This window comes from Mesoplodon densirostris, chromosome X (assembly GCF_025265405.1).
Source record: "Mesoplodon densirostris isolate mMesDen1 chromosome X, mMesDen1 primary haplotype, whole genome shotgun sequence".
NCBI lineage: Eukaryota > Metazoa > Chordata > Mammalia > Artiodactyla > Ziphiidae > Mesoplodon > Mesoplodon densirostris.
The window spans coordinates 90,179,376-90,251,159 of record NC_082681.1 but is presented as its reverse complement, the minus strand read 5'-3'; the positions used below and the strand labels follow the sequence as shown (position 1 = coordinate 90,251,159).

Here is a 71,784-nt window from a genome sequence, read left to right as displayed (position 1 = left end):
GTGTCAGTTTCAGGTGTACAGCAAAGTGATTGTGATTGTTTCTTTTGCCATCGCAGTTATGCTCCTGAGCAAATCTAGTGTTTTTTTTTTCATTTCAGTTATTACACCGTGCACCTCTAGAATTTCAATTGTTTTTCTCTCATAGGTTTTTATTTCTTTGTTGATATTCCCGATTTTTGACCCAGATCCACAATTGTTTTCCTTGATTTTTTAAACATTTATTTCTTAAATTGGTTTGACATATTTGTAATAACTGCATTGAAGATGCTATCTGCTAAATTCAAAATCTAGTCTCACACAGTCAGATTCTATTGACTCATTTATTTTCTTGACAATGGATTATACCTTCCAGTTTTTTTCACTATTCTAGTTAATTTTTTGAAAGATGAACGTTATAGATAATATGTTCTAGTGACTTTGTTTTGTTTTTCTGAACGTTGTTGGCTTTTTTTGTTTTGTAGTAATGGATAATTATCGTGACCTCACCTGGGCTCATACTGCTAAAACTGTCTCCCACATCCTGTGTGGGCAGTGATATTTCTACTTGGCAGTTTCCCCTTCACCTGTGTAGTTTTGTATTCAGCCAATCATCTGGATAGGGTTTATGTTCATACAGTTCAATCCTACTAGGGTTGCCAGATTAATATACCAGATGACCCATTAAATTTGGATTTCAGATAAGCAGTGAATAATATTTTAATATCTTTAAAATTCAAATTTAACTGGGCATTCTCTATTTTTATTTGCTAAATCTTGCAACCCTACTCAAGCCATAAGATCATCTCTCTCTGCCTCACAAATGGTGTGAGGGTTGAGGAATACATCCAAATGCACAGCAACATCCACCTCTCACAAGCTGTCCCAGACTTTCAATTTTTGCCTGGCTCCCTGCGGTTTCCCACATGCATGCATATTTTAGCAGTCAGAGGGGTGGAGAATTTAACTTCTTGGCCCTTTCATGACTCTTCACTTCCAAACTCTCCCTGTAAAATTTCTATCTGGCCTGCCAACATCCCCAGATTGAGTACACCACCTCTATACAGTAAAGGTGTGGATTTTTACCTTCTGAGCTGGAGTGTAAGGATGAGACCACCCCCAGGAAAAAGGCCACAAAGTCACCTTCTTACCCAACACAGTAGCAGTATTTCATAAAGAAACACTTCTCAGGTTATTGTCTGTCAGTGCCATGAAATGGTCGTTTTCAATAATTTTGCCCAGGCTTTTACTTGTGTTCTGTGAGCATGAATTGTGCAAACTCCTCATACCACCATTCCTGGAAGGAGAATCTCCAAAGGGTCGATTTTTAAAGACAAACAGAAAGCCCAGATAAGTGAGTCAATCGGTGCTGCTTGAGTACCTACAATGTGCCTACATCCACTTAACTGGATGTCAGAGGTACATAAGAGTAATGCATTGTGGTCACTGTCTTCAATAAGCCTACGGTTGACCTGGGAAGTCATCTGTAATGACATTGTACATTGCTAAAACAAAGCACAGTTTTTCTGAGCAGAAAGGTTTTGCAGTTACTTATGAGTGAAGGTGGATTTTAAATTACCAAAGCCTGGTATATGCGGCCCTAAGCTATTCTGGGTACTGAAAACTGTGATTCTCTCTGTGTGAGATGGCCAAAAAAGGTCAAAGTTGTAGCCATACAACATATTCACAACTCAATACAGGAGTCTCTCTAGCACCTAGGACCTACACAGATAATATCTACATTAGAATTTACAGAAAAAATGAGGTATTCTTTCTATCAGAGCCATCACAAAGATAAATTTCTCTTTGTAATGTAAGCAAATAGTTATGCCCACCATGTTCCAGGGATATTCTAGAAGTGGGAAATGAAAGAAGAATAGATCCTAGTCCTTGGCATCTGGGATCTCACAATCACTTGGGGCAGACAAACATATAAAAAGAAAAGCAGTGGAAGTGCAAAGAAAGGACACAGGGGAAGGGGACCCTGTAAGAAAACACACACAGAAGTTGTGGCCAAAGAAGCAGGAGCAAGACAAAGAGCAAAGTTTCGTTTTGAGTGTGAAAGAGCTCACCTGCACTCATCCAAGGTCACTGACCACTGAGGTCATGTCCTTGATTATGCTGCTGTAAGCCGAGTGACATCTACAACCACTCACTGAAGAACTAAAGTAACCTGATGGCAGTGTTATATTCATCAAACAAGTATTTATTTATTTATTTATTTTTATTTTTTTTTTGCGGTATGTGGGCCTCTCACTGTTGTGGCCTCTCCCGTTGCGGAGCACAGGCTCTGGACGCACAGGCCCAGCGGCCATGGCTCACGGGCCCAGCCGCTCTACGGCATGTGGGATCTTCCCAGACTGGGGCACGAACCCATTTCCCCTGCATCGGCAGGCGGACTCTCAACCACTGCGCCACCAGGGAAGCCCCAAACAAGTATTTATTGAAGCCCAACTCTGTTCATCAGTCATTTTGTATTTAGGTTTATGAAGGGGAAAATGTGGAGAATACAATGGTATCAGAGTATTCTGGACAAAATATGGGGATACAAGCCATCACCAACCACTACCACCCCCAACCCCATTCTCATGAACATAAATTTAAACAGAGACTTTCTATGTTCACTCATTTTCAATATATTATTTCTTATGAACAAATTGAACCTATAATAATAGCTATAGTGTTTTGGGTGAGTAGCATGTTTCACCATCACTCACCTGCTGGGTACCAGGCTCCAGGCACTGGGTCAGGCAGGATCTTGAGACACAGGGATGATTCTTGCAGGGAAACAGTGTTTGAATAGCTCATAGTCTAGTAATCAGACAGCCACAAATTAAATATTTGAAAAATAAATGTGATGAGAGCCGTGGCAGGAGTGAGCTAGGGACTCTCAGAACACAGAGAAGAACCATGTAATCCGGGTGGTCGGGAACAGCTTCACAGAGGGAGTAATATAATATTACTACTCACATTTACAGATGAGATAACTGAGGATCAGAGAGGTTAATTCATTCACTCAGCATTATATACCCAGACAGTGATAGAGACAGTTATCCACCTAAGCCTGTTTAAATGCGAAGTACTATGAAAATGCACCATGCATTACAAGAATCCTTCCCTCTTTTTTTAAAAAAATATATGTATTTATTTATTTTTGGCTGAATTGGGTCTTTGTTGTTGCGTGCAGGCCCTCTCTAGTTGCAGCGAGCGGGGCCACTCTTCATTGCGGTGCGCGGGCTTCTCCTGTTGCTGAGCACAGTCTCTAGGAGCAAGGCTTCAGTAGTCGTGGCACACGGGCTCAGTAGTTGTGTCTCGTGGGCTCTAGAACACAGGCTCAGTAGATGTGGCCAGTTGTGGCACACGGACTTAGTTGCTCTGCGGCATGTGGGATATTCCCAGACCAGGGTTCAAACCCGTGTCCCCTGCATTGGCAGGCGGATTCTTCTTTTTTAAATTTATTTTATTATTATTATTATTATTTTACAAATTTATTGGAGTATAATTGATTCACAATGGTGTGTTAGGCGGATTCTTAACCACTGCACCACCAGGGAGGTCCCCTTCCCTTTTATTATTATCCTGTTTTTCAATCCACATTCACCACCTCTACTTGAACTTGGTCCTGCTTTTACTTTGATTCTTGCCTTTCTATTTTTTATTTTGAGATTTTATTGCAACAGTTGTAAATTCACATGCAGTTGGAAGAAGTAATACCGAGAAGATTTTGTAAAACTACAGTACAACGTCACCAATTGATATGGGTGCAGTCCACTGATCTTATTCAAATTTCCCAGTTGTACTCGTTTGTGCATGTGTGTGTGTGTACTTTGTGCTATACAATCTTATCACATGTGTAGGTTTGTGTATCCAACACCACAATAAACATACTGAAGTGTTCCTTCATCACAAGGATTCCACCTATGATTCTTCGATAATGACACACATTTCCCCACCCTACCAACCTGAAACCCCTTAACCTGGCAGCTACAAATATGTTCTACATTTCTAAAATGTCCTCATTTCAAAAATGATGCAATAATGAAATCATACAGAATGTAATCTTTGGAGTTGTCTTTTTCTTCTTTTCCTTCAGCATAATTCCCTGAAGATTAATCCAAGTTGTTGAGTGTATCAAGAGTTTGTTCTTTTTTATTTCTGAGTAGTACACTGTGAAATAGATGTATCACAGTTTGTTTAACCATTCACCTGTTGAAGGACATCTGGGTTGTTTCTAGTTTGGGGCTATTACAAATAACACTGCTATGAACATTTGTATAACAGATTTTTGTGTAACCATAAACCTTTATTTTTCTGGGGTAAATGCCCGAGAATAAAATTGCTAGGACCCCTGGAAATTGCATAATTAGTTTTGAAGAAACAGCCAACCTGTATTGCAGAGTGGCGGTATCATTTTACACTCCTATGGAAAATGTACGAGAACAAGCAATCCAGATTATCCACATCTTTACCAGTGTTTGGATTGTCACTAGTTTTTATTTTGGCCAGTCCGATAAGTGTGTAGGGCTATCTCCTTGTCATTTTCATTTGCTTTTCTCGTTGCTAACGGTGCGTAATATATTTTCATGTGTGTGTGTGTGTGTGTGTGTGTGTGTGTGTTTGCCATTTTATATCTTCTACAGTGAAATAGCCATTCATATCTTTTGTCTATTTTCTATTGGGTTTACTTTTTAACTTTGTTTTTTAAAGAATTCTTTATGTACTCTAAATACTAATCCTTCTTCAAATATGTGGCTTGCAAATATTTTCTCCCAGTCTGTAGCTTGTCTTTTCATCATATTCACATGAGTTTTCTCAGAGCAAAAGTTTTTAATTTTGATGAGGTTCAATTTATCATTTTTCCTTTTATGTATCATGCTTTTGGTGTTAAGCCTAAGAACTCTTTTCCTAGCCCTAGACCTCAAAGATTTTTCTATGTATTTGAAATATTTTTATTGTTTTATGTTTTACTTTTATATCCATATTCTATTTTGAATTAACTTTTATATAATGTGTGAAGTTTAGGTCCAGATTCATTTCTTGAGCCTATGGATGTCTGATTGCTCTAGAATCATTTATTGAAAAGGCTATCCTTCTTCCATTGGATTCCTTTTGTACCCTTCTCAATTCAGTGTATTTGTGTGGTTCTATTTCTGGACTCTCTATCTATTCCACTCACATGTGTATCTATCCCTCAGCAAGTATCACACTGTCTGGATTACTGTTGTTAAGTAGTAAGTCTTAATATAACACCTACTTTACTCTTAATCAAGATTATTTTAGCTGTCCTTGGGCCTCTGAATTTCCATATAGATTTTAGAATAGATTCATCTATATCTACAAAACATCCTTCCTGAGATTTCGATAGGAATCACATTAAACCTATAAGTCTGTTTGGAGAGCCTTGACCTCTTTTCTAGTAGAACCTTCCAATCCATGAACACGGTAGGTCTCTCTGTTTAGGTCTTCTTTAGTGTCATTTGTCAATATGTTATGATTGTCATCATGTGGATCCTGCATATGTTTTATCAAGTGTATAGGTAAGTGTTTCATTTTTTTGCAGTGATTTTAAACGGTAATGTGGGTTTAATTTTGGTTTTCTCCAATCATTTTTAGCGTATAGAAATGCAATTATTTTTTAACCTTGATAAAAATGTTTATTTAAGGTCATATTTTAAAGATGGCAGTGAATCTCAGATTTACAGCACAGTTTGCAACTAGCAGTGTTTTGGGTAACAGAAACATCAACATGGCCAAAAGGTTAATTCTTTTCACTTTAGTGTTAATAACAAACTAATATTTGTAATATAAAGTGTTACTGAGCAGGTATAAACACTGGAAGTATTTTGTTTTGCTTTTAAAATCACTATTTAACAAATAATATCATAGCCCCAAAAGGTACATTCTGAGAAGTTATGAAAATTAGGGGAGAGGAAGCTTCAGTTCCATTTTTTCACGTCTCAGTTGTCATTCTTTCCTGTTTGTAAAAGTATGATTCTTATTGTAGTTGTAAATTTTGATTAGTTTTAACATGACAACATATTAACAAATTAATTTTTCCCAGCTTTATTGAAATATAAACGGCATATAATAAATTATTTTGGGTGTAGGCTTTTCAGTTTGCTCAAGATTATGAATTGTAAGTGGAATGACGCAGCATTTCCAGTTGATAAGTGGATCTACAGGTAATGCGGTATCTCCCAAATTAAGCTTGTGGCAATCAAACCAATAAACTGCAGCAATGAGAAAACTATTGAGAAAATACAACCAGGGAATGTTCATCTCAGTGTAGGCTGGAATGTGTACTTTAAGTAAAAGGATGGTTACTTGAAGTAGTGCAAATGGCAACCGGGTACCAAGAAAACAGATACTAGCTTGGTCAGGAATACTTGTTTAGAGCTCACAGTGTAACTAGCAGAATGAAAGGGAAAATATAGGATAGTCTCATTCATATAGGAAGTTATCCTAATAGCCTGTACCAAGGTAATGACTTCTGACCAAGAGGTTATAAAAGCCACAGATAAAATCATCACCATGAAAAATGACAGACAGTAACTGAACATTGAAGTAGAAAGGACATTGAAAAGAATAAACATTCTGTGCCTTCAGGCTTTGGTAGATAGCTGCATCTCCCAAAAGATAAGCAAGGACTGAAATATAAATTCAAATTACTGTGAAGAAATAAAATCATTTTTGACGATTAAATGGAAGCTTGGCAGTTTTGGAGAGATTCAGGTAATAATTTGTACAAACTCAGGAAAACTCTATAATAGAAAAAGCCATAAGTAAAGGAAATAATTTGACTAAATCGGCAGATGTGGTACTTAGTAAACCTAATGCCAAAAAGTACAAGACTCCAGGAAGTAGGATAGCATGGAAATGTTTACCAAAAATAAAAGATGAATGCTAGTGAGATGCAAGAAAAAAGAAAAGAAAACAAACAAACAAAAAGAACCTGTAAAATTCTGTTATGTGTTTTTTTTCTTCTCATTCCTAGTTGGAAGATATTTAACAATATGTTCCCAAGTAAAATCAAGAATAGCAAACAGCTGACATCTAGGGGCTGGTTGGTTTGATTGAAGTGGCAGTGAAAAGAGCAGTCCTCTAAAGAAAAAGTAGTCATGTTTTCTAAATTTCAAAAGGCCTGCTGAAATACATATGATAAAACACTGCTTTATTTTATTTTCCATACTTTGCTTTCTCCAGTGGGTCTTTCTGATGATGTTTATGTTTTATTTCAACTTCACTGCCTTCAATTACCTTACTTTTGATTCCTTGCATTTCATTTTGCTACACCACAATGCCCGGAGCATAAGTTCCAAGTCACTGGCACAAATGTGGAGGAAGGCAGTGCATTTCCTCTTAGCTATACTTTTCCCAGCAGGTCATCTCCACCTGGTTGCATCCCCCTGAATGTGGAGGAATGACCCTGCAGCCACTTCTGGACACCACCCCAGACATAGCTGCTCTGGCTGGTGCTGGGCTTCCCAGGTGCTGGGGGCCCGACCAGATGTGCCATGAGGTCACCGCCACAGGACCAGCAGCCCTGGACCCCAGGTGACTGCCCCAGGGAGAGGCAGGAACCCCTCACACCCTCTTGGCTCTGTCCCGCCCACCCTGTGCAGTGCCCTGGAACAGAGGCAAAGGTGTGGGGCAGGGAGCAGGGCCACTGGGACCAGTTACAATCCTATCTAAGTTCTGAGGGTTCTGAGGGCTCTTGACCAGGAAGTGCTGGCCTAGGCTCCAAGCCACAATTGACTTTTGAGTGCTGATTTTGTATCCACAGACCTGATTTAACTCAATTTTTGTTTTTTGCTTTGGGGTTTTGTGGGTGCTTGGGAGTGTGTTTTTTTTGTTTTGTTTTGCTTTTTTTGTTTTTTGTTTAGGTTCTTTTTTGTAGTTTTCTTGCTATATTCTATGTAGGCAGTGTCATGTGCAGATATGGACAGTTTTATTTCTTCATTTCCCGTCTATATGTTTTTCATTTCTTTTTCTTATCTTATTTTAAGGGCTAGAACTTCCTTTTTTTGAATAATAGTGGAGAGGTTGGTCATCCCTTCCTTGTTCCCAATCTTAGTGGTAACCATTCAGTCTCTCACTATTAAGTATGAAGTTAGCTGTAGGGTTTTTGTCGATGTTCTTTACCAAGCTTAGGTAATTCATCACTATCCCTAATGTTCTGAAAATTTGTTATCATGAATTGGTGTTGGATTTTGTCAATAATCTTCTCTGTTCCTGGATGTAATCATTATTTTTCTTGTTTAGCCCTTGTGGACTACATTAATTGATTTTTTGAATGTTGAAACAACACTGCAAACCTGGAAAAACTCTCACTTGGTCATGATGTATAATTTTTTTATACAGTGTTAGATTTGTCTTGCTAATATTTTGTTAACAATTTTTGTGCTTACATTCATGAAGGATTTGATACATAATGGCTTTTTTGGTATTGTCTTTGTCTAGTTTTGGTGTCTGGTTAATATTGGCCTCATCAAATGAGTTGGGAAGATTTTCCTCCTTTTAATTTTTGACAGAGGTGTGACTTCTTTAACTGATTCATATAATTTTCTATTTAAATCATCTGGGCATGGAAAATTTTTTTGGAATTTTTTTTAAATTAAAAATTCAAGGTTTTTTTTCTTGAATAGGTTTAGTGCTATTCAGATTATTTATTTACTCTTCTTTGAGTTTTGATACTTTTTGGTTTTCGAGGAATTGGTCCTTTCCTTCTAAATTGTTGAGTTTATGAGCATATTCATAGTATTCCCATATTATACTTTGTAATAGCTGCAGACTCTGGAACCATATCCTCTGTTTAACTCCTGGCACTGGTGATTTGTGTCATCTCTGGTATTTTTGTCAGTCTTGCTAGAGGGTTGTCAATTTCAGTGACAGTTTTGAAAAACTAATAATTTCTTTGATAGTCTCTGTTGTTTTCCTATTTTCAATTTGATTTCCATTCTGGTGTTGATTATTTCCTTTCTTGCGATTTCTTTTGGTTTATTTTTCTCTTTTTTCCTAGTTTCTTGGGATAGAAACGTTTACTTGAGACCTTTTCTCTTTTCTAATATAAGCATTTAGTGCTATAAATTTCCCTGTCATCACTGTTCCAGCGACTTCATTTTTATTCTGTTCCATGTATATTTTATTTCCTTTATGATCTCCTTCTTGACTCATGGACTATTTATAAATATGTTGTTTCATTTCAATGTGTTCAGAGATTTTTCCTGTTGTCTTTCCATTATTGATTTCTCATGTTGTTCCATTATGGTCAGAGGACCCACTCTGTAGGAATGATATCATTTTTTTTCAACTTGTTAAGGTTTGTTTCATGGCCCAGGATAAAGGTCTATGTTGGTGAATGTTCTGTAGGTACTTGAAAAAAATGTATTCTGCCTGTTATTGACTGGAGTGTTCTATATATGTCAATTAGATCGTGTTTTAGTTGACTGTATTTTCAGATCTACAATATTACTTTTGATATTCTATTTATCAACAGTTGTTTTATCAGTTGCTCAGAGGACTTTGATTTGTCTAATTTTCCCTTGATGACTCTTCTCTCTTTTCTGCTCTTGGGGAAGCTGTTCACGTAGACAGCAGGTCTGGATGGTACCAGGGCTGAGGGTCAATTTGCTAGGACAAATTATTTAATGCCTACTTAGCTTCAGTAGTGTACAAAATACAGCTCTTTCCATTATTTCTTCAAATATTCTTTCTGCCACTTTCTCTCTCTCCTCCTTCTGGGATTTCTGTAATTCATGCATTGGCTCTAAAGATGGCGCACCATAGTTCTCTTGGTCTCTTTTCATTTTGCTTCATTATTTTCTCCTTCTGAGAGTCAGAATGGATGATCTCAAGTGCCTGGCCTTCAAATTTACTGATTCTTCTATGATTTTAAATCTGCTGTTGAACACCTCTACTGAATTTTAAAAAATAATTCTTTCACCTCTTTTTACTTTTCTTAATGTGGCCACAAGAACGTTTAAAATTACCTGTGTGGCTCCTGTTATGTGTTCCTGTGTGTGTGTGTGTGGTGTGCATGTTTATTTATTTTTAGGAGCAATTTTGGTTTCACAGCAAAATTAAGAGAAAAGTATAAAAATTTCCCAATTACTCCCTGCCTCTACATATGCATAGCTTCCTGCATTATCAACATGCCTCACCAGAGTGGCACATCTGTTACGGTTGGTGAACTCACATTGTCACATCCATCATAAGCACCCAAAGTCCATAGTTTATATGAAGGTTCACTCGGTACTGTGCATTCTATGGGTTTGGAAAAATGTATAAATGACATGTATCCATCATTATAGAACCATATAGAGAGTTTTCACTGCCCTAAAATTCCTCTGTGTTCCACCTATTCATGCCTCCCCACCTGAAACCCTAGAAACCACTGATCTTCTTATTGTCTCCATAGTTTTGCCTTTTCCAAAATATTGTGAAGCTGAAATCTTACAGGTGTGTAGCTTTTTCAGATTGGTTTCTTTCACTTAGTAATATGCATTTAAGGTTCCTCATTGTCTTCTCATGGTTTGACACTTCATTTCTTTTAAGCACTGAATAATATTCCATTGTCTGGATGTACCACAGTTTATGTTTCCATTATACCTACTGAAGGTTGAACTTGGAGGTTGCCTTCAAATTTTGGCAAACATGAATAAAGCTGCTATGAACATACATGTGCATGATTTTTTGTGGACATAAGTTTTAAAATTCTTTGGGTAAATACCAAGGGGTGTGATTCCTGGATAATATGTTAGAGTGTGTTTAGTTTCATAAGAGATTGCCAAACTGTCTTAAAAAGTTGGCTATACCATTTGTATTTCCACCAGCAATGAATGAGAAGTCCCGTTGCTGTACATTCTCACCAGCATTTGTTCTTGTCAGTATTCCAGATTTTGTCCATTCTAATAGGTGTGTAGTGGTATTTCATTGTTTTAATTGGAATTTTCCTGATAACATATGATGTGGAGCATCTCTTCTTACCTTTATTTTCCATCTGCATATCTTCTGAGGTGAGATGTTTGTGAAGGTCTTTGGCCAATTTTTTTGATTGAGTTTTTTGGGTTTTTATTGTTGGGTTTTAAGTGTTTGTATATTTTGTATAACAGTCCTTTATCAGATATGCTTTTGTAAATATATTCTCTCAGTCCATGGTTTGTGTTATCATTCTCCTGATAGTGTCTATTGCAGAGAAGATGTTTTAAATTTTAATTAGGTCCAACTTATCAATTGTTTTTAACGGATTGTGCCTTTGCTGTTGTATCTAAAAAGTCACTGCTGTATCCAAAGTCTTCTAGACTTTTTTTCTTACGTTATCTTCTATGAGTTTTACAGTTTTACATTTAGGCCTACAATCTATTTTAGTTAATTTCTGTGATGTAGTGAATTTTTCATTTGTTATCTGACATTCCAGCTCCAGAATTTTATTGATGACTTTTCACAGTTTCAATCTATTTATTACAATTTTCTATTTTGTGAGACATTGTTCTCCTGATTTCCTTTAATTCTTTATTTATAGTTTCCTTTATCTTTTTGAGCATATTTAAAGCAGGTATTTAAATGCCTTTTCTAGTAGTTCCAATATCTGTTCTTCCTCAGGGACCGTTTCCACTAATTATTTATTTTGTAAATTGTACTGTGGACAAAGAATGTCACCTGCCATATCAGTAAACAAAGGGTGCTGCAGCCATCAAGCCATCAGCCACTGCAGATGCCCCCCACCCTGAAGGTGTACCCTGAGGGGATTCAGGATGGAGAAAACAAGATACTGCCCCTAGACAGTTAAGGTGCACATCAAAGGAATGACTTCAATGAACCCCAACTCTTGCATCTTCCCATACATAGAAAAGTGCCTAATTCATTAACTTGAGATGTCTGGTTTTTCCTTCCAACTACCTAGTGATTTTTGGCAGAAACTCCTATATATCCCGGCTCCTTCCTTACCTTGCTGGAGTTGTCCCTGATTGCTGAGAGGCTGTCTCCCAGGCTTAAGTCCTCATTATGTCTACTGAATAAAACATATTTCTCAACTGTTAGCTTGTGCAATTGTTTTTCAGTTGACAGTACATAGGTTCTTATCTCTTCTCATGCTTTGAAATTTTTGTTGAAAACTACATTTGGAATGTTATAAAGAGGCAACTCTGGAAATGAGATTCTCCTCCCTTTCTTGAGTTTATTGTTGTTTGTATTTTTATGGACTTTTAAAAATTATTTTTGAGAGACTCTATCCTTTGCTATATGTGGTCATTGATGACTCTATCTCATTACCTTTGTTCATTAGCTTTTATTAGTTCATTTATTTGTTCATTAGCTTTTATTTCATTAGCCAGTGTTTTCACAGAGAACCCTTTAAATGTCTGGATTAAAAAAAAAAAACAACTCAGTCTTTTCAGGTAGGCTATGTGTGTGCATTTGGGCACAACTTCAACACTTACCTAGGCAGATTACAACTATGTGTTCACCTTCATTTCTTGTTTATACACACACACACACACACACACACACACACTGCACATACGTAAAAAGAGAGAGAGAGAGAGAGAAGAATTTAGTATAAGGAATTGAAGCATATAACTTGTAAGAAAGAACAGCAGGCTGAAAATTCAGGTGAAAGATGATTTTACAGTCTTGAGTCTGAAATCTGCAGGAAAGGCCATCAGATAGGAAACTCAGGCAGGATTTCTATGCAGCAGACTTGAGGAAGAAAAAAAGCTTGTTCAGGAAACCTTAGACTTTGTCCTTAGAGCTTCACCTTGGCTGATGCCCACCCAAATAATGAAGAGTAATCTGCTTTACTCCAAGTCTACTAACTGTAAATATTAATCACATCTAAAAATATCTTCACAGCAACATCCAGACTGGTGTTTGGCCAAACAACTGGGCACCATAGCCAGGCATGTTGACAAAAAATATTAACTATCACAATTTGCATGTAAAGGTTTTTGAGGAACACTCTCCCTGAGGTCACTTCTCTGACATGAGAGAGATCTGAATTAGGTGAAAAAAAGGTAAGTCCATTGCATTAGACCTTCATGGATCCACCAGACATTTCCAAACGGACAATCACAATTCTTTGAGAACAAGGATCTGCTGCTTTCACCAGCACCAGGAAACCTCACTGGGAACATGGGTTGACATCAAACCCAGGAGGTGGGGTGGGACGAAAGTAAGTTAAAATGTCACAATGAACTCCTACCAGGTTTTAGTCACTTTTTTCTTGTTTAAGCATTTGATTTGTTGCTATAAACCTTTGACTGTTTTCCAGACATCTGAACAGTTGATTTTGACGTTGATTTTACCAGTGTTTTTGTAGAGGGATGGTCCTTTGGAATTCCCTACTCTGACATTTTTGTTGATGTCACTACTATCAAGATGCATTTTAAAGAACATTTTTTTTAAAAAAAGAACGTTTTTAAAAGAAAGCTTATCCTCCATAGAAATGCAGTGTATTTTTCACCATCAGTCGACCACAGTCTGGAAATTTTTACAGTAGTGGACCTACTCATAACCATAGTACTGACTAGAATTAATATGATTTGTTGAGCATTTTACTCTGTTCAACTGATGCCCAAATTGCCTTACATGTGTGATCTCCTTTGATCCACACAGACAGTGAAGCAGTATGTTCTATTTAACCTAAGAACAGAAGAGGCAGATCATATAGGAACGTTCCCATTTTATTGAATAAGAAACTGAGGATTAGTCACTGACACAATATCAAAAGGAGAAAATCTAGCAAAGTTAGGTTTGTCACTCAATTTGGGACAAGTCAACTTCTTGACCCTTCCGTTTCTTCATTGTAAAATGGGAACAAGAATATCTACATTCTAGGAAAGTTCTGAAGGTATAGTGGTATAAAATGTGTTCAATTGCTAACAGACATGTGCTCAACCAATATTTAGACTAATATTTAAACTAACAATGATAATGAGGATTAGGACTGCTATGTTCTCAGCCTCCACTATGAAAGCCCAGCACTAAATAGCTAATTTCATTAAATAAACTGCCAAATTGCCCTGACTGTACAGGAGAAATAACAAGTCATTTCATGTTGTTATTCATCAGAATATTGCAATATGGACCTAGCCTCAAAGGAAATTTATGTTTGGAAATTAATATTCAGGCATTGAGATGTAACACAAGGCCCAAAGAGTTGCAATATTGTTTCTTAATTTGGTGAAAAATCTAACCTTTCTGATTCTCAGTTTAAAATTTACTGTAAAAAGGCATCATAAGAAATCGTTGGAGAAAATCTGAAAACCAAAAGCAAATACTTTGAAAAGACCAATATAATTGACAAGATTCTATCCAGGATAGCTAAGAAAAAAAGAAGATATAAGTTGTTAATATAAGAAATGAAAGAGAAGAGATCACTACACATCCCATAGGCACTGAAAGGGTAACAGTATATAATGAACAACTCTATGCCCACAAACTTGATAACCCTGACCAATTCCTAAAAAGACGCAATTATCCAATACTCCCACAAGAAGAAATAGACAATCTGAATAGGCTTCTATTTATTAAAGGAGTTGAATTAATGATTAATACCTTCCAAAGCAGAAAACCACAGGCCAAGATGGGTTGGCCATTGAATTCTAACAAATATTTGAAGAAGGAATTTTACCAGTTCTGTAAAAGCTACTCCAGGAGATAGAACAAGGCAGAATACTTCCTAACTCATTTTATGAGGCCAGCCTTGTCCTAATACCAAGACCAGGCAAAAGCATTGTAAGAAAAATACACATCAATATCTTTCATTAACACAAAGGCAAAATCCTTAATAAAATAGTAGTAAATCAAATACTATAATTTATAAGAACAGTGCATATATTATGAACATGTGAGATTTTGAATTTACCAAGAGAAAAGTGACTCATTCCCTACAAAAGAAACTCCATAAGACTGGGTTTCTCAGTAGAAACCTTGCAGGTCAGGAGAGAGAATGATGTATTCAAAATGCTGAAAGAAAAAAAAAAGCCTTCCAAGAATACTTTACTCAGCAAAGCTGTCCTTTGCATATAAAGGAGAGATAAAACTTTGCCAGCCAAACAAAAAATGAGGTAATTAATCACCACTAAACCTGCCTTTAGAAGAAATCCTAAAGGGAGTCTTCAAGCTGAACCAAAATGATGCTAATTAGTAACATGTAAACCTGTAAAAGTATAAAACTCACTGGTAAATGTAAGCATATAGTCAAACTGAAAATACTCCAAAACTTTAATGGCAGTGTGTAAATCACATTTAACTCGAGTGTAAAGGTTAAAAGACACACACAAAAAAATAAATTTAAAATAACTTTAGCTAAATAATTTGATAATGGGTACACTAAGTAAAACAATATAAATCGTGACATCAAAAACATAAATGTGATGGTAAAGTAAAAGTATAGAGTTTTTGTATGCAATCAAAATAAAATTTTTATTACCACACAGCTCACAGTGCCATGCTGGCAGGGGTGTCTGGCATGACTCTGTTTCAGAAGACAAGATGGTGGAGTAGAAGATTTTGAGTTCACCTCCTCCCACGAGAACATCAAAATCACAACAAACTGAACAATCAACAATAAAGAAGACTGGAACCTACCGAAGACAAAGAATAAATCACAATGAGATGGTAAGAGGGGTGCACTCACAATATAATCAAATCTCATACCCCCTGGTGGGTGACCCAGAAACTGGAGAATAATTATGTCACAGAAATTCTCCCATGGGAGTGTGAGTTTTGAACCCCATGTCACGCTCCCCAGGCTGGGTGTCTGGCTACAGGATGAGGAGCCCTAAGAGCATTTGGCTTTGAAGGCCACCAGGTCCTGTTTGCAGGAGCTCCAGAAGAGTGGGGGAAACAGAGACTCCAATATTGGAGGGTGAACACACGGTCTCATTTGCACCGGGACCCAGGGCAAAAGCAGTGACTTTGTAGGAGCCTGGGCCAGACCTACATGCTGGTCTTGAATTTATTCAAGTATGCAAAAGTGGTTCAGAATTTGAAAATCAATTGATGTAATCTATCCTGTCAACAGTCTGAAGAAGATAATTGCATGAATATATATGAATATATATGAATGAATATATATATATATATATATATATATATATATATATATATATATATGTATATATGCAGAAGTTGGATTGAACAAAATCCAATGCCCATTCAGCAAAGTAGGAACATGGGAACTTCCTCAATTTGACAAGTTCATCTACAAAAACCTACCATTGATATCACATTCAGCAAGATGGTGGAATACCATCATTTCTACCATCCTCTTCCCACAGAGGTATAGATTTTCATAATCACCCCAGCATAAGAGTACCTTTGTGGAAGTCCTGGAATCCAGAGAAGTTCCAGCACAACAATGGAGCAAAAAAATCCAAGAATAGACACACTGAAGAGGGTAAGAAGCACAGTTTCACCTGACCCACATCACCCTTCCCCCAAGGCAGCACAGCTCAGTGCCAAGAGAGATCCCCTCAACACAATTTCTCCCACAAGGGAGAGTGAAAACATAGTGAGTGAACTCATGGCTTCCTCAGCAAGAAGTCCACTTCTTTCTTGCCCCACCCAGAATACTGAGGTAGGTGGAAGAGTTTGGGTGCAGGGAGAAGAAGTGGGGACTCACAACAACCAGGGCTCAGAATTCAATAATGGGCCATAGATCCTATTGTCAGCTTCACAGACTGCAACAGGAGGCACACCCATGAGTCACTCGGTGTGTCTCACCTTCAGAACACTCCCTCCCCCAAGTGGCCCACAGGAATTCCCAAAACACAGCTCTATTCAGCCTCCCCTGTGGCCGGCTCTCATTGCTTGACCCCACAGATGGCAAGTATGATCCTCTGCAGACGGCTTGAGAAAACATGCCAACGGCCATCTCAACTCTGCAAAATTGGGAGAAGGCACACAACCTTGAGCATTTCAGGGAACTGCACTATGGTAAACAAACAGGAGGCTCTCAGCACCTTGCCTGGTATTGTGGGATCAAGAGAGACATAAAATCTTAGGAATTCCCTCCTCCTAAGAGGGAACAAGAAGTGCAGAATTGGTGCATCCATAGAAATGGTCTGAAAGTGCCTCAAAATCCATAGCTGGGCTGACTGGTGAAGGTGTTTCTCTCCTATAGCCAGTCAGTAAGAACTGTGGGAGGTGACTACAGCTTCAAATGTGAAAACAGCAACACAGGACTTCAAGGTTAATGGAAAATCAAGAAAGCATGATACTACCAAAGGAACATAATAATATTCCAATAACTGACCCCAAAGAAATGAAGAACTATGAATTGTCTGACAAAAATTCAAAACAGTTGTTTTAAGGAAGCTGGTGAGCTACAAGAGAACACAGATAACTCAGCAAAATCAGGAAAACCATATATGAACAAAATTAGAATTTCAATAAAGAAATAGAAATAATGAAAAAGAAACAAAGAGAAATTCTAGAGCTGAAGAAAACATCGAATAAAGAAAAATTCCACAGAGAACACCAAAAATAGACTTCATCATGCAGAAGAAAAATCTGAACTCAAAGACAGGTCATTTGAAATTATCATGTCAGAGGACAACAAAGAGAGAAAGGATCAAAGATAGCCTACAGGATTCATCAGACACCATGAGGGAACTAATATACAGATTATGAGAAGCTCAGAAGAAGAAGAGAGCAAGAAAGAGATGTAAAGCTTACCTAAAGAAATAATGGCTGAAAACATTCCAAATCTTGAAAGAGCTATTTATGGATATCCAGGAACATGAAGGTCAAAGGTGCCCAAAGAGGTTCAACTCAAACTGAATTTCACCAAGACACATTACAATCAAACTGTAAATAATCAAAGACAAAGAGAATTTTGAATTCACCAAGAGAAAAGTGATTCATTCCATACAAGAGAAACTCTATAAGATTCTAGATTTCTCAGTAGAAACCTTGCAGTTCAGGAGAGAGTGAGACATGAAATGCTAAGGCTGCTGCTACAGCCACCAAGAATCCTGTGTGCAATCATAGGTCACTATCCACACCTCCCCGCTGGAGCCTGTGCAACCCACCACTGCCAGGGTCCTGTGATCCAGGGACAATTTCTCCAGGAGAACACACGGCATGCCTTAGGCTGTTGCAATGGCACACCGGCCTCTGCCCTCACAGGCTCACTCCACATTCCGTACCCCTCCCTCCCCCCAGCCTGAGTGAGCCAGAGCCCACTAATCAGCCGCTTCTTTAACCCCCTCCATTCTGGGCAAAAAACAGATGCCGTCAGGTGACCTACATGCAGAAGCAGGGCCAAATCCAATGCTGAACCCTAGGAGCTGTGCAAACAAAGAAGAGAAAGGGAAATTTCTCCATGCAGCCTCAGGAGCAGCGGATTATATACCCACAAGCAACTTGATGTACCCTGCATCTGTGGAATAACTGAATAGACAACAAATCATGCCAAAATTGAGGTGGTGGACTTGGGGAGCAACTGCAGACTTGGGGTTTGCTGTATGCAAACAGTAGTTTCTGATTTTTATGTTTATCTTAGCATAGATTTAGCACTTCTTATCATTGGTGGATTTGTTTATTGGTTTGGTTGCTCTCATTTTCTTTTACTTTAAAAAATTTTTAATAATACTTTTTTAGTTTTAATAACGTAATTCTTTTTCTTTCTTTTATTTCTCCCTTTTCTTCTGAGTCATGTGGCTGACAGGGTCTTGGTGCTCCATCTGGGTATCAGGCCTGAGCCTCATAGGTGGGAGAGCTGAGTTCAGGACATTGGTCCACCAGATATCTCCTGGCTCCATGTAATATCAAACAGTGAAAATCTCCCAGAGATCTCCATCTCAATGCTAAGACCCATCTCCACTCAACGACCAGCAAACTACAGTGCTGGACACCCTATGCCAAACAACTAGCAAGACAGGAACACAACCCCACCCACTAGAAAGACAAGATCCAGCCTCATCCACCAGAACATAGGCACTAGTCCCCTCCATCAGAAAGCCTACACAACACACTGAACCAAACTTAGCCACTGGGGGCAGACACCAAAAACAACGGGAACTACCAACCTGCAGCCTGTGAAAAGTAGACCCCAAACACGGTAAGTTAAGCAAAATGAGAAGACAAACAAACACACAGCAGATGAAGGAGCAATGTAAAAACCCACCAGACCAAACAAATGAAGAGGAAATAGGCAGTCTACTTGAAAAAGAATTCAGAGTAATAATAGTAAAAATGATCCAAAATCTTGGATTTTTCTTTGTATTTAATTTTTGATAGTTTGATTAATATGTGTCTTAGTGTGTTTCTCCCTGAATTTTTCCTGTAGGAATGGGACTCTCTGTGCTTCCTGGACTTGGTTGGCTGTTTCCTTTCCCATATTAAGGAAGTTTTCAACTATAATCTCTTCAAATAGTTTTCAGTACCTTTCCTTTTCTCTTCTTCTTCTGGGACCCCTATAGTTCGAATGTTGGTGCGTTTAATGTTGTCCCAGAGGTCTCTGAGACTGTCCTCAATTCTTTTCATTCTTATTTCTTTTTTTTTTTTTTTTTTTTTTTTTTTTTTTTTTTTTGCTGTACGCGGGCCTCTCACTGTTGTGGCCTCCCCCATTGCGGAGCACAGGCTCCGGACGCACAGGCCCAGCGGCCAGGGCTCACGGGCCCAGCCTCTCCGCGGCATGTGGGATCTTCCCAGACCGGGGCACGAACCCGTGTCCCCTGCATCGGCAGGCGGACTCTCAACCACTGCGCCACCAGGGAAGCCCATCATTCTTATTTCTTTATTCTGCTCTGCAGTAGTTATTTCCACCATTCTATCTTCCATGTCACTTATTCGTTCTTCTGCCTCAGTTATTCTCCTATTGATTCCTTCTAGTGTATTTTCCATTTCAGTTTTGTGTTCACCATCACTTATTGTTTGTTCTTTAGTTCTTCTAGGTCTTTGTTAAATATTTCTTGTATCTTCTCAATCTGTGCCTCCATTCTATTTTCGATGTCCTGGTTCATCTTTACTATGATTACTCTGAATTCTTTTTCAGGTAGATTGCCTATTTCCTCTTCATTTATTTGATCTTGTGGGGTTTTACCTTGCTCCTTCTTCTGTAATATATTTCTCTGTCATCTCATTTTGTCTAACCTACTGTTATGGTCTCCTTTCCTTAGGCTTCAGTGTGTGCAGTTCCTCTTGCTTTTGTTGTCTGCTCCCAGTCAGTGAGGTTGGTCCAGGGGCTTGTGTAGGCTTCCCAGTGGGAGGGACTGGTGCCTGTGCTTGGGGGTGTGGAGCTGAGTCTTTTCCCTCTGAAAGGCAGGGCCACATCAAGTGGTGTGTTTTGGGGTGTCTGTGATCTTAGTATGACTTTAGGCAGCCTATCCGATGATGGGTGAGGCTGTGTTCCTCTCTTGCTGGTTGCTTGGTGTGAGGTGCCCAGCACTGGAGCCTGCAGGCTGTTGTATGGGGCTGCATCTTGGTGTTGATATGGATACCTCTGGAAGTATGCACACCGATTAATATTCCCTGGGCCCAGGTATTCTCTGTCAGTCCAGTGTCCTGGACTTGTCACTACCACCCCAGAGGCCCAGGCCTGACCCCTGGATGGGGAACCAAGTGCCCACAAGCCACCCAATGTAGCCAGAGATAAAAGAAAGAACAGAAAAGAAACCCAAGGCAAAGAGCAAAAACAACAACAAACAAACAGCAGCAACAACAACACAACACACACACACAGAATAAAATAAAATAAAATAATTTTAAAAACCAAGAGAACAAACAAACAAAAGAATTCAAACATGAGAACAGTCAATAAGGCCTTAACGAACAAAAATTAAAAATGAAAAATAAAACAAAAACAGCAAACAAACAAGAAAAGTGAAGAAAACATAAAATATAAACAATCAAAAAACTAAAGAAAAAATAAAAAGAAAGAACAAAACAAGAAAAGAAACAAATAAAGTAAAAATATAATACATATATGTATTTTTAAAATAAAAATAAATGATAAAAAATAATAAAAGGAACAACACCAACAACTGAACAAAATGAAACAAACAAAAAGAATAATAGAATTAAGAATATTTTCCTGGGCCCTCCTCTGTCAGTGTCCTTGCTCTCTCAGTGAGCCACAGCCAATCCCCACCTTCCCAGGAGGACCTCCAATAACTCTAGGTAGGTCTCTGGACCTGCTGTGGGCACTGTGGGGCCAGCTCAGACTCTGACCTGGCTTAACTCCCACATGTATGTTCCCTCAAACTCCAGTGCTGTGAAGGCTAGATCCGTCTCAATTGTGGGAACACTCATTGTCTATTCAGGTATTCCACAGAGGCTGGATTTACTAAGCCAATCTTGAGGATTTAATCCATGGCTTGTGCAGCTGCATGGAAAGACTTCCATTCCTCTTCCTTAGTCACATGGTCCCTGGGGTTCAGTTCTCATTTTGACCCCACCTCTGCATGTGTGCCACCCTCAGGCATCTGTTCCTTGCCCAGGTGTGAGTGAGTGAAAGCAGCAGCTGCTTGGGGCACACTTACTCAGACCAGGGAGGGGTATGGCAGCCACAATTGGGGTGTTCATGAGTTGCCTGCAGCAGCGGGGACCAGCAGGCAGTTGCAACAGACTGGGGCATGCTCACCCTGGTGGGAGTGCCTGACAGTGCCTGCAGTGGCAGGAGCTGGCATGTGGGGGCAGTGGTGGCCCCGCCCCCCTCACACCTCTCAACAATGGTGCCCCACTTTCCAGGCAGTGCATGCTTCCTCTAGGTGCATTCCCAGCTGTGCATCCCCTCACTCCTGTCCCCACTGCTATATCCGCACAGCTTACAGCACTCCTCTGCCCAGATCTCTTCTCCCAACCCCACGCTTTAGCACTCAGCCCAGCCAGCATTGGCAGACTCTCATTCCAGGCAGGGGAACCCAGGGCTGATTCCCAAGGAGGCTTTGGGATGGGCACCACTCAGGCCCCTGGAGCCCACATGGGCAGAGGAAACCCTGGACCGAGGGATGGGTGTGCCCACTCAGATGGGAACCCTTCCCAATGCCCATGGAGGCTGAAGAAGCCGGCAGGTGGGGAAAGGGGTTATAATGGCAGTTCTGTCCCTTGTACGCCACTCAAAAATGACGCCTTGCTTTTATGGTGTCCCAAGTTTTTTCTGCAGACTTTCCCGGTTGTGCAGCTCCTTGCTCTTGTCCTTTCAGGCTACCTTTTCACACCCAACAGCTGTCCCCTCCCTGGGTCCGTGCTCCAAACCCCAATTTGCAGCACCCAGCCTCCCTTCGCAACAGGTGACTCATGACTCAGGCTGGAATGTGCAGAGCTGCAGTGTAGACCATGCAATTCTTACTTTTTACTGCCTTCCAAAGACTGTCCACTGCATTCTCCTTTGATCCCCTGAAGGTCCTTTTCTGTCCCAGCTGATTTCCCCAGCATGAGAGAGGTTTTCTGGGTATGAGGACCTCCCCTCACCTTCAGCTTCCCACCAGGGTTACTAGTCCCTTTTTTTTTTTTTTTTTTTTTTTTTGCGGTATGCGGGCCTCTCACTGTTGTGGCCTCCCCCATTGCGGAGCACAGGCTCCGGACGCGCAGGCTCAGCGGCCATGGCTCACGGGCCCAGCCGCTCCGCGGCATATGGGATCCTCCCAGACCGGGGCACGAACCCGTATCCCCTGCATCGGCAGGCGGACTCTCAACCACTTGCACCACCAGGGAGGCCCGCTAGTCCCTTTTTTGATTCCTCTTTTATTTTTTTCTTCTTTCTACAATCCTAGCAAGTTGTGAGGGGATGTTTCTTGTCCTCTTAGGTGTCCAAAGTCTTCCGCTAATGTTCAGAAGGTGCTCTATGAGAACTGTTACGTCTGTAGCTGTATTCCTGATATACTTGTGAGGAGCAATGAATTCTCCTATTCAACCATCTTGACTCCTCCCCTCTCTTGATTCTTGATATAGGCATTTATCAGTATAAATTTCCCTCTTGTAACAGCTTTTGTAGAAACACATGGGTTTTGATGTGTTTCAATTTTAGTTTCAAGATATTTCTTGATCTCGCTTTTAATTTCTTCTTTGACCCATCAATTGCTGCTGAGCATGTTGTTGTTTTTAACATCTTTATTGGAGTATAATTGCTTTACAATATTGTGTTTCTGTTGTATAACAAAGTGAATCAGCTATACGTATATATATATATCCCCATATCCCCTCCCTCTCGCATCTCCCTCCAACCATCCCTATTCCACCCCTCTAGGTGGTCACAAAGCACCTAGCTGATCTCCCTGTGCTATGCGGCTGCTTCCCACTAGCTATCTACCCTACGTTTGGTAGTGTATATATGTCCATGCCACTCTTTCGCTTTGTCACAGCTTACCCTTCCCCCTCTACATATCCTCAAGTCCATTCTCTAGTAGGTCTGTGTCTTTATTCCTGTCTTACCCCTATGTTCTTCATGACATTTTTTTTCTTAAATTCCATATATATGTGTCAGCATACAGTATTTGTCTTTCTCTTTCTGACTTACTTCACTCTGTATGACAGACTCTAGGTCCATCCAGCTCATTACAAATAGCTCAATTTCGTTTCCTTTTATGGCTGAGTAATATTCCATTGTATATATGTGCCACATCTTCTTTATCCATTCATCCGATGATGGACACTTAGGTTGTTTCCATCTATGGGTTATTGTAAATAGGGCTGCTATGAACATTTTGGTACATGACTATTTTTGAATTATGGTTTTCTCAGGGTATATGCCCAGTAGTGGGATTGCTGGGTCATACGGTAGTTCTATTTGTAGATTTTTAAGGAACCCCCATACCATTCTCCATAGTGGCTGTACCAATTCACATTCCCACGAGCAGTGCAAGAGTGTTCCCTTTTTTCCACACCCTCTCCAGCATTTATTGTTTCTAGGTTTTTTGATGATGGCCATTCTGACTGGTGTGAGATGATATCTCATTGTAGTTTTGATTTGCATTTCTCTAATGAGTAAAGATGTTGATCATTCTTTCCTGTGTTTGTTGGCAGTCTGTATATCTTCTGTGGAGAAATGTCTATTTAGGTCTTCTGCCCATTTTTGGATTGGGTTGTTTGTTTTTTTGTTATTGAGCTGCATGAGCTGCTTATAAATTTTGGAGATTAATCCTTTGTCAGTTGCTTCATTTGCAATTATTTTCTCCCATTCTGAGGGTTGTCTTTTGGTCTTCTTTATGGTTTCCTTTGCTGTGCAAAAGCTTTGAAGTTTCATTAGGTCCCATGTGTTTATTTTTGTCTTTATTTCCATTTCTCTAGGAGGTGGGTCCAAAAGGATCTTGCTGTGATTTATGTCATAGAGTGTTCTGCCTATGTTTTCCCCTAAGAGTTTGATAGTGTCTGGCCTTACATTTAGGTCTTTAATCCATTTTGAGCTTATTTTTGTGTATGGTGTTAGGGAATGATCTAATCTCATACTTTTACATGTCCCTGTCCAGTTTTCCCAGCACCACTTATTGAAGAGACTGTCCTTTCTCCACTGTACATTCCTGCCTCCTTTATCAAAGATACGGTGACCATATATGCGTGGGTTTATCTCTGGGCTTTCTATCCTGTTCCATTGATCTATCTTTCTGTTTTGGTGCCAGTACCATACTGTCTTGATTACTGTAGCTTTGTAGTATAGTCTGAAGTCAGGGAGCCTGATTCCTCCAGCTCCGTTTTTCGTTCTCAAGATTGCTTTGGCTATTCAGGGTCTTCTGTGTTTCCATACAAATTGTGAAAATTTTTGTTCTAGTTCTGCGAAAAATGCCAGTGGTAGTTTGATAGGGATTGCATTGAATCTGTAGATTGCTTTGGGTAGTAGAGTCATTTTAACAATGTTGATTCTTCCAATCCAAGAACATGGTATATCTCTCCATCTATTTGTATCATCATTAATTTCTTTCATCAGTGTCTTATAATTTTCTGAATACAGGTCTTTTGTCTCCTTAGGTAGGTTTATTCCCAGATATTTTATTCTTTTTGTTGCAATGGTAAATGGGAGTGTTTCCTTGATTTCACTTTCAGATTTTTCATCATTAGTATATAGGAATGGCAGATATTTCTGTGCATTAATTTTGTATCCTGCTACTTTACCAAATTCACTGATTAGCTCTAGTAGTTTTCTGGTAGCATCTTTAGGATTCTCTATGTAGAGTATCATGTCATCTGAAAACAGTGACAGATTTACTTCTTCTTTTCCAATTTGGATTCCTTTTATTTCCTTTTCTTCTCTGATTGCTGTGGCTAAAACTTCCAAAACGAGGTTGAATAAGAGTGGTGAGAGTGGGCAACCTTGTCTTGTTCCTGATCTTAGTGGAAATGGTTTCAGTTTTTCACCATTAAGGACGATGCTGGCTGTGAGTTTGTCATATATGGCCTTTATTATGTTGAGGAAAGTTCCCTCTATGCTTATATTCTGCAGGGTTTTTATCATAAATGGGTGTTGAATTTTGTCGAAAGCTTTCTCTGCATCTATTGAGATGATCATATGGTTTTTCTCCTTCAATTTGTTAATATGGTGTATCACGTTGATTGATTTGCGTATATTGAAGAATCCTTGCATTCCTGGAATAAACCCCACTTGATCAGGGTGTATGATCCTTTTAATGTGCTGTTGGATTCTGTTTGCTAGTATTTTGTTGAGGATTTTTGCATCTATGTTCATCAGTGATATTGGCCTGTAGTTTTGTTTCTTTGTGACATCCTTGTCTTTTTTTGGTATCAAGGTGATGGTGGCCTCGTAGAATGAGTTTGGGAGTGTTCCTCCCTCTGCTATATTTTGGAAGAGTTTGAGAAGGATAGGTGTTAGCTCTTCTCTAAATGCTTGATACAATTCGCCTGTGAAGCCATCTGGTCCTGGGCTTTTGTGTGCTGGAAGATTTTTTATCACAGTTTCAATTTCAGTGCTTGTGATTGGTCTGTTCATATTTTCTATTTCTTCCTGATTCAGTCTTGGCAGGTTGTGCATTTCTAACAATTTGTCCATTTCTTCCAGGTTGTCCATTTTATTGGCATAGAGTTGCTAGTAGTAATCTCTCATGATCTTTTGTATTTCTGCAATGTCAGTTGTTACTTCTCCTTTTTCATTTCTAATTCTATTGATTTGAGTCTTCTCCCTTTTTTTCTTGATGAGTCTGGCTAATGGTTTATCAATTTTGTTTATCTTCTCAAAGAACCAGCTTTTAGTTTTATTGATCTTTGCTATCGTTTCCTTCATTTCTTTTTCATTTCTTTCCAATCTGATTTTTATGATTTCTTTCCTTCTGCTAACTTTAGGATGTTTTTGTTCTTCTTTCTCTAATTGCTTTAGGCGCAAGGTTAGGTTGTTTATTCGAGATGTTTCCTGTTTCTTAAGGTAGGATTGTATTGCTATAAACTTCCCCCTTAGAACTGCTTTTGCTGCATCCCATAGGTTTTGGGTCGTCGTGTCTCCATTGTCATTTGTGTCTAGGTATTTTTTAATTTCCTTTTTGATTTCTTCAGTGATCACTTCATTATTAAGTAGTGTATTGTTTAGCCTCCATGAGTTTGTATTTGTTTTGTTTTGTTTTTTTTTGCGGTATGCGGGCCTCTCACTGTTGTGGCCTCTCCCATTGCGGAGCACAGGCTCTGGACGCGCAGGCTCAGCGGCCACGGCTCACGGGCCCAGCCGCTCCGCGGCATATGGGATACTCCCAGACCGGGGCACGAACCCGTATCCCCTGCATCGGCAGGCGGACTCTCAACCACTGCGCCACCAGGGAGGCCCTGAGTTTGTATTTTTTACAGCTCTTTTCCTGTAATTGATGTCTAGTCTCATAGCATTGTGGTCGGAAAAGATACTTGATACAATTTCAATTTTCTTAAATTTACCAAGGCTTGCTTTGTGACCCAAGATATGATCTATCCTGGAGAATGTTCTATTGGCACATGAGAAGAATGTGTATTCTGTTGTTTTTGGATGGAATGTCCTATAAATATCAATTAAGTCCATCTTGTTTAATGTATCATTTAAAGCTTGTGTTTCCTTATTTATTTTCATTTTGGATGATCTGTCCATTGGTGAAAGTGGGGTGTTAAAGTCCCCTACTATGAGTGTGTTACTGTCGATTTCTCCTTTTATGGCTGTTAGTATTTGCCTTATGTATTGAGGTGCTCCTATGTTGGGTGCATAAATATTTACAATTGTTATATCTTCTTCTTGGATTGATACCTTGATCATTGTGTAGTGTCCTTCTTTGTCTCTTCTTGGAGTCTTTATTTTAAAGTCTATTTTGTCTGATATGAGAATTGCTACTCCAGCTTTCTTTTGGTTTCCATTTGCATGGAATATCTTTTTCCATCCCCTTACTTTCAGTCTGTATGTGTCTCTAGGTCTGAAGTGGGTCTCTTGTAGACAGCATATATATGGGTCTTGTTTTTGTATCCATTCAGCCAGTCTGTGTCTTTTGGTGGGAGCATTTAGTCCATTTACATTTAAGGTAATTATCGATATGTATGTTCCTATTCCCATTTTCTTAATTGTTTTGGGTTCGTTATTGTAGGTCTTTTCCTTCTGTTGTGTTTCTTGCCTAGAGAAGTTCCTTTAGCATTTGTTGTATAGCTGGTTTGGTGGTGCTGATCTCTCTCAGCTTTTGCTTGTCTGTAAACGTTTTAATTACTCCATCAAATCTGAATGAGATCCTTGCTGGTTAGAGTAATCTTGGTTGCAGGTTTTTCTCCTTCTTCACTTTTAATATGTCCTGCCACTCCCTTCTGGCTTGTAGAGTTTCTGCTGAGAGATCAGCTGTTATCCTGATGGGGATTCCCTTATGTGTTATTTGTTGTTTTTGCCTTGCTGCTTTTAATATGATTCCTTTGTGTTTAATTTTTGACAGTTTGATTAATATGTGTCTTGGCGTATTTCTCCTTGGATTTATTCTGTATGGGACTCTCTGTGCCTCCTGGACTTGATTAACTATTTCGTTTTCCATATTAGGGAAGTTTTCAACTATAATCTCTTCAAATATTTTCTCATTCCCTTTCTTTTTCTCTTCTTCTTCTGGAACCCCTATAATTCGAATGTTGGTGCATTTAATGTTGTTCCAGAGGTCTCTGAGACTGTCCTCTGTTCTTTTCATTCTTTTTTCTTTATTTTGCTCTGCAGCAGTTATTTCCACTATTTTATCTTCCACCTCACTTATCCGTTCTTCTGCCTCAGTTATTCTGCTATTGATCCCATCTGGAGTATTTTTCATTTCATTTATTGTGTTTTTAATCGATGCTTGATTCATCTTTAGTTCTTCTAGGTCCTTGTTAACTGTTTCTTGTATTTTGTCTATTCTATTTCTAAGATTTTGGATCTTGGAAATAGAATCTTGGATCATCTTTACTATCATTATTCTGAATTCTGTTTCCAGTAGACTGCCTATTACCTCTTCATTTGTTAGGTCTGGTGGGTTTTTATCTTGCTCCTTCACCTGCTGTGTATTTTTCTGTCTTCTCATTTTGCTTATGTTACTGTGTTTGGGGTCTCCTTTTTGCAGGCTGCAGGTTCATAGTTCCCATTGTTTTTGGTGTCTTGCCCCAGTGGCTAAGGTTGGTTTAGTGGGTTGTGTAGGCTTCCTGGTGGAGGGGACTAGTGCCTGTGTTCTGGTGGATGAGGCTGGATCTTGTCTTTCTGGTGGGCAGGTTCACGTCTGGTGGTGTGTTTTGGGGTGTCTGTGGACTTTTTATGATTTTAGGCAGCCTCTCCGCTAATGGTTGGGGTTGTGTTCCTGTCTTGCTAGTTGTTTGTCATAGGGCGTCCAGCACTGTAGCTTGCTGGTCGTTGAGTGAAGCTGGGTGCTGGTGTTGAGATGGAGATCTCTGGAAGATTTTCGCTGTTTGATATTATGTGGAGCTGGGAGGTCTCTTGTGGACCAGTGTCCTGAAGTTGGCTCTCCCACCTCAGAGGCACAGCACTGACTCCTGGCTCCTCAATTTGGGATGATTTGTTGTCTATTTATGTATTCCATAGACACAAGGTACATCAAGTTGATTGTGGAGCTTTAATCCGCTGCTACTGAGGCTGCTGGGAGAGATTTCCCTTTCTCTTCTTTGTTCTCACAGCTCCCGGGTCTTAGCTTTGGATTTGGCCCCGCCTCTGCGTGTATGTCATCGGAGGGCATCTGTTCTTCGCTCAGACAGGACAGGGTTAAAGGAGCAGCCACTTCGGGGACTCTGGCTCACTCAGGCCCGGCGGGAGGGAGGGGCACAGAGTGCGGGGCGATCCTGCAGTGGCAGAGGCTGGCGTGACATTGCGCCAGCCCGAGGCGCACCGTGCGTTCTCCCAGGGAAGTCGTCCCTGGATCCCGGGACCCCGGCAGTCACGGGATGCACAGGCTCCCGGAAGGGCGGCGTGGACAGTGACCTGCGCTCACACACAGGCTTCTTGGCGGCGGCAGCAGCAGCCCCAGCATCCCATGCCTGTCTCTGGGCTTCATGCTTTCAGCCGCGGCTCGCACCCGTCTGTGGAGCTCCTTTATGCAGGGCTCTTAATCCCTGCTCCTCACGCACCAGGAAACCAAGAGGGAAGAAAAAGTCTCTTGCCTCTTCGGCAGCTCCAGAGTTTTCCCGGACTCCCTACTGGCTACCTGTGGTGCATTAGCCCCCTTCAGGCTGAGTTCTCGCCGCCAGCCCCAGTCCTCTCCCTGCGCTCTGACCGAAGCCCGAGCCTCAGCTTCCAGTGCTGCCTGCCCCGGCGGGCGAGCAGACAAGCCTCTTGGTCTGGTGAGTGCAGGTCGGCACTGATTCTCTGTGCGGGACTCTCTCTGCTTTGCCCTACCCAGGTATGTGGGGAGTTTCTTGCCTTTTGGGAGGTCTGAGGTCTTCTGCCAGCATTCAGTAGGTGTTCTGTAAGAGTTGTTCCACATGTATCTGTATTTGTGGTGTATCTTTATAGAAGTTTGTCAGCCATTATTTTTTCAAATAAGCTTTCAGCCATTTCTCCATCTCTTCTTCTGGGACTCCAGTTAAGTATAACATTTCTTTTGATGGTATTTCATAATTTCCATAGGCTTTCTTCATTCCTTTTCATTCATTTTTGTTTGTTTGTTTCTCTGATTGGATAATTTCAATTGATCTGCCTTCTTGCTCACTGATTCTCTCTTCTGTTTGTTAAAGTGTGCTGTTGGAGTTCTCTATTGGATTCTTCCATTCAGTGATTGTATTTAGCTCCAAAACTTCTGTTTGGTTATTTTTTTATGCTTTCTATCTCTTTATTGAACTTCTTTTGTTCTTGCACTGTTTCCCTGACATCATTAAATTGTTTATCTGTGTTCTCTTGTAGCTTTCTGAGCATCTGTAGAATAATTATTTTGAATTCTTTGTTGAACACTTCCTTGAGCTCTATTTCTCTGGGGACAGTTGCTGGCGGTTTTTTGTATTCCTTTGGTAGAGATGTATTTTCCTGATTTTTTCATGATTCCTGTAGCCTTGACTATGTATCTGCACATTTGAAGGAGTAGTCAACTCTTCTAGACCTTATGGACTGACTTCAGTAACAGAAGCATTTCACCTATGAATAGAGGCACATTGTATCATGCTGTGACCTGTGTGTAGTGGTCCAGGGCGCCAAGTATGGGGGCTTGTGGTGGCACTGCGTCTGGGAAGCATGATGTCTCTTCAGTTTAGGCCAATTTGGTCCACAGCACTGACAACTATGTGGTCCTTGGTGAGCACAACACAGTGTGTGGGGGAGGTACGCAGTGGATGCAAAGACTGTTGGATTCCTTAGTGGCACCTCTAGATCTAGCAGCTAGGGACCAGGGCAGTCAGTGGTGCTGGTCAGAGTCAGTGGTGTGCACACACTCAGCTGCAGAGGCTAGCTGCAGACACCTGTGCCTGCACACTTTTTCCTTAAGCATGTGTGCTTCAGTGGAGGCTGATGGTGGGAGTTGGGCTAGGGACATGCAGGTACACAGCTAGAAGGGCTAGTTATGGGTAGATGTGATATTGCCAGCCAGTGATTAATCCAGGCCCACAAACAGCTGCAGGGGCTGTGGCGTTCCATGTGATCACCTGTGGCTCCAACTCTCCCTGCCCATCTCACCCCGGGCATGTGTACTGCAGTGGAAGCTGGTGGCTGATGATAGGATCCAGGCTGGAAGCATGCAGGCACACAGCTGAAGAGGTTAGCTATGGGTGGGTGTGGTAGTGCTGGACAGTGACAGAAGATGGCGCCTGATCTGGGATCAGAAGCTGCTCCATGAACCCTGGCTTTTGGTGTGCCCACTGTGGCTGCACGCTCTTCCTTAGGGTATGAAAGCTACAGTGGAGGCATCAGGCTAGTTCCATGTAGATGCACAGCTGGAGGCCCCAAGCAGAAACACAGTGATGAAAGTCACCCAGGGTGCTTAGGCTGTCATTTTGCACTCATGTAGATGCAGAGGCTCAACATGGCTATGTGTGTGGCTCCTGGGCTCTGGCAGTAGCAGGGAGGGACTCAGGCAGCTAGCAACTTATACTTGCATAGCTTCAGGATCCTGGATGGCTGTTGGTATGGTTCCTGGGCTCTGGCAGGGGTGGGAGGAGGGAAGGAGTTGGAAGGAACTCAGATGGCTGGCATCAGCAAATGCAAATACCTGTGGAGTGAAAGCTGGTGAAATATGCAGGCAATCCACAGCAACTGTACTGGCTGTTGGTTTCCTCAGTGGTGAAATTTGCTGAATTCGTCTGCAGAGCAGGTCTTTGTGAACTATGATTGCTCCTGCTGTATGTCTGTTAATAATAGCCTCTGCTTTTCTTCCTTGTTCCTAGCTGGCTCTATACATTTCAACTTTGCTGGTCTAGGTGGGGTGAAACCAAAGTGGGAACTTTCTGCAATGCCTCAAGAGGTTGGATAAGCTGTTTGCTCACCCCTACTCTTCCTTTCCTAGAGAGAGGAATTCTTTCTTGGTGGAAGTGCTTTCTTGGTGCTGAACAAGTTGCTTTGGGAGATGGGATGTTGCAGATGGAATGAAGTTGTCTTCTTTCTCTGCTTGTGTGGTTCTCAAAAATCCTCAGTTTTTTGTTCCACTGTGTTGCTAAAATTCCTAGGTGGACTCTGGAGGTTTTCCAGAGCTGTTTTTATTTATGGATAGCTGTTCAATCATTGAACTTTTTGGGGGGTATGTTGGGGAAGCAGGGTTCTCCTGCGTTTCAGTTTTCCCCAGAAACTAATGGCTGATTTTTCATCAAAAACCATGGAGGCCAGAAGGCATACTTAAAGTGTGAAAAGAAAAAAAATAGTCAATTAAGAATTCTATATCTGCCAAAACTATTCATCAGAACTGAAGGAGAAATCAAGACAGCTCCAAACAAAAAAATCAGAAGAATTTGTCACCAGTAGACTTGCCCTACAAGAAATGCAAAAGGGAGTCCCTCAGGCTGAAAGAGAAGGATGCTAGATAGCCATACGCAGAAATAAAGAACACCGGTAAAGGTAATTAAATAGGTAAATATAAAATTCAGTATTATTTTATTATTGGTTTATAACTTTTCTTTTTTACTACATGATTTGAAAGACAAATTCATAAAACAATAATTATAAGTCAATGCTAGTGGATACACATTGTATAAAGATGTAAGTTATGACAATAACATCATAAAGAGGAAAGGACAGAGGTGTCTAGGAGTATAAGAGCAGAGTTTTGCATGCTACTGAAGTTGTTAGTATTAATTCAAATTAAAATGTTATGAATTCAATATGTTACTTATAATCCCCAGGATAACCACGAAGAAAATAACTCAAAAATATACAAAAAGGAAAATGAGAAGGGATCCAAAATGGAACATGACAACAAAAAATCAATTAAACACAAATGAAGGCAGTAATGGTGGTAATGAGGAAGGAAAAGCTATAAGACATATAGAAAAAAATAGCAAAATGGTTGAAGCAAATACTTCCTTATCAGTAATAAGTTTAAATGTAAATAGAGTAAACTCTGTAATCAAAAGGCATAGATTGGCAGAATGGATGAAAATATTATGACCAAACTATATGCTGTCTACAAGAGACTCAATTTAATCAAAAGAAACTGGTAGGTTGAAAGTGAAATTATGGAAAGAATACTCCACACAAATAGTAACTAAAAGAGAACTGGGGTAGTTATACAAATATCATACTAAACAGACTTTAATTCAAAATGTGTTTCAAGGTACAAAAAAGGACATTACATATTGATTAAAAGGTCAATTCACCAAGGAGCTATAATTATAAACATACACACAATTAACAAGACCATCACAAAATATATGAAGCAAAAACAGGCAAAACAGAAGGGAGAAATAGTTCTGCAATAATAGTTCTATACTTCAATACTCCACTGTCAGTAATGGGTAGAACAACAACCCATAAACAGAAGATCAATAATAAAGAACTTGCAAAACACTATAAACCAACTAGAACAAATAACATATACACAATGCTCTGCTGGCAATAGCAGAATACATACTTTTCTCAAGTGCACATGGAGCATTCTCCAGGATACACCATAAATTGAGCCCCAAGTCTCAGTTAATTTAAAAAGAATAAAATCATACGAAATATCTTTTGTGGTGACAAAGGAATGAAACTGAAAATCAATAACAAGTGAAACTGGAAAATTCACAAATATGTGGAAATGGAAAAACACACTATTAAACAATCAGTAGGTCAAAGAATACATCACAAGGAAAATTAGAAAATACTTAGAGATGGATTAAAATGAAAATACAACCTAAACAAAACATATGGGATGCAGCAAGGCAGTGCTCAGAGATTTATAGCTATAAAAACATATTTTTAAAAAGAAACAATATATCAAACCAATAACCTAACTCTACACCTTAAGGAAATAGGAAATTAAAATAGCAAACTAAATCCAAAATTAGCAGAAGGAAGGAAATAATAAAAATTAGTTATAATATTGTAAATTAAGTATATTTCAGTTAAGTAATTAATTAAATTTTTAAATGGTGTTGGCAAGTTTATGAGAGAACAGACACACACACACACTCTTATGCACCATTATTGGGGATGTATAGCAAATGTATAGGACAAATTAGCAGTATCAAAAATTTTAATGTCTATATATCCTTTGACCCAGGAATTTTTTTAGGATGCTACCATATAAAAATATCCTCACATAAGCCCAAAGATATTTATTGCAACATTATTCATAATGGAGGGGGGAAATCCCTGGAAGTAACTTAAATTTCCATTAATAAGTGAGTGTTTAAATAAATTAACATTCAGATTCTTGAATAGTATGACTCCACAAAAAAGAAAGAATTTATATGGAAAGAACTACATGGCATATTGCCATGTGGTCAAATGGAAAAAAAGGAAATTGCAGATCATTATAGAATATGATTCCATTTATGTTAATATACTATTTTTATTTATTTATTTATTTATTTTTTTGCTGTACACGGGCCTCTCACTGTTGTGGCCTCTCCCGCTGCAGAGCACAGGCTCTGGACACACAGGCTCAGCGGCCATGGCTCACGGGCCCAGCCACTCTGCGGCATGTGGGATCTTCCCAGACCAGGGCACGAACCCGTGTCCCCTGCATCGGCAGGCAGACTCTCAACCACTGCGCCACCAGGGAAGCCTCATTTATATTAATATACTATTAATGATGATAATCTGCTCCACAGATGAAATTGCCTGGTTATGACATATTCCTGCTGCCCTAGGATTGAGAAGGAAAAGAGAAGAAGAGAGTGAGGAGAAGAAAATTACAAAGGGATAAGGAGTTGGTAATAAAAAGAGGAAATAGAGAACTTCAAATTTTTAACTGTATATTCTGAAAGGGAGAATAGTGCTTAAAGAGTATAGGTTCTGGAACCAGACTGCCTGAGTTCATAGTTGGACTCTGAACTTACTATCTGGGTAATTATCAGTAAGTTGTCTCACTTCTCTGAGCCCTAGTTTCTTCATCTGTAACATGGGAATAATAATACCTTTCTCATAAGGTCCTTATGAGGATGGGCTAAATTTATCCATGTAAAGCACTTAACAAAGGTGCATAGTAAGCACTCAATCAACATTAGCTGTTATTTCTTTGGACCAGGCACTGTGTTGTGTTTTCTGTACATGATGTTATTGAATTGTTACAATGACCTGGATGTCATCTATGGAAGCTAACTGTTACAGAGCCCTTCCCTCTTGTGCTACAGTTGCTTCTGACTTTTACTGACCTCCTTTTACAGTTGAGGAAAATGAGAGTCAGAGAGAGAGATGGTTTTGCTCAAGGTGCCCTAGCCATATAGAGATGGTCTAATTCCAAAGCCCAGCAAACTCATTTGACTACTCCAGAGGGAGAAGGGAGAGAAAATAGAGAGGGGAGAGCCGGTGCTGGGTGACGGGGGGAGACAAGAGGGGACTACATTGGGTTTTATCTCTAGCAAGGGCCTGAGATACCTTTGGGGCCAATGCAGGGCCAGGCCAGCAGAAGGCGGAGTGGGTGGAGCTGAGCCAAGGGAGAAGGGATAAAAACCAGGTCCTGACCCACAGCACCCAACCCGTCGTTCGTTCGTCCTCAGTGCAGGGCAACAGGTAAGTGTTGCTTTCAGCCTGGTGCCCTCTTTCTTGGTCTGCCTGCCCACCTCAAGGCTGTATATGCTGACTCTCTGGCTTGACTAGATCTGACTTTGTCTGTTCCTTAGAGTCTGTCACTCTGTCATTTTCTTCCCCCCCCACCCCCCATGTCTCTTCCTGTCTTTCCCAGTTTTCAGCTTTCCTTTGTCTTTTTTCCTCCTTGTTTCCTCTCCTCTGTTAGTTTTCAAGATCACTCACTTTACTTCATCATTCTCTGACACTAGCTTTCTCTTATTTTTCCTTCATCTGAGGTCTATATGTATCTTTTCCTCTAAATCTCTCTTTCCCTTTCTCTTTCTTCTACTCTGTATCTCTCAGTCTTGCTGTTTTTCTATCTCTTCCATTCCTTCTCTGTCTCCCAGGAAGAGGTCTTGGTATTTTTTTTGGCAATTCTCCATTCCTCCCTCACTTTGACTCCTTCTCTCTCCTTGGCTGACAGCAGAGCTCAATGGGTCAGACCCCAGAGGGCCAGAGGTAGGGAGAGAAAACAAAGTGAATGTGGGGTGGTGGGAATGATGAATTGGGAAGGGGGAGATCTGAGGGAATTGAGAGATGAATAATTAGCAGAAATAAGGGGAGACGGTGGGAGAAGAATGGGGCCTTATGCTGAAAGTCAATTGATTTGTTTTCTCACCCTAATTCACTGTGAGGCAAATCATTCACCCTTTGAAAAAAAGGGCTTGGCCTTTGATTTCCACAGCCTCTTCTAAGTTTGATTTTGTGATCTTCTAAATTTTTGTTTCTAAGAGTTTCTGATTCTGATTCCAGGAATCTAAAATTCTTTATGATTCTTCCATGATGAGGAGAGGGTGCTAGGAAGGGAAGTAAATCCTGATGCTTCCAACTCCTGAAGAGAAGTGACCACATCCCCTCCAGACTTAACTGATTCTTTCAAAGAAGGCCACAAAGGGGAGAGAGGGATCAAGGAACGCTGCAATGAGTGGTTTCTGGCTCTCTCCTGGGGTAGAGCTGTGGTTGGCCCCTCTGATCTCTGGGACTGCAGATTGGCTGCTGACACGAGAGAGGATTTTAAGGTGTAGGGAAAATCTTCTAGTAATGCTCTATCACTTGGCCCAAAATTTCACAGTTATCTCCTTGGGTAAAAGCATTGTTCTAAGAAGACCCTGGCAAAGATTGGTACATAAGTTGTTAAATAATGGAATGAATGAGTGTATGAATGAATGAATGTTCACCAGTGCCTGAAATTCCGCTTCAGTTAGAAATCTGTTCCTGTGGTAAAGGCATTGGTTACAACTCAAAATCAAGTGTCTCAGAAAGGGAGCTGTTAGTGTAGGAGAGTGGATTTATGCCTGGAGTCAGGCTCTCGATCAGGATAATGTGTAGTAATATTAGAATCATAGATCCATAGTGGTTAAGTTAGTAGGCTCTGGAACCAGATTGACTAGGTTCAAATCCTGGTTCTCCTACTTAGTAGCTCTGTGACCTGAACAGGTTACTTAATCTTTTGGGCCCTCAGTTTCCTCATCTTTGAAATAAAGTTGATATTAGTATATAACTCACAGGGTTGTCATGAAGATTAAATAAGTCAATGTATATGAAGCATTTACAAAAAGGTACGGCACAGTGAAAACTCTGTGAGTGTTTGACTGTTAGAACCAGATGGAATCTATGGAGCTATCTAGTCCAATGTTTTAGGAGAAACTGAGGCCCAGAGAGGGAAAATACAGAGCCCAAGTTCATATAGTAAGTTGTAACAGAATCAGGACAAGAATCAGGATTGAGACAAGAATCAGTGTTCCAGACCTGGTCTGGTGTATTCATGATGTTACTTCCCTTGGCTATACCTTCACTTTCCCTACAATGAAAATGTAGAATATAAAAAATAGCAGATAACACTTTTTCAGCATTTACTCTAGGATAGGCACTCTTCTATATACTTTATATAGATTATCTTACTGAATCTTCACAACATCTCTGTGAAGTAGATTGTCCTTGTTATTATCTACATTTTAAAGATATAAGACATAGAGCAGAGACATGACTTTTCTAATGTCCCAGAGCTAGTGAGTGGTAGAAACAGTATTCAAATGCAAGTAGTCTGGCTCCAGAGGCTGTGCTCTTAATACCCTAAATTGCCTAAAATACTCCTTTGATTCGATTTTACTCACTCCAGTCTCATGATAGGTAGTAAGATAGAATGGAAACAGAGCCCAAGATGGGCAGGCAGAGTGAGGCAGGGAAAATTCCAGGAAAGCAGTGTCAGAACAGAGAAACTGGAACTGAAGCTTGAAAGAACTTGATAATTCAACAAATTCCAAGAAGTAGCCTATATTTTCCCAGGTCCCTGAGAATATCATGGCTAAAAGACCCTTAGAGATGATGTGTGTACTGAACTTCTGTTTTTATACCTGGGGGTGGGATTCACCATCATCCCCAGGCAGGACTGGACTTTGCTTCCAATCTTGGGGGTTTTTCTTCACATTACATACCCCAATGTTGTCATTATTGTTGTTGACGTTGGGGAAAGGAATTTGCAGGAGCCTGGAACCTGGCCATCTGCTTTGCCTCCTCTCCCTGGGCCATCCGCCCCCCTCACCACCAATAGCTAGGGTCAGCCCCAGCCAGATGCATAGACATGATTCTAGAAAGGAACTCCTCTTCTCTTCCACACCCTGGTCTCAGCTTGGGGAGTGGTCAGACCCTAAATGTGATAAACACTGGGAGCCTTATCTGTGGTCTGCAGGCTCAGTCCCAAGCACTTTAGCCTTCGCAGGAAGGCAGGAGAAGGGAAACTCATATCTCCAGTTATAAGGTAGGCATCAGATCCAATTCATTACCTACCATATGAGGTAGACATAAACATTTGACAGCTGATGAAAGTTGAGACCCAAAGAGGGGAAGTGACTTTCCAAGAACGTCCAAGAAGGAGTTGGGGAGCTGGAAATGAAATAAGAAAAGCTAAGATTTTCTTTTAGGCACTTTCCTAAAGTCTTAACATGAGTTTCATTAGTCCTTTCAACACCCCTTGGCCTTTCCCAATTTCAGGACCCACACACCCTACCGCACATACCAACCTATGCTCTTATGACAGCCTGTGAGAGTTGGAAGGAGGATGCTCTGGGATGGAACAAGGGGAAGAGGCTGCTTTGTGAGTTAGGAGGAGGGTGTTTGCACTATGAGATCTAGAAGGGAGGGGTATTGCTCTGTAAGAGGTGAAGGAGGTTGTCATATGATGACATGGCCACGAGTTCCTCCTGTTCACTTTTCCCTCACAACATAAAGCCTTAAATACTAGAGGTGCTGTTAGGTCCTACTAAGTAGCTCTCCTGGTGGTGGGAGGGCCTTAGTCTTGCCACATTCCTCCATCTCTCTCCCATTATCCTGTCCCATATCTTGTCTCACCCTCTGATGCTGGATCTCTAGTTTGTCCTTTTTCTTTTAATCTATTTCTCCCTCATGCTATCTCTAGCTCTCTTTGTCTTTATATGTCTCAGCCTTCCCTCATCCCAACCCCCAACCCACCTTAGCCATCTCTCTGTCCCTATCCTTTGATCTTAGCTCTAACTCAGTCTCACTCTCATCTCCCTCAGTAGGGAGGGCCAACACCCTCTTCCCCTAACTCTTCTTCATTGTTCTCCCCCACCCACACAATCTCTGACAGAATTTCTCCTTTACCATTGTGCCTGACTGACTCTCTGCCTCTGCTGGATTCTCTCCTCTCCTGTTCTCAGTTTTCTGAGTCTTTGTATATTCCTCCATGCTCCTTGATTTTGCCTCATATCCCTTTTTTTGTCCCTCTGTCTGTCTCTAACTCTACGTCTGCTCTGTTTTTCTCTCTCTCTCTTCTCTCATCTTTTCTCTTTCATTCTCTCTCTCATCTCAGTCTCTTTCCCTACCTTCTGTATTTCCCATAATCCTCTTGTCCTCTGCTTTTCTGGATCAGTCCTCTTCTCCCTGTTCTTATCTCTACCTGTCCCCTTTCCTCTGGCTTTGATCTCTCTCCCGCAATTTCTGTTGTAACTCCACTACTACCATTGCACCTTTGTCCTCTATTACCTTCCTCCTTTTATCTTTCCTAATTTTTCTTTCTTTATGATTTCTTCTCTATTCTCTTTCCTCTATTTGAGTCCCTGCTCATTCATTAATTTACTCCCAAATTCAACAAATATTTATTGAATGCCTACTATGTGTATTTTTTTTCTTATATTCTCCCCACCCCGATTCTCTCCTCTGTCTTAGTCTCTGCATCTTTCATTCACCCATAGATTTGTTTCCCAGATCCCTTGGGTCTTGCTTTCACCTGCATCTCTATCTGATTTTCCAAAATCCAGGAGAAACTCCAAAGACAGTAAAATATCTGTCTGGTGACACATGGTACCCTTTTGTTCTATTCCCTGAATCTACTTAAGCTGGTACCTATGGCCTCAAGCTCCTTGTCTCTCTGACTGGGTCTGCTCAGGAAACACTCTGAGTGAAGCCTCATGAGCCCTGGTCAATGACATCTGTCTGCATTAGCAGGTTGAATCTTCATTTGGCTGAGGCCAATATTCTTAGAAAGAGTCTTAGCCTTAAGTGTTGATCAAAGGGTTGGTGGGTTGTCAACTCTCATCTTGCCACACACAGTCACACTTCAATGATCCTTACCATCACAGAGGGGGTCAGTGGCAGAGTCTGAATCAGAATTCAGGCTTTCTGACCTCCAGTGGGAACTCTTTTCTTCACCTCTTTTTAATGATCAGTTTCCTGTTTCTTCCTCTCTGATGCCCTATTCGTACATTTTAATATTTGGAAAGTTCTTACCCTGAAATGACAATAAAGGCATTTCTGGGGAGGGAGGCAAGCATTGGGTGAGAAGCTAAAGGCAAAGGATCAAACACAAGAATGACCCTTGGCTTTCAGCCAGGTCTTCATGGTGGAATCTCATCTCTTCCACATCTTATGCAGAACTTCGGGCTCAAGAGGGTGGCAGCAGCCATGTTGCTACAGCGTTGCCCAGTGCTTATCCGGAGCCCCACAGCCCTCCTGGGCAAGATGATTAAGACTCACCAGTTCCTGTTTGGTATCGGACGCTGTCCCATCCTGGCCACCCAAGGAACAACCTGTTCTCAAATCCACCTTAAGGCAACCAAGGCTGGAGGGGGTAAGAAGTCACCGCTGGCAAATGGGGGAGAATGTCTGGGTCCTAGAGATAAGGTTCCAAGTCATACTGATCATCATTACCTAATAATTGGAAGGGTTCATGTGAAAAGTATCAAGGAAGAATGAGCTTGCCTAAAAATACACTGGCCTCTGACTTCTGGCAGTATCTCTAAAAGGAGTTTCACTCTCATGCCCCTCACATTCTATATACTCCAGTCATGCTGAAACTACTTAAAGTTGTCTGGATTAACTTTGTTTTCTTAAGTTTCTGTGTCTTTGCACCTGTCAAATGACTCTCTCCCATTATCTTTACTAGAGTATCTCATACTTCTCATGCAACATTTAACTTGGGCATCATCTCCTCTATGAAGCCTACCTAGACTTCCAGCCTGTCCAAATCCAATTCTGGGTCATGTCCCTTTCCTCTTCTAGCCCATGTCCTCCCTCCCATCCCAGCACTGTTCATAATGTGTCTTCAGTATGTGCCATTCCCAACAACTCAGGAACTCCCCTAGGGACCAGATACATCCATCTCTGTGTCTCTACCATAACCTGAGATAGAGCTTTGAGATATAGTACTTCTGGGCTTCCCTGGTGGCGCAGTGGTTGAGAGTCCGCCTGCCGATGCAGGGGAAACGGGTTCGTGCCCCGGTCTGGGAGGATCCCACATGCCGCGGAGCGGCTGGGCCCGTGAGCCATGGCCGCTGGGCCTGTGCGTCCGGAGCCTGTGCTCCGCAACGGGAGAGGCCACAACAGTGAGAGGCCCACATACTGCAAAAAAAAAAAAAAAAAAAAAAAAAAGAGATATAGTACTTCTCAGTGGCCACTGTTAAACTTACAGCTAGAAGCTCACTGCCACTTATTCTCTTAACTTTGCATAGACTCTCCATCTTGGGCCAAGAGCCACTGTCCTTTCATGCTGTTGGAACTCCAGGATGGGAAAAGTAAAATTGTGCAGAAGGCAGCCCCAGAAGTCCAGGAGGATGTGAAGACTTTCAAGACAGGTTGGAGTTAAGTTCCACCTCATGTAACCTCTACACCTAATGCTTGATTTCACTTTATTACAGTCTTGATCTAGGCAGCTCAGGGCAGCTAGTATACATTTCATGATGGAAGTCCAGTCTTTTCCAGGGGAACCATGATACTCAGTAGCACAGACTGTGCACTGAAATGCACCCTCCCCAACACACATACATGCTTCTGTAACTTTTAGCTATTAGTCTAAAATGAGCCCTCTAGAGTTCTGCTGCCTCTCTCCCAAGTCGCTAAATGGATTCCAACAGCCTGGGCTCCCACATTTAAGCAATACCACTCTATGACAATCTGGATTTGCATAAAAGAGTGAGTTTTGGAAGCAGGTACATACTTTAGAAGGGTATGGAGCCCAGGTGAACTCAATTGGTGCAGACCACTGAAGGCCATACTTGAGAGTTGGCCACACTTGAGAGTTGGCCATACAGTCAACATCTTTCATAGACCCTTTTGGGATATAATTAAGAGTAAAAATTTCAAAATTGAATTTTAATGACTTTCAGAAAAGAAGAGTAAGGTACACTGCCCTGCATCTACCTTCCAAGTGCAAGACTCAGCATTGCTGCTCCAGTTATCTCACCCAAGGGAAAGTCCTAGTGAAGAGAAGTGTAATTCAGCCTATGGATGGTTTCCTGACATATAAGTCTCCACTTGGGGAGATGAGAAAGGGCTCAGTTTGCAGAATATTTCTTCTCTCTGTACAAGGCTTCCCTCCTTCCTAAGCTTGAATATTTTTATGTTGTATTGCGTTTAAAGAAGATAGCACATGCTTTCTTTTCCCCCCCTTTTTTTCATGGCCAATGAATCCCATACTCCTTCTCAGACCTGCCCATCTCCCTGGCCTCAACCAGCCTGAGGAAGCCATTCTTCAGTCCCCAGGAGTCAGAGAAAAATTCAGAGAAGGTCACACACCTGATTCAGAACAACATGGCTGGTGAGTTTGCTGAGGAGGAAGTAAAAGGGGTAGGAATATGGAAGGAATGCTGAAAGGGCTTCTGACACAGTAGAGGCAATGTCAAGGAAGCACTTTAGAGCCAAAGGGAATCTGAGTTTAAATTTTAATGCTGGCACTTGCTGTATCTGCATGCTTTAGAAAGTAAGTCACTTTCCTCCAGTGAGATTTTAATAACTCAACAAGTTATTATGAGAAGGAAATAAAATTACACTTATGGAAGTGCTTCTAACTTGTTATGAAGCTTCATTAAATATTAGGTGTATTCCTATTATTTCTTCTCCATGTTTCCCTCAAAAACTCTCATCCTTCACAGAGAGCCTTTTCCCCCTCTCTTATATGTGTTTATATTCATTTTTCATAATAGAATTTGTTTTATTTTCCCAATATAAAAATAATATAAAGAGGGAAATTTAAAGCACTCAGAGTTCCACCATCCACCATTAGCTTTTTGTCATACTTTTTCCAGATATTTTCCTGTGACTAAACACACACACACACACACACATGCACACACACACATGCACACACACACACACACACAAAACTACACTTCCCTCCACACACATGTTTTTTTTAGAAATATGATCTTATTCCACCTGGAGTTTGTTATTATGCTTTGTTCACTTAACAATATGTCATGGGCATTATTCCATGTCCCTAAACATAGAGCTGCATAATAATTATTAATGGTTGAACTGTGTTCTGTAGCATGAATGCAACATCATTTAGTTAACCAAGCATCTATATTTCAGGTAATTGTTTCCAATTTTTTGTGTGTGTTCTTCCACTCTACATTGTATGTTGGCCTTACATACATATAAATGTATCCAAAGATAATATATAGTATTATCTTAGACTTAGTGTGGCTGTACTAGAGAGTATTTAGCTATTCCTCTATTGGGTTGCTTCCAATTTTTCCTATTACAAACAGAGGTGCAACAAACATCCTTGAATGTACCTCATGTATATAGGTAAGTGTTCCTCTAGAATAGACACTAAGAGGCGACAATTCTCAGAACGTAAGGGTGTGTACATTTTCAATATTAATAAATATTGCCAATTAGTCCTCCAAAGTGGTGTACCAGTTATCAAAGAGAATCCATATTCTCACACGCTCTCCAGCACTTAGTATTATCACATTTAAAATCTTTATCAATTTGATGAGTGAAAATTTGTTTTTGCCGTTTGATTTCCCCCAATTAAGCATCTTTCTCTACATTTATTGAATTGTCTGTTTATATTCTTTGCCCACTTTTCTATTGGGTTAAAATTTTCCATAGTAATTGTTCAGAGTTTCTTAAAAATAAATTCTGGATATCAATTTTTCTGTTAAACATGCTGCAAATATTCCCCTAGGTGTGTCAGCATTTGCATTTTAAAAACTCTTGGTACATATTTCCAAACATCCCCGCAGCAAAGATGTTTCCAATTTACACCCCTACCATATAAGTTGCCATCTGCAACAATCATGATTTCTGTCTCATGGATAGAGTTCTGGAGTTCAACAAGCCCACTGGCATACATTATTTCAATTTATCCTAAAAGTAGTGTTGCTCCATTTTGTAGTGGTAATGGTTAAAGAAGTAGACTCTAGGTCACTTATTTGTAGGCCACTTATGTGCTGTATGACCTTGGTCAAGTTACCTAACCTCCATAAGCCTCTGTTTCCACACTTGTAAAATGGAGATACTAATAGAACTTTCCACATAGGGTTGTTATGAGGAATAAATGAAATAATATCTATAAGCTCCTAAGAGAGGGTATTACATGTAATAGGCACTTATTAAATGTTGGCTATAATAATATTATTTAAAATTATTATTATTATTATTACTACTACTACTATATTACAATAATCACAATACTACTACTATGTGCCAGACACTAGTTTGGGTGTATTACATTCTGTTTGTCATCAGATTGTCACAATTCTGCAAGGAAGATATTATTAATCCCATTCTACAGATGAGGAAATTAAAACTAAGAGGATTCACGACTTGCTCAAGATCACACAACTAGGAAGTGGCAGAGCTATGACTAGAAACTAGACCCATCAAGATTCTTCCACTGAAACTAGAAGTAGTGATTCTAGTAAGGAGGGTGCCATACTAACCTTGGGAAAAGAGATGAGGCCATGCCAAGGGTAGGAAGCCTGAGTGAATGTATAAATAAACTACTAAGTGAATGAGCCAGTGAGTAAGCAAAGGGATGGTTGAATGAAGTAGTAGAGAGTTAATGTGACCCAGTAAGTTAATGACTGATCAAATAAATGAATAAATTGAAAGAGAATTGGAGAACACCAAATCAACAGCATGAATAAAATATGGACTAGCCAGGAAGTAATTTAAAATGAATTCTTCTCATCCCCATTTCTACTCCTGCAGGAAACCATGTCTTTGGTTATGACCAATTTTTTAGGAACAAGATCATGGAGAAGAAACAGGACCACACCTACCGTGTTTTCAAGACTGTGAACCGCTGGGCTGATGCATACCCCTTTGCTGAACACTTCTTTGAGGCATCTGTGGCTTCAAAGGATGTGTCTGTCTGGTGTAGTAATGACTACCTGGGCATGAGCCGGCACCCTCGGGTCTTGCAAGCCACACAGTGAGTAGTAGGGTCTGAGCCATGAGCTGTGGGGAGACTTCCAGAGAAGAGCCAGAGCCACGCATGGAAGGAAAAGGCAGAGCTGACAGTGGAAACCTTGTTTCCACCCAACACCCCTTTTGTCCAAGGTCCTCCAGCAAATCTAATCCTCAGACATGAACTAAGTCAACAAGCCATGTTTTCCAAACTCTTTGGTGTCCAGTGCTACAAAGGAAAGGATGAGAAGTCGAGCAAGGCCCACTCTCTATGAGTTCTTACTCTGGCTGCAGAATGAGTATTGCCAGAGATGATGTGCAAACTCCTCTAGAAGGTCTTCCAAGCTAATCAAGCTCAACCTGGCTTCTCCCTTCATCCCTGAGTGCTTTCAGCCTGAGAAGGAAGGTCCATTTATCCCCATTGTCCCCAGCCTGCCCTCTACTTGGTCATATAGGACACAGCTCATAGAGAATCACTAAGTCAATACTGATCCCCTTCAAGGAAGAGAAACCTACCCAGTTCCTCAGAAACTGACAAGAGTTTCTTCTCCTTGTTCCCCCTCTGTTTTCTCCTTGCCAGAGAGACCCTGCAGCGTCACGGAGCTGGAGCTGGTGGCACCCGCAACATCTCGGGTACCAGCAGGTTTCATGTTGAGCTGGAACAAGAGCTGGCTGAGCTGCACCAGAAGGACTCAGCCCTGCTCTTCTCTTCCTGCTTTGTGGCCAATGACTCTACTCTCTTCACCTTGGCCAAGATCTTGCCAGGTAAGCCTGGTGCCTGAGCTTTGTTCAGGGGTGGTATCCTGCACTACAGCATCCAGGTTTACTGCCTCCATCACTCCTTCCCTGTCTTCTGGGTAAGAAGGACACTTCCTTCTTACCTACCTTGCATCTCCTCAACACTGGATGACTATATCCCAACCTCACAGAAAGGTAACATCATAAATTTATCATTTCCCAACTCGACTTTACTCTTAACACTTATAAACAGTCCTTTTATGTCCCTACATCAACTTTTTCAAACTTTCTTCCCCCTTCTAAAACCTGTAGCTACCTCCTCCTTCAGTCTTAGCAAATAACCTCACATCTTACAACACAAAGAAAACAGAAGCCACCAGACAGGAGCTCCTTTAACTTACAGCCACCAAATCCACAAATTCATCTGACTGTTCATGTACCCTTCTTTAATTTTTTCTTTTACAAATTGAAAGCGCATCTCTCCTTCTGCCTAAAGCCAATCCCTTCATTTATACACTAGATCCCATCTGAATCCCATCTTCCTACTCCCCCATTCTCTAGCCAATAATGTCTTCAACTCATATGGCTGTCATCCTTCCATCATAGCCCAACCCTCGATGAATGTAACTCTCCACTGTTTTTTTGTTTGTTTGTTTTTTCGGTACGCGGGCCTCTCACTGCTGTGGCCTCTCCTGTTGCGGAGCACAGGCTCCGGACGCGAAAGCTCAGTGGCCATGGCTCACGGGCCCAGCCGCTCCACGGCATGTGGGATCCTCCCGGACCGGGGCACGAACCCATGTCCCCTGCATCGGCAGGCGGACTCTCAACCACTGCGCCACCAGGGAAGCCCTCTCCACCTTCTTTATGTCAATCCTGGTCTTATATACTTGCTCAGATGGGAGCCACTAAAAATTCATTATCCCCAACGTCTACCAGGTCCTCTATGCTGCCTGGCAATCCTGTTTTCATAGTCAGCTCTCCAAGTCTCCAAGGTAACTTTGCCAAACCCCGTTCTCCTCAGCCTTCTTACACCTCCACCTCACCTTCAACCACAGCAAATGACTTCACCTCCTACCACACGAAAAATAGAAGACCCCACGCAGTAATGTCCTCAGCTTCTTGCCTCAAACTACTTATAAACTCATGAGCATTCCTCCAGGTCCTCTCCTCCCTCCTTCTCTCCTGTCACAGTAGAAGAGGTGCCCTTTTTCTTGTTGACTAATTCTTACATTGGTGCTCTGTGTCCTCTACCTCTTCAGGAACCTTGATCTATGAGTTCTCTCTCTCCCTCCTGTATCTTTAGCCTCTCCCTCTCTTTAAAAATGTTGAAGTCTTTCGCATCTCAAAAAATACCCACCACTTTCCCTCATCACTCTCTAGCTACTGCCCTTCTCTCTCCTCCCTATAACAGCCAAACTGCTTGAGAGAAGTCTCCACACTTGTTATCCAATTCCTCACTTCCTGTCGATTTTTCAGCACACTGTAAACACCTCCACTGCTTCTCAGAAACTTTTTCCGAGATCACACATAGCCCCAGCTAAAGCCAACATCTTTGGGAATGTTTTCAGTGAACCCCCTCTTCAGCCTTTAGAATTCAACTTCTCTCCATTTCCTCTGCCACCATCCTCACCTAGACCAACATCATTTTCTTGATTTCACCTTTGCCCTCCTACAATATATTCTTCACAACAATCAGATCATATTTTTAAAATGCAAACCTATCTTTGTTACTCCCCTGCCCCAAACCCTTTAATAGATCCCCACTGCCCTTAGAACCAAATCCAAACTCTTTATAATGCCTTCTAAAGCCCTCAATAATCTGGCCTTTACCTATCTCTTCAGGCTCATCTTTTGACACCCCTCCTCTCACTCTTTCATTCAGTAATATATTAATTTATATATTCACTCACTCACTTGAAAATCAGTAATTTGGTTTTTTATCCATTCATTCAGGAAAGGTTTGCTTAACATCTAAAGTACACTTAGACTTAATCTGGGTACCAGAGACAGAAAGATAAAAAGATATGGCTCCTGCTCCCTAGAAACTCCCAGTCTACTTATCTTTCACAGCAGGTCCTCCAGGAAGTCATGCCTGATTTCCACAGGTAGAAGTGATTCCTTACTCTAATGAAAGGCCACAGTTCCTTGACGTCAGTACAGTTTTGGGGGCCCAGGAATCAACTCCATCCACCAATTTCCCATCTCTACCTGTTCTCCCAGCATTGTCCAGTAAAAAGCCCTGCATTCCTCAGGTCCTAGAGAAAGGTCTTCCCCTCTCTGGACCTTAGCTTCCTCACTTGTACAGTAAAGGGATTAGATTCCATGGTCACCAATGGCCCTTCCAGCTCTGACTTCTCATGAGCTTATGATTCAAATTGTGAAAGTCTGATGAGTGACTACCCTGTAACTATAAGCAGAGGGATGCTACCTGGAAGAGGTGGGATTTCATCTAGATCAGGAAGAATCTAGCATCAGTCCAAATCATCAAACATTCCCTGGGATAAACTCCTTTCTAAGGCTTAATCTTGGTGTCTAGGAGAAGGAACCTAGGCCCTGTCCTCAGGAAACTCTGGAACTTCTTGGGAAATTCAAATTTCCTCCACCCCAAGATAGTCAAAGGCCAGACCAGAGTTAGAAATGCCTGGAGGGAAGAGTGTAGGGGTCAGAATTTCAGGGCAGAGGAGTTCTTCCAAGAGAGGAAGAGGTGTTACAAAGGCTTCCAGAGGATGGAGAAGCAGAGCAGTCTTTAAAGGGAGGAAAGGGTTGGCTCTCTGTCCCTGCCAGGTCAATCCTGGGGTGGAAGTGTGAATACTGGGACAGAAGCTTAAGCGTCATGCATCTGGTTCTTCAGGGTGCGAGATTTACTCAGATGCAGGCAACCATGCTTCGATGATCCAAGGTATCCGCAATAGTGGAGCAGTGAAGTTTGTCTTCAGGCACAATGACCCTGACCACCTGAAGAAACTTCTAAAGAAGTCTAACCCCGAGACACCCAAAATTGTGGCCTTTGAGACTGTTCACTCCATGGATGGTAAGCATATGTGTGAGTGTATGTTTACTAAAATTGGTCTCACAAAAACTATGATGATAATGATAACAGCTAACATTTATAGAGTGCTTATTATGTGCCAAGCAAAACTATTAGTATTTTACATGTATTAATTCACTTAATCTTCACAACGATTCTATGAGGTAGGTGCTATCATTATTTCTGTTTGAGGAAATTGAGACATAAACAAGTGAAGTGACTTGCCCTAGGTCACACAGCCAGTAAATGCCAAAGGATGGAGGCAGCTATTACACTGATCTCAAAGGTTAAGAAACTAAAGTGCAGAGACAGTCTGCAATTTGTCTTGGTTGGCTCAGTAAATTGGTGCCAAAGTGAGGACTTGCACCCTAGGATGTACGATTCCAATTCCTTCACATGACACTCCCTCCATTAGAAGTGCAAATCAATCATCCCAGTGTCTGGTTTCTGCAACAGAAAATTTCACAAACAATTGCCTGGGAGATTTTTCAAGGTCCAATATCATCCTACCTCTTTTCTTTCCCCAAATGAAACAATGCTCGAATCATTCTATTGTTGTCCCTTTTAAGCAGAAATAGTGTGTTTTAGGCATAACTTTCTGGATTTATTAAAAGGAAGAAGTCCTCACTCCATTTCAACTTGTCACTTTTCCAAGTGAAACAAAGGAGAGTCCACTGTATTCTCTGATTTAGCCAATGTAAGTGCCATCACATCAAGCAATGGTGATGCACAGGCTGTTGAACCAAACTATCCATGTTCAAGTCCCAGCATGACAACTTACTAGCTTGGGCAAGTTTCTTAATTGCTCTGTGTCTCAGTTGCCTTACCTTTAAAAATGGAGATGATAATAATAGAGTAGCTGCGAGAATTTAAGTAAGTTCATTTATATAATGAATTTATTGTCATGCCCTCTTTCACAGTTCTACAACTAACAATGATTATATTTCTAACACTGAGACTACTCTAATTCATTCTTTTTTTTTTTTTGGCCACACTGCACGTCTTGTGGGATCTTAGCTCCCCAACCAGGAATCAAACCTGGGCCCTCAGCAGTGAGAGCACAGAGTCCTAACCACTGGACCACTAGGGAATTCCCTCTAAATCATTATTTCTGTAGTGAAAGCCATGTTGGAACCATTCTACTTCCTTACATTTGCAAATGAATGGTTCCTTATTCTTTTGGTGGAAACCCTGCCTAAATCGTCAACCATAGGGCTGAATTCCTCCCACTGAAATGATGCTTGAGCCATCACACTGTCCTCTTTGTCTTGGGCTCCAACTCCTGTGGTTTTCTCCCCTCCTGTTGTCCCAGCTCATATACTTTTATCCAGGCCTGGAGTCCCTGTTCCCACCAGAAGAAGTTTCTTCTGTATTCCGACTCCCTGTACCATTAGTTTCCAGTGATGGGGAATGGCAGAAGTTTGGGTTCTTGTATATGTAGAGTGGCCACAGAGTCTATACATGAGAGTCACAGCCATTTGAAGACCTTATAAATGACTATCAGCATAGAAGATGTCTAGAATAACAGGGAAAAATGGTAAATCTGCATGGAAAATGTACAGGAACACACGGATTACTTCTAATTCACCTTCATTCAGTATATTGAGACTGAGTCTGTGGGTGGGGGCCCTCAGGTAACAACACTGACAGAGATGAGACAGAAATATATCCCCACAGAGACACAGAAAAGACAGAAACAGAGGCACAAAGAAACTCAGAAAGAGCCAAAGCTATAGAGAAAAAAAGTCTGAAGTCAGAAAGGTAGATAAAAAAGGGACACAAACAGTAAGAAAGAGAGAAGTGAGAGATGAAGGTGAGGGAGGGAGTGAGAGAGACACTGACAAAGAGAGGAAGGAAGGGGAGAGGAGAGAGAAAAACAAAGGCAGAGATAGAAAAACAGAGAAACAAAGATGGAAATCACCACAAAAAGAGAGAGAGTGACAAAAAGCCAGAAAGACAGAAATAGGGAGGACCAGTGAAGAATAACAACATTGACAGGGCTGCCAACAGTACTTGGCTGAGGGGGTGAGCAGGATCTAAAATCAGGACTACATTAACCTGGAGCAAAAGTTTATTTTTTTTATTTTTTTTATTTTTTGCGGTACGTGGGCCTCTCACTGTTGTGGCCTCTCCCGCTGTGGAGCACAGGCTCCGGACGTGCAGGCCCAGCGGCCATGGCTCACGGGCCAAGCCGCTCCGCGGCACGTGGGATCTTCCTGGACTGAGGAACGAACCCGCGTCCCCTGCATCGGCAGGCGGACTCTCAACCACTGCGTCACCAGGGAAGCCCTACTTTTTTTTTTCAATTTATTTAAACAAAGGCATCATATAGGCTAGTGCCAATCCTAGATGGAAATACACAGACTTGTACAGAAAAAAAAAAGAAGCAGAGAGAGGCTGGCAAATAGCATAAACAAGATGACAGATATTATCAGAATGAAGTAAAAGTAGAAAGAGAGGTAAGCCTTAATCACAGGTTGGGGAAAACACACACACACACAGCTTGGGTGGGTGTGGGGTGAAATTAGTCAACACATATAGAGAGGTTTGGCATAGCCCCAACTGACAGTGCACACCCACCTCCTTTCCCAAACTAAAGTAGTTATGGGTCACAAATTCCATGCTGGAGATGGAGCTGGGGAAGGGTTATGATCTACCTCTGTTTGTTGGCTTTTGCTCAGGTGCCATCTGTCCCCTTGAGGAGTTGTGTGATGTGGCCCACCAGTATGGGGCTCTGACCTTCGTGGATGAGGTTCATGCTGTAGGACTGTATGGGTCCCGGGGTGCTGGGATTGGGGAGCGTGATGGAATTATGCACAAGATTGACATCATCTCTGGAACTCTTGGTGAGTGAGTCCCTTGGGTTGCCCTTATATACAATCCAGAAAGGAAGCCCCTAGAAGACCCTTTTCTTCCTCCTCCCTACAACTGCACGAGCTATTCGGGTAGAATTTACAGCCCCAGGCTATGGAGTTCCGGGATTCTCTCCTCCCACTCCCACCCCACTGCAGAGTTGCTGAGAAAGTCTGGGAGGGTTTTCTGAGAAGACCCCTGAGCCAGGCCAAATAGCCAAGTTCAACTCAGTGAGTGGAGAGTTGTGGTTCTAAACTCCTCCCCAACCCCAGCGCCAAACTTCATTTTAGCTCCACTTTTGGGCCTAACCAGTTGATGGTCCCACCCAGCTCCTGCATATCTAGTCATTGCATATGGCAGGCCTTGAAAGTCCTATCTCAAAGCAGCAGAATTATCAGCTCTGTCTGCCTTGTCATGGACAGGGGAGATGAACAGAGGCCTGTGAAGGGAGTCTGGAGCTCCAGCTTTTGGTATACCTCCTTGTGTTACCTGGTGCATGACCCTGTTCCTTGGGGGACTGATAATGGGGTCTGTGCATATCCTCCTCATTCTCCTCCTTGTCTCCAGGCAAGGCCTTTGGCTGTGTGGGTGGCTATATCGCCAGCACCCGTGACTTGGTGGACATGGTGCGCTCCTATGCTGCTGGCTTCATCTTCACCACTTCACTGCCTCCCATGGTGCTCTCTGGGGCTCTGGAATCCGTGCGGCTGCTCAAGGGAGAGGAGGGCCAAGCCCTGAGGCGGGCCCACCAGCGCAATGTCAAGCACATGCGTCAGCTACTAATGGACAGAGGCCTTCCTGTCATTCCATGCCCCAGCCACATCATCCCCATTCGGGTGAGAGCCCCACACTGCCCATTGCCTTCTCCACCTATCTCTTCTGGGAGCCTTCCCACACCCAGCAAACCGACACCTGTTCCTGTCAACTCTGCTTTCTTGTTAACCATCCTCCTTATTGCCAGTTTTGTTGCCTTTTTCGAAAAATTATCAGTCATTCTGGATTAACCAGTCTTTTTTTTTTGTTTGTTTGCATTCTCTCATGCTTATTTTGCATTAGCTATTATCTCATGCTTATTAGACTGTCCTGACCCTCAGTTTTTTCAAACTGTGGATCAAGACCATTAATGGGTCGCAAAGTCAGTTTAGTAGGTTATGATTAGCATTAAAAAATAGAAGAAATAGAATCGGAAATGTTGGAGCACATCACACATAGTAAGGGTATCGTTTTATGAGAAATTTGTTTCAGTTGCGTATATGCACGTTTATGTGTATGTGTGTACAGTATGGTCATGGTGTGAAATGTATTTCTTAATGGAGAACTGAAGTCAGAAAATAGAAAATCAAAAGCCATGGGGCTAGTTGCTACTTTGGATTCCCAACTATGTTTGTGTTTATTGTCTTTTAAAATGAACCGCTATTGTATGTATGTGCCACACCTTCTTTATCCATTCATCTGTCGATGGACACTTAGGTTGCTTCCATGTCCTGGCTATTGTAAATACAGCTGCAATGAACATTGTGGTACATGACTCTTTTGATGGACCTAGAGACTGTCATACAGAGTGAAGTAAGTCAGAAAGAGAAAAACAAATACCGTGTGCTAACACATACATACGGAATCTAAAAAAAAAAAAAAAAAAGGTTCTGAAGAACCTTAGGGGCAGGACAGGAATAAAGACGCAGACCTTGAGAATGCACTTGAGGACATAGGGAGAGGGGAGGGTAAGCTGGGATGAAGTGAAAGAGTAGCATAGACATATATACACTACCAAATGTAAAATAGATAGCTAGTGGGAAGCAGCCGCATAGCACAGGGAGATCAGCTCAGTGCTTTGTGTTCACCTAGAGGGGTGGGATAGGGAGAGTGGGAGGGAGAAGCAAGAGGGAGGAGATATGGGGATGTATGTATATGCATAGCAGGTTCACTTTGTTATATGGCAGAAACTAACACACCAGTGTAAAGCAATTATACTCTAATAAAGATGTTAAAAAAAATGAACCACTAATTCTTTCTTAAATGACATTGATTTGTGTGTGTCGGTAAGCTGGGGTATGGTAAGGACAATTTTTTGTGACCTTTATTGATGAGAATGGTCACTGTTCTTGGGCTAACCCAATGTTCCCTTGAAAGATTTTGTAAATATGTTTAATTAACCCAGTGACAGCACCCCAGAGGTGGCTTGGGGGGGGCTATCTTCTTACCCAGAAGCACCCCAAATTAACATACTAGCTAAGTATGCTTGCTCTGCCAACAGCTTCAAGACAAGGTCCCTAGAGCCACCTCCACCTCCTTTCTTTTTTTTTAAATTGCAGTATAGTTGACTTACAATATTGTGTTAGTTTCAGGTGTACAGCAAAGTGATTCAGTTATATATATATATATATTTTCAGATTATTTTCCATTATAGGTTATTACAAGATAGTAATAGTTCCCTGTGTTATATATTTAATAGTTCCCTGTGACAATAGTTCCCTGTGTTATGTAATGAATCCTTGTTGCGTATGTATTTTATGTATAGTAGTTTGTATCTAATTTATCCCTCCCTTCCTCCCTTTCCCCTTAGGCATCCATAAGTTTGTTTTCTGTGTTTTCTTTATAGATTCATTTGTATTATCTTTTAGACTCCACATATAAGTGATATCATATAATATTTGTATTTCTCTGTCTTACTTCATTTAGTATAATATTCTCCAGGTCCATACATGTTGCTACAAATGGCAATATTTCACTCTTTTTATGGCTGAGTAATATTCCACTGTGTGTGTGTGTGTGTATGTGCTGCTATGAACATTGAGGTACATGTATCTCAAATTTGATTGCTGCCTCTGAGCAACTCCTTGATAGAAATTCTAGACCTGCCACTGACTAGGCCTCTTATGAAAAAATATGTCCCAAAATTCAGTGGTGTTCCTTGATCTGGTTCCCTCCACCTACTTAATGGAGCTAGTGATAGCAGTGCCAGGGCAGAAGATACTGACAGCCTTTTCTCCTGAGCCCAGGTGGGTGATGCAGCGCTGAACAGCAGGATCTGTGATCTCCTGCTTTCCAAGCATGGCATCTATGTGCAAGCCATCAACTACCCAACTGTCCCCCGGGGTGAAGAGCTGCTGCGCTTGGCACCCTCCCCCCACCACAGCCCTCAGATGATGGAAGACTTTGTGGGTAAGTCCTCAACATGGGTGCCTACAGTACTCTCCTTCCCTTCAGCCCCAGTATGTGAAGAAGTTGAGAATGGATGCCATTAAGTTTTAAAATATATTCCTGGAACATCTATTATGTGCCAGACCCTATACTAGGGTCATAAATTAATGAGAAACAGTTCTTATACTCATAGGGCTTCAGTTTGGTTGAGGAGATCATAGCAGACCCAAACAATGACTTCAAGGGCTGATCAAAGTTCAACAAAGACAATGTATGGGGGAGTTGTGGGAGCAGAGAGGAGGGGTCTGACCCAACCTGTGGGATTCAAGACAGGCTTCCTAGTGGAGGTGACACCTAAGCTGAGTCTTACAAAGCTGTGTGGTATTGGACGAAGAGAAGAAAGAGGGTGTAGAAGGGGTGTTCCTAGCAGAAGGAAGAGCATGAAGAAAGGCAAGGAGGAGGGTGAGAAGTAGCCTGGGACTTATCAAGAACAATAAGCAGGTGTTACTGGAATGTAGGGTAGTAAGAATGGAGTGGTGGAGGGCAGTGTTTATCTATGAACCTACAAAGACAACACAAGGTTTAGAGGCTTGTAGAGCTGAGTAGCTTGGGTTTTATCCTGAAAGATGCCAGTTTAGATGCTCCCTGGTGGTCTAGTGGTTAGGATTCCGCACTCTGAAAGATGCCAGTTTAGTCAATTTACCTAAAGTTTACTGGATTCCTGTTGGGTGCAGGGCCCGGCATAGAGCAGGTTCTCATTCTAGGTCTGTTGGGTGAAAGACACATAGGCAGTTGATGGTATAGCAAAGGAGACAGACATAAACATGGATCGTACTGGTCCAGTGTGATGAGTTCCAGTACTCTGGGAACTGGAATGAGAGTGCTCATTTATGGCTAGAGAGGGTATAGGAAGGGTGAAATTAAAGAGGCTTTATTGGTAAGGAAGTCCTGCTGTACCTTGAAGTACATGTGGTATGGCGTAAGGACATTCCAGAATAAGGGAATTCCATGAGCGCGGACCTAGAGATAGGAAAACAGAGGGAAGGCATGGGCAACAGTCATTCTGTTTGTCTGGAGCATAGGCAGAATGAGAGTCCCGGGAAGAAAAGACAGGTAGGCACCATTCATTCATTTAAAAACATCAAATAATGCTAGCCAACATTTATTAAGTACTTACCATGTGCTAAGAATTATTCTAAACACTTTACATGTATTAACTCATCTAATCCTCATGGGGTACAGATGGTATTATTAGTATTTCCATTTTATACATGTAGAAATTGAGGCATAGAAATATATAATAACTGGTCCAAAGTCACACAGCTATTAGATTTGAACTGGAGAGTCTGTTTCTACATCCATGCTCATACCACTAGATCTGTATACTACCTCTGTGAACTAATGATCTAGACTTCTGGACATTTTGCTCAGTCCTCTCACTTGCTCCAGGCTTCAATTATAGACCTCTCAGTACTCTCAGTTCTCTGAGTGTCCATTTATGCTGGGCTTTTGCAGGAAAGAAATATGAGGCTTCCACCATGACTCCACCAGTCAGTCCTTCAATGTCATAACCAACCCATCATGAAATCTTGCAAATGTTCTCTACAATCGCTGTCTTTTCTCCACTGCCACTTCTTTAAGCCATGTCAATGTGATTTCTTCCTAACTGATTTTCCTGCTTCTCTCTTGATTCCTTCTAATCCCTTATCCATATTGACCACTAGAGGGATTTTTCTAAAAATCTGACCATATAGCTCTCTTGCCTAAACCTCTTCATTTTTCCCTATTGTCTAGACTAGAGCAGTGGTCTCCAAGGTGAGGTATGCAAGATGATCCATAGGGTAAGGGGATTTATTAGAATTTTATGTTTACTTTTTACATTAAAAAATAGGAAATTAAGCATGACTGATATTGATCTCTAATATATAGAGTGACAATGCTATATGTATATAGTATATAAAAATACATACATTGGAGGTACATACTACAACTTTTGTACTAATAGGATGTATAAGCCCCCAACTTGGAGACAACTGGCCTGGAGAACAGTCAAAGCTCCTTGGCATGGCATTCAGTGCCTTCAACATGGTGATCTCCATGCCCTCACTTCTTGCCCACATTTATTTTATTTCTCCAGCTACACTGAATGATTTACAGTTCCCTCATTTTGCTCTAGCCTCTTACCTCTGGGATTTTGCTAATGATGCTCCCTTCTGATTGGAATGCCCTCCCTCACCCCTTACTCTGGCTTACTTCTTTTCATCTTCTAGACTTAATCAGGCATCCTTTCATTCTTTCGACACATATTTATTGGATACCTACTGTGTGCTAGACACTGTTCTAGGTGCTGGGGATCCAGTAGTAAACAAAACAGACACAAATTCCCTATCCTTCTGGAACTTACATTCTAGTGGAAGGAGACAGTCAAAAAACACTTTAAAAAGTAAGTGCAAATTAAATAGCATGGTAGTTCTAAGCACTATGGAAAAAAATAGAGCAGAAAAAAACGTGCTGGTTGGGGGGATACATGGGCTAGCTTGGAGGAGGGTTGTAGCATTAAATGGAGTGTTATGGGTAGAGACCACCAAAGTGATACTTGAGCCAAGATATGAAGGAGGTGAAGGAGTTAGCTGGGCAGAAATCTAAGAGAAGGGCATCCCAGGCAGAGAGAATAGCCTAAGACAAGGAAGACCCTAACACAGCAGTATTCCTTCTGTATTTGAAGAACAATAAGTAGATGAGTGTGGATGGAGTGGTGTGAGCAAGAGGGAAAGAGACAGAACACTGAGGAGGGGCAATGTGGGCTGTGTAGGGTATTATAGGCCACTGGAAGGGTTATGGCTTTAACTCTGAAATGGAGAGCCTTCTGAAGGATTTAAGCAGAGGAGTAACATATATGATTCAGGTTTTAAAAGAATTTCTCTGACTTCTATGTTGAGAATAGACCGAAAGAAAGACTGGGAGCAGGGAGATCCATTAGGGGGCTACTGTAATATTCTGGGTTAAGACATGATGGTGGCTCAGACCTGAAAATAGCACTGTAGGTGATGAGAAGTGGTCAGATTTTGAAGGTAGAGCCAATGGTATTTGCTGATAGACTGGATGTATGGTAGGAGAGAAAGAGAAAAATAAAGGATGGCTCAAACACTTTTGCACTGAGCAACTGGAATTGCCATCAACTGAGATGGGTAAGGCTGAAAGTAGGGTCGACTTGGTGGAGAGTAGGGAGATCAGTAGCTCAGTTGTGCTCATGTTAAGTTACAGATGTCTACTAGATATCCAGGTGGAGATATAGAAAGGCAATTGGATATACAAGTCTAGAATTCAGGATAGAGCTTTGGGCTAGAGATGAAAATTCCAGAATCATCAGCATACAGATGGTATTTAAAGCCATAAAACTAGATGAGATCACACAGGGAGTAGGCATGAAAAAAAGTCAGGGACAAAGACACAACTGAGGTACTTCTGACGGCAAGGTCAGGTTCTGTCCTCTGGGCTGCCACTCCCTCTAGGGAAAACCCCCGCCCCAGGCTCTCAGGTCACAATACTGACGACACTGTGTGGGTAGTGTCAGTGTCATCTTCCTCACCAGGCTAGGAGCTTCCAACTAGATGGATTCACTTCTTGAGCCACAGCATGTCCTGTACTTAGGGCTTGGTTCAGGCCAGGCCAGTAGAGCTTCAAATTATGTCACATGAGCGCTTCTCAAACTTTTATACATCACAGCACCCATACACAAATGCTAACATTCATAGCACACAGTGGAGCAAACTGAGGAGGATACTTCTGGTTCCGAGACATCTCAAAGGGTTGAGGGGATCAATATCTTGGCACATCTGTAATACCTACTCTAACCAATTATTTCCCTCCCCTCCCCTCACTACCTTCAGAGAAGCTGCTGGCAGCCTGGACTGAGGTGGGGCTGCCCCTGCAGGATGTATCTATAGCTGCCTGCAACTTCTGTCGCCGTCCTGTGCACTTCGAGCTCATGAGTGAGTGGGAACGTTCCTACTTTGGGAACATGGGGCCCCAGTATGTCACCACCTATGCCTGAGAAACAAGCTGCCTTGGATCCCCACTGCACCTGCACCTCTCTTGGGGCTGGGCCACCTCCTGTCCTCTGCTTTGTTGTGTGCCTCTAGCTGACTTGAGCCTGAAAATAAAGAGCAAAGTGTAGCATTTGTAGCCCTTTGTTTGCCAGAGAACAGACAACTACATTATACCTGACCCCCTCAGACAAGTGGCAGAGCCATGAGGAAAAAAACTGATCACCTGTTGGTCTGACCGTCCCATTTTATTGATAGGGAAACTGAGATCCAGAAAGAGGAAGAGGCCAAAAACTACACAGTGAGTTAAACAAAGAGCCAGGACATTTGGCAGGTTTATATCAAATGGCTCTTTCCCCATGGTTTCAACAAAAATCCAGGGATTGACTCTTCATGCGTAGGCCCAGAAACTCGGGCCCCAGGTAGCCTCTGAAGCTAGGAGGTGGAATCAGCCCAAACCAATCTGCCTGGAGGAAAAGACTGGTTCCCCAAAACTTTGGAGGTATTTTCCAACAGAGAGAATGGATGTCCTCCTCAAACCATTATCCTCTTTGCTTCTCACAGCACCTTATAGTACAAGACTTATCAGTTCTGTTTCCCAAGGTGAGAAAGAGGCTTGGCTATAGCAAGCAACTTGTTCAAGGCAATGCTCCTAAATTTTCTAGGCCATAACACACTGAAAACATTTGCATGGCACGCTTGGGTGAATTAATGGTATTACTTGTCTAGGAGGCAATCTTTCCTGACACTTTTGCAATTCCTGGTCGTGCCTGGCAACTCTAGGGTTGAGGGACCCATTTCTTTCCACCCTGTAACCCATTTGTGGCAGCTGTGAGACACATCAGTTGAGAAACATTGGTTTGAAGCTACATAGCCCACCTGAGCTTTCTGCCCCACCACACCCACCTCCCTTGCTGATCCAACCTCAGCAGTGCAGGGAACCCCAACAACTCAACAGAGCACCTTAGTGGTAAGCACCACTCCTCCTTCCTCCCCTCTCCCTGGAAGTTAAATCATCAGGTTACAGGCAGTTGGCAAACCCGGGACTGAGATAACGACTCAGCTTTATGGAGCACATCCAAAATGTCCACATGGCATGGTGCACTACAACAAAGACACGGACTTTATTTAGGCACAGATACATTTCCCAGCAAGGAAGGAAGGGGTTTAAAATCACAACTTCCTGGGGCAACTGGTTCCTCTGTAATTCTGAGAGGAAGGTGGGAAGTGGGATGGGGGATTGGGTCACAGCACTAAGGCAAAAGAAGCTCACCAGTGAGGAGGAGCTAGGTAGGAAGAAGAGAGAGGAAGGGAGGCCTTGGAGGAAGAAGAAAGAGGAAAGGGAAGGGTCCCTGAGGAAGGTGGAGGAGGAAGAGGAGGTGGGAAGGAGGTCTTGAGGAAGGAGGAAGTAGCTTAGGAGGAAGCTGGCCTCAGACCATGTACAAGGTTAACCATGCCAGACATCCCTAGGCCTGGGTTGGTTCAGCTGGGCCTGCTCCAGAGGAAGAAGCTGCAGCGGGAGGAGGGGTCAGTGGGAGGACCCTGGGGCCTGGCACACATGTAGAAGTGGCGGCCCAGGTTGGGTCCTGGCTTCTTCACAGTTCGCATTACACACGGCTCCCTATGGCCCCCACACAGGGGCATGGGCAAGGGCCCCCCCAGCAGAGACTTCCAGAATGAGGTCCGTACCTCCTTTTCATCCTTGGCCTCTGAAGCCTTGGCCCGCCCCTCCACCACATTGGCCATCACGTCCTCTTCTGAGGTCTTTGGGGTCACGAGGGTGTCCAGGCTAGGAAGCTCCAAGTTAGGAGAAGCTTGGGGACGACTGGAGGATGGCTGGAAGTAGCTCATCAGGTTTTTTTGGCCTCTACTGGAACCAGCTTGACTTGGCCGAGACCTGGTCGAGCGCACACGGGCTTTGTTTTGGCGCATCTGTACCGGTGTTTGATTGCTGAGCTGCAGCGCTGACTGCCTGAACACAGGATCTTGTTCGAGACGAACTAGGAATCTAAGGATCTTGAGCTGGGTGCCTGCAAACTCAGGGAGGAAGCGGGTGCACAGAGGTGGGCACTGTTTTGCCGGCACAGAAGACACGCTTAAGACTGCACCCACGGGGCAGTGGTCAGAGCCCATCACCTCAGGCAGCAAGAAGGAGGCCTGAAAGGTGTCCATGACCAGGGTCCTGTCCCCCAGCACATAGTCAAGCCGAGAGCCATAGTTCAGAGGGCGGGCGCCACTGACTGTGGACCAGCAGGTGAAGGCCCCCTTCTGCTTTGGATGGAAGCATCGGTAGCTATCAATGAAGGGTCCCGTATGGGAACCAGCCTGGCACCCCAGGTTACTGAGCAAGTGGTCCATCCACTTGCGACCTGGATCCTCTTCAAAGCATTCCTGGGGAAAGGGGAGGGAGACAAAGAAAGAGGCAGAACTAGATGCCTAGAACTGGAAGGAACTTAGATTAACTGCTTCATTTTACAGACAAGAAAATGTGGTTGTTTCAAAGAAGAATGCTCAAGGTCATACAGTCCAGAACTGGCAGAGCTGGTATTCACTTTCCACCCTTACTGATTTAAAAGGCCATGCTTCTTTTCCCCCTCTGCATCAGGCTACCTCTACCTTGCACTGGGCCATAAATCCCAGATCTGAAAGCTTGCTGTTAGTTAATCAAAGCAATTCTCAGAACTGCTCACCAAGAGAATGGAAAACAGCAAGTTAAAAGTGGTTACCTCCAGGAAGTAGGGCTGAGGTTAGGAGTTAAGAAGCCTGTTGCCTTTTCATGTAAACCCTCTGGTACTATTTGGCTTATCTTGTTGTGTGTGTCAAAGCCTTCACTGACCACCCGCCCCCCCCACCTTCCTGAGCTGAGGGGCTCCAGGGTTTCAGGTCTGAATACTTCCTTTGGCTCTGATCCCTAATTCATCATCCATCCAATCCACTCACCCACTCATCCAGTGCAACAAATGTTCAAAGAACACTGATTATGTGCCGGGCATGATACCAGAGACAAAGTGGGACCATGATCTTGTCTTGGGGACCAACAAGGCTTCCTTTCAGGAAGTGATCTGGAGCTGAGAAGTGAAGGCTGAGCAAGAGTAACCCAGGCAGAGGGTGTTACAAATTCAGAGAACAACTTCTGTGATGGGCCTGTGGAGGGAGGGGACAGTATACCCAAAAGACTTGAGGGGCAACCAGACTGACTATCAAGAGATGATGGTCACTTAGACTAGGGTGGTGCCCGAGGGGACAAAATGAAATTAAGAGATGATTTGGAGCTAGAATCAACAGTACTCACTGACCAATTGAATGGGAAAGGGGGATAAAGAAGAATAACACTAACACAATTCCCTGGCTTCTGCTTGGAGCAACCAAGAGGACGATGGTACTATTTAGGGAGATGAGACTAGAAGAGCCGGTCTTGTGGGAAGTAGACGTATTCTGTTATTTTGGAAAGATTGTGTTTCTCATGTGATCTGGTACTATTAGTTCTCTTTCCTTGGGAAAAAAAGAATGTAGGAAGTGCACTCGAGATATCTAAGATATTTCTAAACTAAGAAGAGAAGGCATAAAAGTATATGACACTATCACAGGAAGCAGCAAAAACAGACTAAGTGAACACCGATAAGGAACAAGGTAGGGAGGATTGAAGGCTTGCAGTTTGTAGTGTACACTCCCTTCCCCACCCCCACCACCACCACCACCACCACCACCAGTCTCTCATTATCTCATTTCTGCTCATTTTCCAAGCTGGGAGACACATTTATGTTCCTGTGGCTCTTCTGCAAACTCATCAAGGAATCTTCCTACAGCCTCTTCTTTGAGCCAAGCCTACTGCTGAGTTGGACTGTGCCAGCATAAGTTACTTATCCCTCCCCTTAGGAGGCAAGCTATGATGAGAACTGACTTGGAGATTCTAGGGCAGTGGTCCTCAAGCCTGAATATACAAAAAAATCAGCCTGGGAGCTTTCAAAACATACTGCTACCCTGACTCCACACCCAATAGATTCTGATTTAATTGGTCTAGGGTTGCACCAATGTATTGACATTTTTGTAAAAGCTCCTTGTACTAATGTACTTTCAGGGGTTGAGAACCATTGGCATAGAGGGACTCAGAGATGAGAGGTTCACACAAGAGAAGACAGAGGGAGGGGATGCCTACCAATTCAGAGGACAGTGAGAAAAGCCAAAATGAGAATAACTTTTGCAATGGGCAGAGAGGAGACGACCTGGCTGGAGTGGATGGAGTGTGTAGTGGTGCGGAGGATGGAAACGGAGACTGGGTGCAGACAAGAAAGAGTTTTGAATGCCAGGCCTGTGTGTTTTCTCTGCAGCACAAAGGTAAAAGGGAGGTGTTGAAAGTTCACGAGCAGGAAACATAGTCTATTAGGGAAATGATCAAGGCAATGTGGAGTTCCAGGCCCTTGAAATCTGACTGAAACTCTCCAGCCCCGTCTCCTGCTACTCACCTTCCTTCCCTGTCACCCCCTAACAGGAATGGGACTTGTAATTCCCAATGCACACCAGCCAAATTCTCACCTTGCAGCCTTTGCTCATCATGCTAGAATTCTTTGCTTCCCACCCCAAAGCTCTGTTCTACTCATCTTTTAAGATTCAGCCATTTTACGATATCTCCCCCGACATCCTGGCTGGCCTGAATCCTATTTCCGGGCTCTCCTAACCTCCTGGGCTGCTGTCTCTGCCTCAGCCCTGAAGACACCATTCTATAATTGACTGGTCATGTGTCCATACCCCACCACCATGCTGAGAGCTCTGAGGGGCCGAGCCAGAACTGACTACTAACTGAGTCCACAGCACAATCCTCAGTGCTTTGAGAATAGAATTTCAAACTAAGCTCTGCTTTTCCATGAAGGAAGCTTGCCCCTGGGCCAAAAAAACAGCACTGATTGGCTGGCTAAACAGAACCATAGTCAGGAGTGAGGTCAAAGGCCTAGAGGCAGCCTTACCAGGTTGACTGCATCCCAGTGGTCAATGCGGCGGTGAGCTGTATTCAGGTCCCCCAGAATGATAACATGGCTGAAAAACATAAAATGAATGTCCAGAAAGGGAAGCAGTAGTCCTGGCCCATCTACTTTCTCCTGGGCCCAAGATCTCAGATAGGCCACCTGCCACATAGAGGTCAAGGTGAGATCCAACGGCAAGTCATAATAGCCTGCCTCTCCAATTTCAGTATAACCTTGATGCCTTTTACAACTGGCCAACCCAATTCTGATCTCCAAAGGTAAACCTGTTCCCTGTTTGACATGATTGTCTCACTTATCTCTACCTAATGGCATCTTTCTGGTCCTTCAAAGATGAGATCAGGTACGACTCCCTCTAGGAAGCATCCCTCGATTACGCCAACCTACCCTCACTTTCCTGTCCCTCCCTGGGATAAGACTTTTCATTTGTTCCCAAGTACGTTACCTTCCTCATCTCATCTCATTTCATCCTTGAAACTGTACTCTGAGGTAGGGATTCATACACTTATTTTACAAAAGAGAAAACAGAGGCAACACTAGCCTTCGGCCTCACAGTGAGTAAAAGGAGGAGCTGGGATAGGTGCTCAGAGGTATCTGAGTACAAAGCCCATATGTGTGTCACTTTACCTGCTCCCCACAGCTCTTAGACAGCAGGGCCTATTCTGGTGGGCCTGCTGGTGTCTACAACTAGGCTGTCAATGAACTCAAAAGACAAAGATCCCATATCCCTCTCAATGGACCTCGACACGGGGCTGGGCACCCAGGACAAGCTCAAGGAAGCCTTGCTGCCCAGGTTTGCAGTACCTGCCAGCTGCCAGGAGGGCTTCTGCTCGGATCTGCAGCAAGCGATAGAAGCGCATCTTAAAGGCGAGCCGCTCAGGCTTCCCAGGGTCCGCATGGGGGCAGTACACGTTGATTAGGGTCAAGGTCTTCTCCTTCCCTTCCAATGTGCTGGGGAGAAGAGAACCGGCCCCCCAAAAAGGGGTCACTTTCAAGCCACCCTTCCCCTCCCCACACCATGTGGCTTCCACTTAATGATTGTCTGTGGGATGGAAGTGAAGGAAAGGGATAGAGAGACATGAACAAGCTGGCATACACAGGACTCGAGGACTGACTACATCTAGGATGACACTCAGGTAAACCAGGCGATGGTCCTGCCATTCACAAAGACAGGACACAGAAAGAGAGCAACCTGGGGCAGTAAAGTTGGCTAACTTGCTTCTGAGGCACCTGTGGTAAAAAAGAGAGCTAGTCCTCCCGGCCAGGATCCCTCTTCCCCCGCCCCTCCCATAGAAATAGAGAACTCAAGACTCAGGAGAGAATATGATTTGTCCAGGGTCACACAGCAGGTTGCCTTGCCAGGACTGAAGTCCAGGAAAGGCAAGCTTGGGAAGTTTTCCATGGTGAATGCATGTTTATAAGGCAAGCCTTAGAATCACCACATTCACAGAGTTGAACCAGCAATGCTCGGTGACAGGCGGATGTGGGCTATTACCAGATCTTGTGTTGTGTGAGGAGGGCCCGGCCCTCACTATCCAGAGCTCGAAGCTCCTCTTGAGTGAAGTCATCCATGTTTCCATAGCAACCCACGTCCCCATTCTGAGTGGCAAGTAGGCCACTCAGGCCTTCTTCAGCAGCCACTGGGGTAGCACTGTCCTTACAGAAGGTGGCTACACCTGGAGACAGAGAGGGTACTCTGAGCAGGCCTGGCAGCCAACAGCCTGTTGCACAGCCTACTGCCCCTGCACAGGTCACCCGACTCATCTTCATCAAGTGTGGCTCTCTTGATGACTCCCCCAACTCAAGGGCCATGGATGCCTGAGGCAACTCCTCTACTCAAACCCTGGAGTTTCAGTTCCTTCATCTAAAAAAGCTGCAGATTAATAACAGCTAATAGTATAAGTGCTTTACATGGTAGGTGCTCAGAAAGTGTTAGCTATTATTATTATCACGTGGGTTAATTAGTTTAGTCCTTGTAATAGCCCTAAGAAGTACACATTATCCCCATTTTCCAGCTGAGGAACTTGAGGCATAAAGAGGTTAAGTAGCTTGCCAGAGGGTACGCAGCTAGGAAGTGAGCTAGGATCCAAACTCAGGCAGTCTGGCTCGAGAGCTCATACAACTAACCATCACACTACTGTGTTTCTGAGATCCAATATTATACATAAAAATTATCCTTCATATAACCTGATATGGCTTTAGCTCTGTGGATGAAAAGCCTACATTTCTTGTTACCTTCTCATTAAATATTGAAAACCCTTTCCCACCTGTCTCCATCACTTTAAAGTCCCCAGAAAGCCCCATTTACCAGAATAGCCACTACGGTTGCGGCTGAAGCTGAAATAGGAGTTATAGCCCTCAATGATAGCCAGGGGCTCTGTCAGCACATCCCCTGGGGGAAAAAAAAAGATGTAAGATTACATCAGAGATAAAACTAGGACCCAGGACACAGAAAGGCTTGGAATTACAGCTATAGGCTAATTTCTTGCACACATCAGAGCCAGGGTAGAAGGGAATGTCAAGTACCTATGATAAGAAGAGAAGCTAAAAAGGTGGGGACTAGAGAGGGAATTGTTATCAGAATTACGAGAAAAGGGAAGACTACTGAATGGGAGGTGAAGAATTAGGTGGGAGGAGGCTAGGTGACTAGGTGACTGGAGGAAGTTGGGGGTGGGAAATGGACATATGGGAGAGAGAACTGGGAATCTGAGCTGGGAGTAGGAGGTAGGAGAGGGAATTCAAGGATTTGAACTGAGGATGGAGGGAAAGTAGGTAATGGGTCTTAGAGGGAGGTGGGTGGGAGAGGGAAGTAATCAGGGCATTGAGCTGTGGGGGAGAGGGAATTAGAGGGTCTAAGTTTGGGGTGGGACATGAGGTAGAAATGATGAGAAGCTCTCAGCTGGGGAGGAGAGATGGCGGTAGAGATAAGGGGAACTGGGGATCTGAGATAGAAGTTTAAAAAGGAGGAAATTAGGGAGTCTAAACTGGGGGCAAAGATGGTGTGAGAATTAAAGGATATGAACTGGGGACAGAAAAGGGGAATTGGGGGTGTCTGACTTGGGAGTGGGAGATGGAAAGTGTGTGGCGGGAGGAAATTTGGGAGACTGAGCTGTGTCAGGAGAATGAGTAGGAATTAGAGGATCTGAAAGAAGATGGAGATTGCAAGGGGGAGGGAATTATGGTTCTGCTGAGGCCAGGAGATGATGTCGGAATTAGGAGATCTAGCTGGAATGCGAAATATAGAGGGGGGGATCGGGATTCCAGACAGGCTCTAAGGGGAGGACTCTAAGGATAGAGAAATGGGAAAGTGAAATGATATGGAGCACAGAGCAAAAGTTAGCGGAAAAGGTAAAGTGTGGTAGGGGTCCTGAATTCTTGAGCACTCACTGGTTACTTTGGTCTCCTGAAGACAGACGATGTCAGCATCCAGCTTGTCCAAAATGCGCCCCATGGCCATGGCGGTACAATTGCTGGGCTCCTCGTATCCCACCCCTTGCACGGGGCTGCGAATCCCATTGATGTTCCAGCTCACCACGCGCAACATGCTGACAGCTAACTGCAATGCCTTTAAGCCCACGCCCCACGTAGGCGCGAGCAAAAACCGAAAACTCCTATGGCCGCCAGGCCTGGCCTTCCGCGCGCGCATTTGCGCAGGCGTTCTTGTGCGTGCCGCAAAAGGGTCGGACACACATGGGGCGGGGATTCAAGCCCTTCAGTTTTCATTGGCTGGAGAAGCGGAAGCTGACGGGGGCGGTGTGGTAGCCTAGGGGCAATGAATAGTGAGAGGAAGGCCAGTGGTTGGGCTCCTTCCCCTACCACCCCACACTGGCTTACGTGCCTGAGTCTGACTGCGTTTCTACTCTGCTGAAAAGTCCCCTTGGTGCTTTCGATTACTTACAAACGAGCTTTTATCACTTTTTAAGTGGCGGAACCGCGCAGCGACCGAAGCCCCGCCCCCAGTGTTCAGACTGCACCCCTGAGTACGAAGAGGGCTGCGGCACCCAGCGACTACGGCGTGGCTGGCGTAACCCCGCTGGTAAATGTGGGCGGGGGAATGCGCGAAGGGAACTTTGCGGCCGGAGGAGGGAGCAATAAGAAACGCACTCCAGGGCCTCCCTGGTGGCGCAAGTGGTTGAGAGTCCGCCTGCCGATGCAGGGGATACGGGTTCGTGCCCCAGTCTGGGAGGATCCCATATGCCGCGGAGCGGCTGGGCCCGTGAGCCATGGCCGCTGAGCCTGCGCGTCCGGAGCCTGCGCGTCCGGAGCCTGTGCTCCGCAACGGGGGAGGCCACAACAGTGAGAGGCCCGCATACCGCAAAAAAAAAAAAAAAAAAAAAAAAAAAGAAACGCACTCCATTTTGGAAATTAAGATCTTGCTGGTCGTCGGTCATCGTTTGCAAATACTTTCTCCCAGTCCTTAGGTCGTCTTTTCGCTTTGTTTATGGTTTCCTTTGTTGTGCAAAAGCTTTTAAGTTTGATTAGGTCCCATTTGTTTATTTGCTTTATTGTTTTTGCCTTGGGAGACTGATCTAAGACGATATTACCAGGAGTTATGTCTGAGAATGTTTTGCCTATGTTCTTTTTCTAAGAGTTTTTTTTTTATGGTGTCGCGTCTTATATTTAAGTCTTTAAACCATTTTGAATTTATTTTCATGTACGGTGTGAGTCTTCTAACTTCACTGATTTACATAAGGCTGTCCAGCTTTCCCAGCACCACTTGCTGTAGAGACTGTCTTTTCTCCGTTGTATGTTCTTGCCTCCTTTGTCCAAGATTAATTGAAAGTAGGTGTGTGGGTTTATATCCAGGCTTTCTATTCTGTTCCATTGATCTATATGCTTTTGTGCCAAAAGAATCTTAATTAAAAATGTTTAAAATGGTAAATGTTTATGTTATGTATATTTTACCATGATTTAAAAAATAATAATAAAAGGAATGAGGAACCATCACCTCTACCTAGTTCCAAAACATCACCCCAAAGGGAAATACATACCCATTACGCATTAAGCAGTTAGTACCTATGCCCTCCACCACCAGCACCTTTATGGCCTCAATTTGCTTTCTGTTCCTGTGGGTTTACCTATTTTTGATATTTCATATAAATGAAATCTTTGCAAAATGTACTAAATACCACTTAATCATACACTTTAAAATTGTTAATTTTATGTTCAAATTTACCTCAATTTTTTAATGCATATACACACTACAATATATAAAATAGAGAAACAACAAGGACCTACTATACAGCACAGGGAACTCTACTCAATACTCTGTAATAACCTGTATGGGAAAAGAATCTGAAAAAGAATAAACAGTATATGATGATTTTGCTGTACACCTGAAACTAACACAACACTGTAGATCAACTATACTCCAATATAAAATATTTTTTTAAAGGGGGGGAATAATGAAATGTTCTATGTGTAGTCATATGGAAAGATCCCAAAACATATTGGGGGGTGGCAGGCTGCAAAATAGTGAGTATTGAACCTTTTCAATAAACCACGGGGAAAATGAGGGGAAAAAAGAAGCACTCTAATGGAGTAAGATTTAGAAGAGGGCCTCTGGCTTTATTGGGCTGGGGGAGGGAGATGGGGAAGCTGTATCAAGCCCACCCTGTAGTCATTATTTGTCTTGGGCCTTATAGCATCCCTTAGGATGTGGCCTGACAGGTACTTTCTCTTTGCTCCATTTCTCAGATGATTAAAATCAAGGCCAAGAGAGTTTAAGTGGGCTACCCAAGTTCCAGAGCAGCACTGTCTTCCAATATAACCCATGGCTCTTCCATATGCATTATCTCATTTCATTATCAGGGCAACACTCTAAGGGGCATTGAGGCTAAGAGAAGTTCAGTGAATTCACCCCAGTATCACAGAAGCAGTAGAGCCAGGATTCAACCCCTGTCTTAATCAGCTTAAGGAATACTTTCCTGAGTAAGTTTTTTCTAACCTCCCCAGTTAGATAATTTCCTCTGGGCCCCCACACCACCCTATGGTCCATTCTGTCACAGCACTTACAATGCACAGCTACCACTGATTTCTATTTCTGTCACTAGACTGCCAACAGCTTGAGAGCAATGACCATATCTGATTCATCTTGTTAGCCCCATCCCCTAATATAGCGCACAACACATATTAGGAGTTAATAAATATTTGTTGAATGAATGAACAAATAAAGGGCAATAGCAAGAGCATCAACAGGTTAGTGACTTGTTTTTGGTAACATAGAAATAATAGACATGCCCAATGTCCAGGGAAAAGCATAACTTCGCATCCTTAGGTTCCTCACCCAGAATTGTGGCATAATTACTTTCCCCCCAGAATTCCCTAGCCTTAAAACCATCATTCTCAGTGTCTGCAAAAAAGACCCAAAGAGCTGCTTTTCCTCCTGGAGGACTTAAAGGTTACATTCCAGTTGTTGCCATCAGAAAATAGCCCTGCAATTAAAATTAAGATGTTGGTGCTTTAAGCTTTTCCATGTTTTGGTGGTTATTGGCTTAGGATTAAGTCCCAAGAGTGGAATAATTAGGACAAAGGAAATGAACATTTTTATTGCTCTTGCTTCATATTGCCAAATCACTTTCCAGTAGGGGATCGTGCTGATTTACACTGAAGACCAATCTGAACCAGCCCCAAGGAAATCCAGATCTTGCCTGTTTACATTGTTGGTTTTCATTTCCCCATTCTGCAGTAGCTTGTTAATATTAGTTCTGACCTTTGGGGCAAGGCGAACACATGGTTGGCCTGAAGAGAAAAGGCTCTGGGTGACTCAGGAACTTCTTTGGCAGCTGATATTTCAACAGCGGGCACACACCCCCTCTTACCAAGGGTACTTCCCCAGCCTTCCCAGGGAACCAACGAGTGCCTCCAGGCTCCCTGCTTGATGCCACTCTCTGGACCTGCTTTGGGGGTCTAAATGCAAGAGAGCCGTGTGTCGTGTGTTGGATAACTAGCGATGGAAGAAAAAACCTCTAGGAGAACAGGTAGGTGAAACAGAAGGAAAAATAGATAGGAGTTAACACAAACCCAAATCCATTCTTTAGGCTCTCTGGAAAGTTTTCTTGGAATAGGTGGTCACTCAAACTGTTCACTAAAGTGTATGGGAAGTTGGGGATAACATGATTTCTATATCTCATTATCTATCATCCATTCTGACCTGTCTTTGTGGAACTCTGGCCCAAAGAGCAGTTCCCTAGCACTTTAGAAGTCTCTCTAACGTGGTCTAGTCCAGTTTTGAATGAACTGGATGATAGAGATTGTATCTCTTACCTCCCAATTGGTGTATAAAGTAGGGCTGGTTTGCTGTGGCACTTTAAACAAGCCTTTTAGCTTCTCTGGGCTTCATTCAATAGCCTCCTCACCAAAATGGAAATTGAAGTCCCTCCTATTTCCCTCAGAGGACTGTCACAAGGTGAAGAGGAGTGGGATGACAGGAACTAAAGCTCTTCTGAAATATTTCAGGACTTCCGTGCTCTGTCTTAGTGATCCTACTTTTTCTGTAGCCTCCACAGGCAATACCACCCATAACCCTCCAGCTGCTTTTCTCCCTGAGTGACTATGGTCTGTGGAGGGCTACTCCTAGGACTAGGATAGAGCAAACCTTGGGCCCCAGGCATGGGGCTGAAAGTAGTGGGGGGATGGTGGGCCAGGGCAGTGGCCAAGAAGGAAGTGGATCCTAGGCTGCTGCCACAGAAGGCCTGATATTCACATATAGGCACCTGACCTGTAAGCATGCAATCTCCCCTCCTCACCCTAACACAAATGCATTCACACCCACACACTCCAAGAATTACCAATTTGTGATTTTGATACCCATCAGTACTGTCTTGATACTGCTTT

General features: G+C 42.4%; 2 protein-coding genes and 1 pseudogene across 4 annotated transcripts; 1 reads left to right on the top strand and 2 right to left on the bottom strand.

The window, feature by feature from the left end:
• Positions 1 to 7,096, bottom strand: part of LOC132481690 (probable G-protein coupled receptor 160) — a 13,121-nt pseudogene extending 6,025 nt beyond the window's left edge.
• Positions 7,097 to 38,542: 31,446 nt separating this feature from the next.
• ALAS2 (5'-aminolevulinate synthase 2) lies at positions 38,543 to 58,980 on the top strand. The gene is given in 12 exon segments (XM_060087406.1): positions 38,543 to 38,563; positions 38,565 to 38,606; positions 40,358 to 40,598; positions 41,479 to 41,601; positions 42,453 to 42,563; positions 44,969 to 45,191; positions 45,747 to 45,931; positions 48,756 to 48,935; positions 51,614 to 51,778; positions 52,353 to 52,621; positions 54,785 to 54,947; positions 58,817 to 58,980. Coding segments are annotated over 12 exon segments (1,887 nt in total).
• A 988-nt stretch (positions 58,981 to 59,968) lies between these two features.
• APEX2 (apurinic/apyrimidinic endodeoxyribonuclease 2) lies at positions 59,969 to 67,591 on the bottom strand. 3 transcript variants are annotated; one of them, XM_060086983.1, is made up of 6 exons: positions 67,336 to 67,591; positions 66,257 to 66,340; positions 65,444 to 65,624; positions 64,753 to 64,899; positions 63,934 to 64,003; positions 59,970 to 61,363 (listed from the first exon to the last, which is right to left on the bottom strand). In XM_060086983.1, exons 1-6 carry the CDS (start codon positions 67,490 to 67,492, stop codon positions 60,455 to 60,457), a joined length of 1,548 nt encoding a protein of 515 aa, XP_059942966.1. In that variant the 5' UTR covers positions 67,493 to 67,591; the 3' UTR covers positions 59,970 to 60,454. The 3 variants fall into 3 exon arrangements, with proteins under 3 accessions (XP_059942967.1, XP_059942968.1, XP_059942966.1); XM_060086984.1 differs by lacking the exons at positions 65,444 to 65,624; positions 66,257 to 66,340 and having other exon boundaries at positions 59,969 to 61,363; positions 67,336 to 67,424; XM_060086985.1 differs by lacking the exons at positions 65,444 to 65,624; positions 67,336 to 67,591 and having other exon boundaries at positions 59,969 to 61,363; positions 66,257 to 66,339.
• Between the last annotated feature and the right edge of the window lie 4,193 nt (positions 67,592 to 71,784).

Excerpts from the sequence above, each read along its gene's own strand:
- APEX2 (XM_060086983.1), bottom strand. The coding sequence starts at position 67,492 with ATGTTGCGCGTGGTGAGCTGGAACATCAATGGGATTCGCAGCCCCGTG. Across the intron at positions 66,341-67,335 it reads TCAGGAGACCAAAGTAACCA|GGGATGTGCTGACAGAGCCC; the intron begins GTGAGTGCTCAA and ends TTTTTCCCCCAG. Across the intron at positions 65,625-66,256 it reads CAACCGTAGTGGCTATTCTG|GTGTAGCCACCTTCTGTAAG; the intron begins GTAAATGGGGCT and ends CTCTGTCTCCAG.